This window comes from Malania oleifera, chromosome 11, assembly GCF_029873635.1.
Source record: "Malania oleifera isolate guangnan ecotype guangnan chromosome 11, ASM2987363v1, whole genome shotgun sequence".
In the NCBI taxonomy this organism is placed as follows: domain Eukaryota; kingdom Viridiplantae; phylum Streptophyta; class Magnoliopsida; order Santalales; family Ximeniaceae; genus Malania; species Malania oleifera.
The window spans coordinates 52,713,622-52,774,569 of NC_080427.1; the positions used below are offsets into that span (position 1 = coordinate 52,713,622).

Genomic DNA, 60,948 nt, shown 5'->3' on the forward strand with positions numbered 1-60,948 from the left:
TTGGAGGCCACAAATGCTGATCTCATAAGGTTCACTTGCAACGAAACCTCGGGGGGGCTGCCTGCGTTCCCTGGGACCGGACCGGGCGGGTTTGTGAACCAAATGGCACCTGGCAGGCAAAGGTATGTGCAGTTTGGGAGAGGGATGGATCATGAAGGGGAGTCCAATTTTGATCATCAGGGTTCTAGTTTGGGTTTTCCTGGTTATCCTTCTCACTGGACTGATAGCACTTCAGGAGATGGTCATGAGAGTGGAGGCTAGGAGAAAATAAGTAGCTTATGGTGTGTATATGCTAATGCCAAATGAGCATTGCTTAGTGTTTTTAGAAGAAGAGTAGAAGAAACATTAGTGGTGGTTATCACTCTTGAATTGGTGAGGTGAAGGATAATTAGCTACCTTGCTAGTCTGTGTGCTCTCTCCTGCATGGTGTGTGGTGTGGTTTGGTGTAGTTTGCTACTTTGTAGTTTGCTAATTGTTTGTCAATTAATGAAAGTTTCTATATAGCATATATTTGGTACCCTTTTGTAACATTAGTAGAGTTGAGGTAGTGTGTGTATGATTATGTTTGTTTGAGAGAGAGAGAGAGAGAGAGAGAGAGAGAGAGAGAGAGAGAGAGAGAGAGAGAGAGAGTTGAATCAACGGTAAGTATAGGTAGGTGTTAGATTTGATGGTACCCTATGAAACATGAGTATAGTTGATATAGTGCGTGTGTTGAGAGAGAGAGAGAGAGAGAGAGAGAGAGAGACTTGACTCAAAGGTGATTCAAATCTAATCTAATCCGATACAATTCAAATAATCGAAACCATCTCTTCAAATATAGAGATAATTTTTTTTTTTTTATATAACTCGGGGACTCCAGCCACCGTCACGCTACTTTAGACACTATGATGTGACACTAAATATGGAGGTGAAAGCCTCCCGCCCTTTGGCGTACCCTTGATAAATATATATATATATATATATATATATATATAATTTTCCATATAAAGCTTCATTTACAGTTTTAGGGTTATTTTAGTAGTGCAGAACACAGCAGTAGTACTATTTAATTGGCAGTGCTTGGGTTCAAAATTTTGATATATAATTAATTTAATTGTGTTCTTGTTCTAAAGCTGAACAAAAAAGTAATTAGCTATTATGTCCATAACTCAAGAACCTAATAGTTTTGACTTTGAAACCTCATTAGCTTACAGTTAATCCTAGCTTGCTAGCTAACTTGAAATTATAAGTAATAATGAAGCTATTAGTTTAATATATTTTATACATATATAATCACCGAAACTTATCAGTATTGGACATTAATCTAGCTAGCCACCTACCGCACGATTTATATTATTATAAAAATTAGAGGGAATATTATGGTTAAATCAATATTTAATTAACTGACAATTGATTAGATCCTACATATATATATATATATATATATATATATGTATTCAACAATTTTAATCTTATAATATTTAGATTAATCTTTAATTAATTAGATGACATCTCACTGACCGTATAGTTAGCTTTAGTTGTCTAACTGGTACATGGAACAAGTCACACTGCTGCCATTTTGGTGGACAGCCCTACTCCCCCTCTCCTATATGTAAATTCAAAATGATTTTTTTTTCTCAATTTCATTCACTCACAATTTGGCAATATTTAATTATAATTAACATTGATAAAACTTAAAATTACTAACTTCTGTCCTATACACACAAGCGCGCATAAACAAACTTACATACCTAAAGATTGATGAACCTCTGTGCAACGATTGACTCCGAGAAGAGGCAAAATAACAAATTTTCAAACTTATTCTAAATCTATCCTATCTAAACCCTAAATCTCCTGTCGAGCATACCTTTCTTGAACATTCAAACTCTCACTTAAAAGTGAAGAGACCGATAAAATATCGAACTCAAGACAGTATTCACATATACCCAAAATTTATAATTTTTATATTTCAAGAATTCGAGCTCTAATCTCTCGTACGAGATCCGAAGGTGAATCAAAGATCAAATGCTCATATTTAGAGAGAAATAAATATGCTTGTAGCAAACTATGTACTTCATTCCATTGCCATTAGGTTAATTTGGAGCTTCCTTTTGGAATAATAGTAATAATAATTGACAAAGGTTAGGTGTGAACGTATAAAAAACACTGCATATATATTGACTGTGAGAATATTGGTCCAGCTTTTTGCAGTGCATCATTTTCAACACTCCCTACATCTTGTTTTCAATATTCTTTCAAAAGTTGGCACTGTAAATTTGTTGACCTACCATTTTTAATTTTTGTTTTCCTTTGCAGCTTATAGTGCACTTTGGTGTTTGTGATAGATGCGAGATTGTTCCTCTCTCTCTCTCTCTCTCTCTCTCTCTCTCTCTCTCTCTCTCTCTCTCTCTCTCTCACATATGAATGTCATTGTTTGGAATAGTAAAGGGTACAGGTGCCTAGTGATATAGGACTCTTTAAGGGATTGTTTGCCCATGTGAGGGGGGTATGTGCACCTACAGAATTATTAAATGCATTCGGATCTTAATTGGATTTTTCAACGTTGTCTCCCTCCAGCTGCAATTGAACTTCCCCTCTTCAGTATTAATTCCAAGACACAGCTACTGTGTGACAGGCATTAATGAAGAACTTGGACCCCAGGGTTGTGGGTTCAATCCACTTGTAAGTTTACTCCCAGTAAACTATGAGGGGTGTGTCAATGGGTAAGTAATTTTCACCTTTTTAGATTTGGTGCCGCACCATCGAGTCACAAAGTGACGCGTTGATGGCTTTTGGAATTTTCAGGTCATCAAAAAAAGAAAAGTGAAGAACTTGGACCCCCCCTTTTTTTTTTTATCCATTTTGAGTTTTAGGCAACTAAGTAAACTCATGCTTTAAGTGATTTATTACTTGTTTTTCTTCGTTCATTTATCTTTTTAGCTAGGTTGGAGTAGTAGTTCTTTTTTTTTTTTTATTACGTTGGGTGTCCTGGCTTCCCCATCTCATCCAATTGACACTCCAGTTGACACTCCCGTTGACCAGACATACTCTGGTGGCAATACAGAGTACTCAGACTATTTCTACACCCACGCAACAAGACCCCTCTCACTGTGCAGGGGTTAATATAGGATTTGCTCGTTGGGGCAGGAATCGAACTTGGGAATTAAACCAGCAAGTGGCCCATCCCAAGCCCGCCCTTGCCACTTGCATGATTGCACGGGAGCAAAGTAGTTCTCTTCTTTGTCTTTGCCTTACGTGGTTTATATGAAAAAGTTTTTATTCATTACAAGAACATATTCATATCGATGAGTAATCTCATAATTTGTTTAAAAAATAATAATTGGGCTTAAAATGGTAAATAAATTAATCTCAAAACATTATGGTCTTGTTTGGAACTCAAAAGATATTAAGGAAAAGGAAAATATTAAGAAATTCATATTTTCATGTTTGACTACCCAAAAAAAGTAAGAAAGAAAATTAAGAAAAAAAAACCAAATCTATGAATAAAAATTTAATTTTCCACATCATTAATATTTAGTTTTTTTTTAATTTTTAATCATATTAAAATAATTTTTTATTTTTTAAGTATTTAACAGAAAATGAATTTATAAGGGAAAATGAGTTTTCTACTTATTTTCTTTTTGTTAATGTCATGTTTTTCAACATCATTAATGGAAGAGATTAGTGAGGGGAAGCCTGCCTTCTTTCACTAAACCCAAGAGAAGTTAATAAATATTTTACTTTAAAAAGTTATTTGGTTGAGAAACAAGCCGAATAATGAAAATTTTTTTTTTTTTTATCTAAAGGAGAGCGGCACTTCCATTTATTTAATGATATACCATCACTTTTGGCGGAAAAATATCGTGGTTACAAAACAAGCATTAGGAGATTACAGATAAAAAAATTAAAGGCCTCCCAAAAGTAACACCAACAACCAACCAAAACAAAACTACAAATCCAAACAAAGTTAAATAAGAAACAAATCTAAACACACACCTATCAAAAACCAAAAATAATAAAATAAACTAAAATCAAAAAATCTAAACCAACTAAACAAAAATTGAGAGGTTGATATAATGACGAAAGAAAGTGAGACCTAACTTATCCATCCAAAAAATACTTTTCAGAAAACGTGGTAAAATATATTGTTTTTCGTAAATGATATTGTTTCACATTTCTTCTTCTCTAGCGAGAAAATTAGTCGCCTTTCCTATATTGATGGATTACCATGAAGTTCACTCATTCTAACTCCGCCACGAGATCCTCCCAAAAATCTCAAAGATACCACAAAGTACATCTACCTTTCTGAAACCAACCAACAACAATTCGTGAGTCACTTTCAATAATCACATTAAAATAATGAAATCATTTGCGTAAACGAATTCCTTCTAGAAGTGCTTTTAATTCCGCGCTATTGTTCGTACCATTACCAAAATAACTTGAAAAAATCGCTTTCACCATGTCATGACAGTCATAAATAATTCCTTCACCTCCTCAAGTACCATGATTGCCCTTACAGGTCCCATCACAATTAAGTTTTATCCACCCTAATGGGCGTTTAACCTACAAAATAATTTTTCCAGACTTGGCGCAAACTCTCCGACGCTGAATTTGAAACTCTTTCAAAATCGTAATGTCCGATATCTTCAATTTTCGAAAAAAATTAGAGCTCTCAGCCGAAAGATGAAAAGTTCAATGATATTTATGGAGGAAAAAAACCTACTTAACCATTAACTATGTGAAGATATTATGAACCGTGAGACAATTATGATGAATAGTACAGAAAAACAATGAGTTAGATAGATAAAACAACAAAATATATGAATTTAACGTGGTTCGGTAGTATGCTTATATTCACACGAGTGAGCGGCATTTGAATTTCACTATTTCGAAAGTAGGATTATATCATTTGTATTTATACTAATTCTAACCGTACAAAGATATTAGAAAAATTCTTCAAATGCCCCTATAATCCATCATTATCTAAACTTAAAAAGGGGGAGAGGTGAAATTAAAATTATTGAACCCAAATGAAACGCATGTATCAAATTAGGATCCAATCTGTGTCTCCCTTTGGCATGCAAAGACGATCACGCGCATGGACGCATCAAAGCGTAGGACGGGCCCGAGTCTTAATGGGCCCAGACGTATTCAAGAACGGGTCAAGTCCATCGTTCTCCGCCCAATGGGCCCCCATAACCGCCCTAAGATCATGTCGGTCCAAAACTGCCCAACACAAACTTCCCATCCGATCTGACTGATTTGACGGCCCAAAAGCCCACCCACATGCTTTGAGAAATACCCGCTTGCTTTCTTAAATAATAATTGAATATTTCCTAGTACCACCCATGACTACATAAATATTTCATTAAATAATTATGGTTGAGAGGAAAAATGTGAATGCGTGTGTGGTGGGGTGAGCTCCATGGGTCATTTTCTTGTCAACAGAAAAAGGGGAAATTCGACCCATGTGGGTGTTACCATCTTGGCAACGACCACATAGTAACAAAATAAAAATATAAAAAGAGGAAGTTTGATGGTCTTTGCATTAATTCATTAAATATTTTTAGTGGTGTGAGTTTTAGTACTTAAGGATGAAGAGTATTCGATAAAAATAAAAATAATTGATCAATTTGACCGAATTTGGTTAAAGTATCTATCCTTCAACGACTAGTAGCATCACCCATGTTCCGCATCAATTAGCATCAACTTTTCATTTCCATTTCTTAGTCAATTAGTCATTTTCTATAGCTGATATCATGTTTGTATCTTGTGATTCGTCGTCTGAAAAATAAAATATTGCTAATTAAGAAGCAATTGAGAGAAATTCAATTTAGTTTGGTAACTGGAGCCTTAAATGAAATAGGTTCAGAGAAATTCAATTTGGTTTGGTTGAATTTTTTCAATTAGCTTATTGAATTAACCCTATTAATCAAATTCTTAGTCTTATTAGCATCCATTAAGTATAGGCTAATATTTAAATGTTGAAGAGAAAATGTTTGTTTATATGCCTATGAATGAAGAAAGGATAATGACGACATTGTGTTATCGATACTAGTGGGTATTCAACAATTCTAACTTTATGGCAATTTAACAACTAGTTATTAAAGAAAATTACATTGCAACTTCCCACACCTCCTAGGAAATTAAGAAGATGATGAGGCTGATTATTTAAGATCTGAATGAGAAAATGCAGTCAAAGATGGAGAATATGTTCATGTGCTACCTTTACTTCAAAAGTGATGATCACATGTTAGAATTTATGTATTCCCAAGAAGGGGATGAATTGGGTATTTAAAATTTTTTTCATAGGTCAATTCAAATTCTAACAATAGTATTACACAAGCCTAGGGTCTTTCTATACAATCATAAACTTAATCAATAATTAAACGCAAACATTCAAGTGTTGAAACTTAAATTACAAAAATCAAAAGTAGACACAAGAAATGTTATCGGGGTTAAGCCAATACTGCATACGTCCCCACCTCAAACTCACAAGTAAGAGGATTTCACTAAGACTCACTTAAGGGGTGGAGCGGCACCTAATACAACACTTTAAAGGGATGGTGCACCTAACTTTCCTAACTTACTCAAAGCTAATCCGAAACTTTTCACAAGGCAAGTCTCTCTCTTCTGACCACATGTCAATAATACAACAGTTATTCAAAATTGTGTACAAACAAATATACTTCTTACATTAAGCAGATATGTACCACTATGCTCAATCAATTAATGCACTCACATATGATAGGATATTAAGTTCAAGTGAGATTTTGTTAACCAATGTGTTAACTCTCAACAATATGTATGTCAATGTGTGTGTGTGTGAGAGTAAGACTTTTGATTTCAAGATAATGTTCTTGTAATGTGAATAATCAAAAGGTCTCTATAACCCTTAAACAAATATCTCAATAATATTTTTCAAATGTAAAGCACAATAATATGGTTTAAGCTTGCTAAAAATGTTTTTGTCAAAACACAAAGCAAGCTTATGAATCTTACAATGAGGATGCAAGATCTTAAGTCAAGTAAAAGTTTTTCCCAATACAATATTTATGAGTGAAATATTATGGGAAAAATCTTAAGCAACTCTCCAAATAATCAATACACAATCAAATAAAATGAGGGAGAGTTAAAGCTTGTAAGTTGAATATGAAACACTGATCTCTCATAAAATAAAAGGCTAGATGAGTATGTAGAAAAGATTTTGACAATGAGTATGAAAAATATGGAAGTAAGAAAGATTTTGCCCAATAATGTTTTCAGAGTATTTTGGCAAATCTAAAACCCTAATCATATCTTAATTATGACAAATGAGAAGGTATTTGTAGAGTTGGGAAGAAATATAGCCATTGGGGACACGTTGGGTATTTTGGAAAAAAATTGAGTTGAATTAAAAATAATCCAGTTTAACCTCGGTAAAAATTGACCAACTCGAGAGGTTCGATCGATCATTTTTAAGTTTTGGTCGACCAGATTACTTAGTTCGGTTGACCAGGGTGTTTTTGAATTAAGGAGTTGGTCTACCAGACTTGAGGTGATTTTGGACCTCCGAGGTTTGGTCGACCAAGCTAAGTTCGATTGACCGAATTTGGATGTTTGGTCGACGAAACCATTTTTCAACTTCAAGTTTGGTCAACCAGGTCGTTGGTATTTCCCCACGTTCCAGTTTAGTCGACCAAATGATTAAACTTTTAACCCTGGGTAGGTTCGGTCGACTGAAGTATCTCTTTGTGTTAGGGTTCGGTCGACCGAACACACTAACTTTGTGCATTCAATTCCTAACTCTCTTTTAAAGAAACCCTTGTTCAAATAAATGTTAATTCTAAGTTATAGGGGGCTTATTCATGCAATAATTTGGGACCTATGATCAGTCTAAGGTCTTTGAGCTTATGTGTCCTATTATGCATGCAATGCATTAATTATTACAGACCCAAAAACTAAATGCAATTACAATGAAAACAGAAAAGTCTTCAGTCTTCATGCTCGTCACTCAATGAAGTACGCCAGGTGAATTTGTATTATCCGTTTTGGCTTTTATGCTCCTTGTCCCTTATGTGTGATCTCAATCGTAAACCTGTGCATATGCTAAATATACACATAAGTTCACTGTGTTTTGTCAGCATCAAAACAGAGATCAGACTCACAAAGTAAACAATCTCCCCTTTTTTTATGATGACAAAGACGCATGAGAAAAATGGGTCCATCCTGAAGAGGCTTCCCCTAAGAATATGCACATCGTAAAAATAAGCATCATAGTATAGGCATATTCAGAAAAGAAGACATAAGACATAAGATAGTATCAATTGCATTTAGATCTAAGACATATTCATGCATTTTGCTCAAGAAAACCTCTTCCCCTTTTGGCATCATCAAAAAGGTTAAGCTAAGGAAAACATTTGAAGGCTTTAAAAAATATCTTAACTTGTGAAATATAGTCCCCATTAAAAAAAAAATCCCTTTTTAACACACTCCCCCTTTTAGTTTGAAGAAAAGTATGGCAGTGTAGCACCCAAGCAAGAAAGTATGATATGTGACAAATAAAAGTATAGGGGTTGTGCTTGTTGAAAAAGACACTTTAAGAATCATGCAAGCAAAAATTTCTGGTATATCATTTAGGCACACATAAAAACATGACTAGAAAATTATAACCATATTGATCTTAAGGATTTAATAGTCATATGCAAGATCATATGACAAACACAAAGGCTATGTGGCAATCATGAATATATTGACATCGGATATTCAATAACAGTTCTGTAAGGAAGCACATGCCATATTGAATTTCAAGACAAATCTGAGCTATGAAGAGCATAAATAACATATGAGGTTTTAGTTCAAGAGCTCCTCCCCCTTTCAAGTTGAATGATGGCTTAGATGCTTTTAAGGGCTTATACCAAAAAAAAAAAAAAAAATTCTTTCATTTAAATAACCAAGTAGTGCAGCAACTATCTTAGATTCCCTAAGCGTCAGATGATTATGTACGGATACAATTTGACATTTAATTAATTTCTGTTCATCATTTCAAAATTTTTTTACTTTTATTTTATCATCATCATCATTGTACTTGTTTTTATTTTGGGAAATTTTTTTCAAAATTTCAGTAGCATGCCGAACTGATGCTCCCCTCAAGTAATAGCTACCGATAAATGTAAATAACAGTAAATAACCCAACTATTAGCAAAAATCAAAATGGATAGTGGGTGGGAGTGTAGTGCAGTCAGAAAAACAAAAGATAGAGCAAAATAATGTATGATGTTTATAGTTACAGACCAGATAATAGTAGTAGTAGTAGTAGTAGTAGTAGTAGTAGTAGTAGTAATAATAATAATAATAATAATAATAATAATAATAATAATAATAATAATAATAATAATAATAATAATAATAATATCAGTTTCTGTAGGGGCTCTCTTTATGTCTATGCGCCATCCCCATCATCAAAATCATCTCCTCCATCTAGGTCAAAGTCCATCTGCTCCTGATCTCTATCATCGTGTAGCTCATGAATACGACCATTCAGCTCACTGGAATTAACAACTATGACCCTTTCTAACTCCCTATACCTGTGCTCTGAAGAGATCGAAAACTCTCTGAACTCATCACGAAGAGTAGTGTACTGTGCATTGGATGACGAGGCCATATCCCTCAACTCCCTGATATCTGTCTGTATAGTCTGGGTGATCTGAGACTGGGAATCTCTATACTGAGCAAATGAATCAGTAAACCGTGTAATGACTGCCATCAAGTCAGCATTCGATGGCTGTGCAGGTTGTGGTGGCATCTCCTATGGGACCTCTTCCTGATTTGGCTATCTCTTACCACCCGTGGGCAACCACATGTTGCCAACCAGCTCATACCCCATCAACCTCAGGGTAATCGAGGAGAACATATCTGCGTTCCTCCTTCTCTTTAGCACGACAAGGTTTGATCACTTCAATCGTCCTGAATAGTTTGTTCAAAATCCCCCTATAAGGCATGATGACCCTACGCCCAACAGTCTTAGCCAACATCCATCTCATCATCAAACTCGGCAGGTTAAGTGTCTTTCTACTGAACAAACACCACATGAAAAAGCAATCTAAAAATGATACATGCACTCTAGACCCTATCTTAGGCAAAATGTTATACGTAATCAGATGGTGGACTACCTTGGCTTCTAAGGTGAAGGACCTATAGTTTGGAGGGTGATTGGGGTTTGCAAGTGGGTTAGTCATAACTAAGTTTGAAAAAGCCCCAATAGAAAACTCCTAATCATTTATCCAAGAGGTGACAGAATCAAGGCACTCAAAATCTCCTCGCCCAATGTCGAGAACGTCAAACAAAAATTTAGCATCGAATCTGATGTCTGTCTCCAAAACTCGGGAGTAGCATCCATTCTCATCATTTCCCAGATTCGCCTAAAATAGTCTAACAAAGGTGGGATAGTGCTCGCCGGGCTGATATGTCATGAGTGACTTCCACCCCTGATATCTAAACATATCCATAACATTCCTAAAATGCTACTGCATAAAAGAGAGATCAAGGACCTTACCGAGTATGACCTCCTTGGGGCGGACTTCTCTCATGTATCTGATTCTAGCCTGATTTGAGATGAACCAGCTATCCTGGGCATAGGCCACCTCCTAAGCATCCATGTGTTCGTTTGCTTAGCCATAGAGAATGGTGGAAGGATTTTTGGGTTTGGAGTAAGGATTTAGGAGAAAGGCTGAAGAAATAGAGGAAAAGCTCTCAATTTTGAGGTGAAAATAAGCTTTTCACACGGCCAATATATATAGGCCCGCGAGGTTTGGTCGACCAGGGGAGAAGTTCGGTTGTTAGCTTTACCGTGATCCCAAAAGGGGGGGGGTGAATTGGTATTTTAAAATTTTAAGCTCTAGGTCAATCACCTAATACTTATATATTTACAACCCTATGGTCAATCTAGTGCAAGTAATGTAACTGTATACCAAAAAGTAGATAAAGAAACTTAATCAAACATACATGCACCAAAAAGCAGTAAAGTAAGGATGACACACAGAAATGTTATCAAGTTTCGGCCAATTGCTTACGTCCCCGTCTTGGCTAACAAGTACAAATATTACCACTATAACTTGCTCACTTAAATGGGTAGAGCGGCACCTATACAAAATAGATCAAATTAGCACAGGACTGACCTCAACCTTTACAACTAGGTCAATTATCACATGACTGACCTCAACCTACACAATCCTTATCGGGCTGGATTACTGCCCCCTCAGGCCACGCTTGGAACGCTCAAAATTACAATCAAATGGTACAATCAAAATGCTTTCATGTAAAGCGGAAATGTACCCAAATAAGCTCAATCAAATACACCACAATATGATTCAATATGTAGGCTTAGTGTGATCTTATGTTTCAACTCTCAAATACGTTTACTATCAGTGTAATGAGTGCATGAGAGTATCAACAAACAATCTTTGTATCTTAAGATATTCAAATAACCATGTTCACACAAAGATGTCAAGCAGCCTTAAAAATATCAATCAGCAGGATATTTCAATCGTGTGAATATATATATGCTTGGTTTGCAAAATATATATAATCCTTGTATTCAGCAAATAATATGTGAGTGAATGAATATTGCAACAAAGATCACTATCACAAACACAAATATCTTTTCACAAAATATGTAGATCTAAATCACACAAAATATTTGAGAATATTTTTTAAAACGTTTTACAACTCAAAAACAAATACGAATTTCTCAAGATGTTGCAACGAATATGCAATCTCAAAAGATCAAATAAAGTCTTCTTAGGATAAATTTATTAGCAAAGTTCCCTAAGAATCCTTTTTGGTTTGGCTCTTAAATAAAAATGAATCAATCACACAGAACAAGGAGAGCAAACCGTTTTAAACAACACATTCAATCTACTTACAGAGTGTTTAGACAATAGTTGCAGGTAAGTATGAGTGGATGGATATTCGAAGTTGCAAGATAAAAAGCTCTGGAGAAATTTTCTTAATCGTATATTTTCAATCCGTATGTAATTTCTCTAAATAATAGGCATATATAGGGATACCATAAATGATGCTCGTTGGGAACACGATCGGAATTATTAGAAAAGAATAATACCATTTTTAGTAATTAACATACTTAAATATGGAAACTTTTCAAAATAACCCGAGAGCATCGGTCGACCAAAAACATTTTTGGTCGACCAGAGTTCATAAGGTTCGGTCGACCAGGTCAAAAATGAACTTTAGAGTCGTTTTACCAGATCAGTATTTCCGAGGTGATTTTTCAAAATCAACGCAGTTTGGTCAACCAAGGCAAAATTGAACTAAGGGCTCGGTTGATCGAAAAGAGGCAAATTTTCAATTCTCCCAGGTTCGGTCAACTAGAACTAGAATGAAGTAGACTGGTCGGTCGACCAGACCGTTGGATCCCACACGTGGGGATTCGGTCGACCAGGTCGGTGTAGTATAAAAACCTCTCGATCGACCGGGAGGTCAAAATGTTTACTCCCAGGTGGTTCGGTCGACCGGGGTCAAATGAACTGCAGTGGCTCGGTTGATCAGACAGTGGTCAACTTGTTGACCCAGACCGGTTTCGGTCAACCAGGAGAAAATGACCTATGTAGGTCGGTCGACCGAAAGTACATAACTTGTACAATTCTACCATTTTTCAAGCATGTCATCACCCAAATCAAATGATCAATCATATGTATGCATGAATGAGTGTCCTGCACAAGGTCTAAAATACGTCTAAAATACTCATTAGTCACAATAAGTATATGTCACTATCAAAACCGGACGTGACCTATAAGGTCAACATCGGTTGACCGATGCTTCAAATTCTTCACAATCCATGTATGTTCGGTCAACCGTAGCATAGGGTGGTCGACCAAAATTGGATGTGATGTTTTGATTTTCGTGGATTATTTGACCAACTTATTTTGTTCTTGAAATGGACGGTCAACCGAAATGCATTCAATTTTGTGTTCGGTCGGCCAAGGGTAGACCGAAGTGTGTTCGGTTGACCGAAAATCATCAGTTCAAACACGATGGTCAACTGAAGGGTCAAAGTCAACTATACAGTTGACCGAATGAGTCATGTCATTTAAATATGGTCGACCGAACTCAGTCAACTCTTTAATTTCAACTGGATTTTGATTTAATTCTTGCTTTAAAAGAATAACTAATGGCTTTTCACACAAGATGGGATCTATAAGTAGGATTTCTAAGTTTAACCACTTCCTAAACCATTGGTCATCACTACCCCACTATGGCTGATTCTATGATCTAAGGAAGTGTGATTATTTAGATTCAATTTGAGCTCTTCCTCCCTCTTGCCCTGTGGAATCAACCACAATAATCACCCACATCATTTCCTTATCTAAACCTCTAGCACTCCTACATAAACACACAAAACCGATATGTCCTTTCATTTCATTGAATAACCAGGCTTTACGTGCATACGAGGGTGTTTGTTTATTTGTTCTATTTTTTTCAAAAGAGGCATTAGAGTTTTTATGATTGTCGGATTTTAGAGATAGGCCCTTTTTGTAAAATTTATTTCTTTTGACTCCTAAGGGTTTGTTAATTCAGGTGTAATCCCAAGAGGGGGGTGAATTGGGTTTATTTAAAAATTCTTTAAGATTATTTACTACGTAATCCCTATTTATATATTTAACAAATTAATTGCAGGGATTTGAAATTGATTCAAATTATTATCTTAATAAATTCTATTTTACCCAATTAATTATCCAGTGCACGTGGGGTTATTCAACATACACAAATGCGAGATAGGTATTGAAATGCGTTACGGAAATTAAAAAGAGTAAGGGAAGGAAGAAGGCAAACACAATTTTCATGAGGTTCAGCCAACCCGGCCTACGTCCTCACCTTGAGCAACCCATTCAAGGATTGCACTAAATCCCTTCTCCTTTAATCGGGACGAACTTCCCTTACATCCGCTGCTTACAAGAGGCACAACTTCCTCCTCATTCGGTTCACAACCCGAACCGTAATTACAATATAGAATTTCAAATCTGCAAAACAACTCAATATAGCTTCCAACAAAGCTAGTGAGTATAATGGAAAACCTAACACATATCCATATGATAAAACTAGAAGTTCAGTATATATATAACGATATAATCGTTATATGAATGATATGCTTCAAAAAATTTCCCTTTGATCAAATCTCTCAAAATAATTATATAAGTAAGTGCTTTGGAGAAGTTACGGTTTTAAATAATCTTTGTTTAAAAGTATATGATTATTCTGCTTCAAATATTGAATCCAACCAAATCAGCTCAATACAAATATGTAATTCAACTTTTCTCCAACAAACTAGATCAATAAGTTTTATTCAAAATATCCTAAACACAATATGATCTTTGTATACGAATATGTATATATATATGTGTGTGTGTGTGTGTGTGTGTGTGTGTGTGTTCCAAAGATCAAGAACCTAGTATAATATTTTTCAGAAAATATCCCTCAATAATATATATAGTTATAAGCTCTAAGGATATTTAATCAAGTGATTTTGTAATATCGAAAATATCAAGTCTTTAAATGAATACACACTTGAATCAAAAATATTCAACCATTAGCAAAATATTTTCTCAAGTAGTGATCTTTTCAAAACAATCTATATGTATATAAGTACACTCAAGATCAATCTCTCAAATAATATTCAATGAAAGATTTTGAGATGAAAAACTTGTTGAGAATAAGTAGTAACAAACAGATCAATTTACCAAACCTCAATACCAAGTTGAATGCACAACAATCGCTAGAATGCCTTTTAAAGATCAATGTAACCTTAGCTCAGATTTGATGTATAAGCTTTGAAATCCCAAGCAAAAATTCAGCAGTGTGTTCAATGTTCTCCCAAGTTGTGCTAATCGTTCAATACACTCAATCTTATGCCAAAAGTTGGGGCACTAGGTGTAACGTCCTCAAAATTCACACCATATATATATAACCATATTTACGCGGCGAATATACAAGTCATACAACCATATATACTTAACAATATCAGAATTTAGTACATTCAAACCATAGTCATATACAATAATTCCCTCCAGTATCATCTGTTGGAAGTCACAACCCGGAGTATATAGTCTAGAGGGGGGGGTGAATAGACTCTTTTTGTGAAATACGTATTTTTCTACAAAATAAAAACTCTTGGCAAGATAGAAGAAATTATATCGCAATATAAATATAAATCATGCACAAGATATAAAATAAAGAGTGTAAGGGAGAGAAAGAACAACACCGGTATTTTTACGTGGTTCGGCACCAAGCTTACGTCCACGCCTTAGCACCAAGTCAAGGATTCTACAATCCACTAAAGATACTCCTTCACCGGCGGAGAAGCCTTACAACTCGAGAACAAATCCCTACACTTGGGAACAAACCCCCACCGCGCTCACCAAGAGCCTTCACTTCGGTTCACAAAGAACCTTACAACAATGGTTCACAAAGAACCTTACAAGAGATTGGAAATACAATTTAATGCTCCTTAAATGAGCCAATATGAAACATAACCAAATCCTCACTCTATTCTCTCAAGGAATGAATCTTACAAGATAAGTGAGCAAGAGAGGATTGAGCACTTGTGAAGAATAACTAAAATGCAAAGGGCAAAGTGCTTAGGTTTTGGATAAAATGATATTTTTCACAAATATGATCAACAATGCTCAAAACCATATTAATACAAGTCTAAAAGCTTGTATTTATATCTCAAGAACCTTAGGAGCCGTTAACTAGCCGTTGGGGGGAAGAAAAAATATTTTATTTGGCCAACTAGTCGTTTTCCGCCTGTTGGGGCGCTTCTGCCTAGAATTCGTCGATGAAATCTGAATTTCGTCGACGAGGTCCCTGAATCAGAAAAAGTTACCAAAATGAAAGTTGTGTAATTTTATCTTAGCTTTCCAGGGAGACCAAGATCATCCCATTTGGACTTTTATAAAAAAAAAGTTATGCTCAAAATACCGTAAGGTGTTCAGGACTCAAGATTGCACTACGGTAGTGACGATTGCTTTGTTTTTCCTTGTCAAAAAACATTTTAATGACTTAAAACATTCTTGGACAAAATTATATGAAATATATTGAGTCTAATGAAGATTAAAACTTGTCCAAGTGAGTTTCCCCATAAATATAAAATATCTTGTTTTATGAAAACATATTTGAAAACTTGTTTCGATATCTTATATGCTTAGTATGTCCTTTATTGAATATACTTGACTTTATTTGAACCTTTAGGAAATTAAACTTGTTTTAACACAATTGGTACTAAGTATAAAAATGTTCTTAAAATTAGGATGTTAAAAACTTGTCCCTTTGAAAACATATTTGAGTTTTAGGATTCATTTGGCAAACTCTTGTTTTAACTTAGAAAGCCATGAAAGGTGAGTTTGTGTTTATGTCTTTAGTGCGATCCTATAAACTCATGTGTCCTAGTATGCATGTGCTTTGCTCAACTCTTGCTCATAAATCATGCAAGAAACACACTCACAAGAATTACAAAACGTACTACCTCACACAACCCTTATTACAAATAATTCTCCAATTAAGCTTCCTTTGGTTGTGCTTGGGTCATTCCGAGTACGTGTCCATTTGATCTTTCCTTCTTAATGTCTACTTGGTCCAATCTTTGCCTTCAATCCAATAATTCATTTACGAGTACCTATAGTAAACATATTATGCAAAGATAGGAAAACACTAGGAACAACATATAGGTTAATATCATCAAAACACATTAAACAATGATAGTGTAGCCACTAAGGCTAACATCATCTACCCCAAAAATCCAAAACTCTGTCACAAACTTACCCTACAACCAGGCTCATCAAGACAACTCTTTATCCGCGAGCCCGATCTACTCGTCTAGCTGACTCACCTAAAAAGTGGTAAAGTAATAGGGTGAGACAACGATTAGTAAGTGGAAATATGCTATTACTAGTGTGTCGTGACCAAGTCGTAAAATTATAATAATAATATTTAAAACTACATGATCTGAAAAATCTATAAAACACGTATATAATAGCTTAAAACATTTGTATCATCTGAACTTTCTATCATTCATACTGCTATATCATACTATATACAACAAAAGCTGTAAAATTGTATACATATATATATATATATATAACTGTGTTGTTTCCCTAGGACTCTGTATGTTATGATTTGACCCCTCATGACAGGGTTGTGCGGCCCGTAGGCGGGATTTAACCTGGTCGGCCCTCTAGGTAAGTCATCATACTCTACACTACCTCAGCCCGGCCAAACTGCATCCACTCCTACACTCGAGATTGGCTGCTACCTCGTCAAACTGGCCCCCTCAATCCAGTGATTTGGGGAGCTGCATCCTCTCTGAGCACAGTCTGACGGTACCCACACACTATCTGAGATATGTGGTTACACTCTATTCTGTATATAGCAACGATACCGTGTTCTATAAACTGTATCTGTTTGTAATCTTTCCACAGGAATATGATACTATATATATATACTCTTTTTACTGTTTTCATTATGTTTCCAAAATAACTATAACACTAATAATATGTACTATAAACACTATAATATCTGTAGCATCTTGCTACTCTAACTGTATAATCTGTCTATATTTTCTATCTGTATAATCTGTCTATATACTCTGAGTGTTATGACATTTAGGAAAACATAACATTCTGTAAATACTATATATACTGATATGAATAAACATCTGTGTAACATCCTCAAAATTCTTACCATTTATATATATGTATATCTACATCCATACCTAAGCAGCGGAAACACAAATCATATAACCATTTATATATATACTATACAATACCAGAATCCAGTATATACAAACCACAACCACACAAAATAAATCCCTCTAGCATCATCTACCTCAAAAATACAAAACCCTGTCATAACTCACCTTACGACCGGGGTAATTACGTAACCTTTCTATCCGCGAGCTTAATCTGCTCGCCTAGCTATCTCACCTGAAAAATGGTAAAGTAAAGGGGTGAGTCGATACTCAATAAGTGGAAATATGTTATTACTAGTGTGTGGCGGCCGAGTCATAAAATTATAATAATGGTATTTAAAAACTGCATAATCTAGCAATTTTGTGCAACACATGTATTATAACTTAAAACATTTGTGTCATATGAACTTTCTATCATTCATAGTGCTACATCATACTATATACAATAAAAGTTGTAAAACTGTATACATATTATTTCTCTAGGATTCTGTATGTCATGATTTGACCCCTCATGACTGGGTTGTGCGGCCCGTAGGCGGGCTTTAACCTGGTCGGCCCTCCAAGTAAGTCACTATATTCTACACTACTCCAGCCCAGCCAAACTGCATTCACTCTTAAGCTCGGGACTGGCTGCTACCTCGTCTGTGACGACTTGCTTAATTTTCACATTTTTTTTTATATATACATTCAATATCACAAATCCCAGATTAGCAGATCATAATCTACCTGGACCATTGGGTACCAAGGATACATCAAAACACAACATGGAAGCCTAAGCAGCAGGAAGCATATAATCACAATATTATAAATACAAAAGCATCCATCTCATTATTACAAATACCAGAGTCACTATATCCACTGTATTTCAGTATATACATAAAGAAGCAAAATCTAGGGACACATCTCACAAAAATCCAACTGTCCTTACTAAAACTTACTGTTCAAAAAAGGCAGACAATAGCTCTAGATTAGCGGGGCTTTTCCCGCTCTCCTATCAGGGGCTCTTGAAAAGTTTATAAATTTAGGGGCGAGACACCTCTCAATAAGGGAAATAAACTAAAGTGTGTGGCAACATGAGTATTCCATGTTCTACATATACCATACATAACATATGCTGTAACTGTTTTGTCAAATCTAGGAAAACATATATATATCAAATCATGGAAAAACATACTGCATTTTCATAAACATATCTCATCTCATATAATAATAATAACATAAAAACATTCCTAATAGGTTAGCTGACTGTTGTCATCTATTACCCCTACATGACTGGGTTATGTGGCCCGAAGGCGGGACCTGACAATGGTTGGCCGACCATTGCCAAGTCAAAAGTACAGTTTGTAAGTCTGATAGGTCTGCCAGACCTAGTCCGTACACCAGAGGCACTCACACACTTCTTAAAAGCCACATCAACCATCCAATCTCACATCACTCCGTACAGTTTTAACACAAATATCATGATCATGAAGACCATGGACACATAGCAACGGTATCGTGCAAGTGTTAGCCTAGACTAAGCCAACTAGGTTTTGATACCATATAACGTATATTGAAACTGTGATACATGGATATTTCATATCATTAATTTTTACATCAATCATATCATTTTGCATATATACGTATATTATGAAAATCATCGGCCCGTACACCGGTATTACACATTTTATCAAAGCTCAACTTGTACGCCAACAAATCATAGCACAACCCGCACGCTAGCAAATCACATCATAGCATGGCTCGTACGCTGGCAAACATATCATAGCACAGCCCGTATGCTGGAAAATCACATCATAGCATGGCCCGTACGCCAGCAAACATATCATAGCACAGCCCGTACGCTGGCAAATATATTAAAAAAAAATCTCGGCCCGTACCCTGATTTTTCCCATTATAAAAATCCGTATCATAATCCCATTCCAAAAAACAGTATTTCGTAACATTTTATACTCATGCCACACTAACATATTTTTCACATATTCACATATCATCATTTTCAACAGTATTTTCCCAAATATAAATCATATATATGTAAACATATTTACTTTCCTGAAATCAAATGCTATATATATATACATTTTCTCAAAAGAACTAACTTAATTTATCCCCTTACCTGACTACTGAGAAAGCCCCCAAAATAATCTAGTCTAACACTCGTAGGATTTCCTAACCAATACCCTGAAAATGAAAACTCCCAATATTAAATTTCAGTATTTTCATGCGTACATCATTTCCTATAACTATCGCAAGACCAAGTTTGGCTTAAAAAGCCTTACCTCAACTCAGGGATGATTTCCAACTTGCTTTCACCAACAATCTGCTCCGGCAGATTTGGAAAGAACTTCCCCAGGAGCGTCGCGGTGGCTTCGGATTGTCGATCCGGCGTAAATTTAACCCGAAATCGATGAAAAAGAGAGAGAGAGAGAGAGAGAGAGAGAGAGAGAGAGAGAGAGAGAGAGAGAGAGAGAGAGAGAGAGGAGAGAGTTAGTTTCTTTAGAAAGTTAAAAATCTGGATTTTGATATTTATAGAGCAGGGGATTCGTCGATGAGCCACGTCATTCGTCGACGAATCCTTTAATAAATTCGTCGACGAAATTCAGTCCTCGTCGACGAAATTGAGTCAGCTCAAACCTCTCTCGGTATTTCTTCATCGACGAATCCCCTGTATTTATCAACGAAGCCCTGATGATTCCCCTTGGTTATTCCTTCCAAAGTGCAATGTCGTCGACGAACGCTTTGTCGACTTCCTCCTTCTGTTATGGTCTCCATTTCCCTTCCTCTTTATTACTTAAATTCCATTTTATTTAGGTCGTTACATCGTCAAACCGGCCCCCTCAACCCAGCGAACTGGGGAGCTGCATACTCTCCGAGCACGACTGATGGTACCCACACATTATCTGAGATATGTGGTTGCACTCTATCTATATCTAGCAACGGTACCGTGCTCTGTAAACTGTATCTGTCTGTAATCTTTCCACAGGGATCTAATACTATATAAATATATACTATACTCTTTATATTGTTTTCATCAGGTTTCCAAAATAACCATAACACTATTAATCTGTACTGTAAATACTATAATATCTGTAGCATCTTGATGTTATAACTGTGTAATCTGTCTGTACTTTCTTTCTATATAATCTGAGTGTTATGGCATTTAGGAAAACATAACTTTCTATATACACTAAATATAATGTTCTGAATAAATATCTGTACACTGATATATATATATATATATATATATATATGTGTGTGTGTGTGTGTGTGTGTGTGTGTAATCATCTGAATAAAACTATATGTGTACATATTATGTCTGTATAAAATCTGCAATTATCTATCTATAGTTGTATAACTTGAAATACTGTAAAACTGCATATCAATAACATGTACTCAGGCCACACATACTTTGAAAATTCACATTCTGTATGATATCTGGTATTCATGCATATTTATATATATAATTTCTGATAACATAAATAAATCTCCTAGCATAACATATTTCCCTTACCTTATCTCTGAAAAGCCCCTATAAATTCTAGTTTTATACCCCCAGGGTTCCTAACTCAACATCCTAAAAATCAATTCCCCCAAAATAAAACATCAGTATTTTTTCGTGTATTGTATTTCTTATAACTGAGGAAAAGGCAAATACTGAATAAAATGTTTTACCCTGGGATTGGGACGAAATCAAAGTCAATTCCACCAATGATCAGCTCCAACAGAATTGCAGAGAACTTCGCCAGGAGCATCGTGGTGGCTTCAAATCATCGATCTGGAGTAAAACGGGGCCAAAATCGAAGAGAGAAGAGGTGGAAGACGTTTTTAGAGAGAGAGAGAGAGAGAGAGAGGAGTTTCTTGCGCCAATTCTCCTAAAAAATCTGGGTTTTGGCAATTTATAGCCCTGGGTTTATCGACGAGACACGTCATCTCGTCAACTAGTCTTTAAGGAATTTCGTCAATGAACTTCCTCCCCCGTCGACGAATTTCAAACTACCCCAAAACCTCTCTTGGTATTTTCTCGTCGACAAGGCGTGGCTTCGTTAATGAGGTCCCTTATACGCTCATCAACGAATTCCCTGTGTTCGTCGAAGAGGCCCTATGTAAGAGTTTCGGGTTCTTCTATCCAAAAATGCAATGTCTGTTGCCTCCTTCCGTTTCTGTTTCCATTTCCCTCTCTCTTTAATATTTAAATATCATTATTTTTCGGGTCGTTACAATTTGTGTATATATATATATATATATCTATCTATGAAACTATTTGAATAAAACTGTATATGTACATACATCTGTCTGTATAATATTTGTAAATATCTGGCTATATTTATATGTTCTGTATAACATCATATATTGGGAAATCCATAAAAAATTCTATATCAAATAATATCTACTCAAGTCACACATACTTTATAATCTCATATTCTGTAAAAACTATATAATAATTGGTATACATGCAACTATAAAATTTCTGTTAATATAATCAAATCTCCTGACATAGCATATTTCCCTTATTGAGTTCCTAAAAAGCCCTCACTGAACTTTGGCGCCACACTCGCAGGGTTCTCCACTCAACATCCTAAAAACGACATCCTCCAGAACAAAACATCAGTATCTTCTTGTGTACAAAATTTTTTATAACTGCAGGGAAAGCATATTTTGAATAAAACACCTTACCCTAAATTTGGGATGAATTCCTTCTGCGGGTAGTCAACGAGGACGCTGTCTCGTCGATGAGGCTGGCCAGGTCAACTTGGTTATAAATATCTTTTGGCTTTGCTTAAGAATTAAGAAACTAAAATTCTCTCTCTCTCTCTCTCTCTCTCTCTCTCTCTCTCTCTCTCTCTCTCTCTCTCTCTCTCTCTCTCTAAGATTTCGAGTTGTTCGTTACCCGAATCAATGATCTGATGTTGCTACGTGGATCAGGAAGAGAATCTCTACATTTATAGCTGATCAGAATTTCATTTCGAGTATTTTCAAGTCTTGACCCAAAATCGAGGTAAGGGTCCGATTTTGTTTTCGTTTCGGTATATATGTAGTAGTGATAATTATAGTGAAGTATAGTTCTTTGATGTTTAGGTTTTGGGAACTCGGTTCGTAGTTTTGGAGTCATAGAGTTCGGGTTTTGGTATTTGGGGAAAGGTAAGAGGATTCTATTTATATCAGTTATATTTTGAAATTTGAATCGGTAAAACTATAGTTTACGATTCTATGTAAGCTTTGGATACTTATTTGGGAAAATATATCAGGTGAAAATACAGGATTTTTGGGTTACAGTTCTGGGAAAAATTAGGGGTTCAGGGTATCATCTCTGTTTCTGTTTGAAAACCTATGTTTATATATATTGTGGTATCGAGATGAACATACCTGCATTTGTATTAAACTATATTCTCGAATTGAAAATGATATGATTTGTTGTATACCCAAATAAGTGTGGAATGAACTATTGTATGTAAAATGTTCCAGGTTTTGTGAAACATCCGTGACGGCTAATTACCATAAACTGAGAGGTATAGGAACATGAGTTCCAAAATATTCTAGGTTTTGTGAAATTGCCATGTCTCAGCTAAATACCGTGGGAAAATGTCACGTCTAGGCTAAATACAGTGGGCAAGAGTGTCTGTCTCTATATCTGAGGGTGTGAAATACCACCTGTATACCGGTTGGTCACCGATGGGTGTTTTGACACCGTATTAGCAACGATATCGCTGTGGGGCTACAGCTAATGCTAGGTTATTGGGTGTTCCATGTAATGCGGCCCGGCTTAGGCCGAAGAGTGTGATGACACTGACCGTATGTTTGGTGAAATGTATACTGAAACTGCGTTGTGAAAATAATGGAACTGTATTGTGCTATGTTTTATGTCGAAATAACACTTATGTGCCACACACTGATATAACTTGTTTCTTCCTTACTAAGAGGTGTCTCACTCCTATCATACAAATATTTTTTAGGTCCTTCGGGTAGCTGACACTAGCGTCCTAGCGTATCAGGAACATGGTGGTTGGTTAGCTGTGTAGGAGTACTTGTGTAAGTACTGTTTTTGGTTGGGTTGTCATTTTGGGTTATGTAGACACTCGTGGTATGTATCGCATTTTAGGGATTTAGATCATATTTTGTATAGACATTAGTATGATTTTATAAATGTAATAGGTTGAATTATTCTGTTGCGTATATGGTATATGGTATATGTGATTGTGGATAGGGTATACGTGAATCCTACGGGGTCGGACCCTTGCATTGTATGGTATCATGGACGATTGTATGATATAGGGACAAGTTAGGTTACTAATTCACACCATAGGACCCATTTTCGGGTTCGGGGCGTGACATCTCACCCCATGAATATTCTAACATTTTTCAGATGCCTTGTGGAGTATGACAATAATCAGAGTAGCGCACTGGAAGTGTGGGTGAGACTAGATAGAGAGGTTTTAATTAAAAAATTATTTTGTTATCCTGATTTATCTTGAAATTCCTAAGGTTGTATTAAATTGATACAAGAGATATTATTGATATTTTATTTATGTTTTTGATAAGTTCATAACTTCATTGTGATACTGGGATGGATTTATTGTTATATTGGGATATTTTAGTTACTCTGGTAATATGCTTGGAGATTTTCCTTTGTTTAATTATTTGGTATTAGAGAAATTTAAGCAAAATCTCTCGGGTTGTTTCACAATAAATATACTAATGTCAATAAAAATAAACATGATAGAGTAACAAGTAATGTTAAGACTAAAGGATGAGAGTTTAAAGAATTTCTAATCATAATAGAGGTACATCAATGTTTCACTTTGAGTTTATATCTTTTTGATTTAGTAATCAATGAATTTATTAGGAATATCCAAAATAGTATACCATAGTGTATGATGTTTATAGATGATGTTGTTCTCATTGATAAAAGTAGAAGTAAGAACATGAGTTAGAATTATGGAGAAGAACTTTAGAGTCCAAAATATATGAAATATAACTTCAGGCACATGAGAGAGAAATTGGAGATAAAATTAAAATTGATAATCAATAAATTATTAGAACTGATCAATTTTGATACCTTAAATTGATCATGCAAGCGGATCGAGGGAGCGATCGAAGAAGATGTAATACATAAAGTTAAAGAATGTTGAGTGAAATGGAAAAGTACTTCAAACATGCTAGGTGATCGTTGAGTATCTTTAAAATTAAAAGAAAGATTTTATAGAATGACTCTAAGATCAGTCATACTACATGGATCAAAATGTTTGACAACTAAGAAACATCATATTCAAAAAGTAAATGTTGTCGAGATATGTTAAGGTGGATGAGTGATATAACTTAAAGGAGAAATTAAGGAACGAACATCTTCTTAATAAAATAGGCATAGCACTAATAAAAGATAAGATAAGAGAAAGGCAACTTAAATAGTTTGCCAGAGAGGAGGAGCAAGTAAGTTATAGTTAATGACAATAAGAGTATAAGTAAATCAAAAATAACTTGGAATGAGATAGTGAAAAAAAGATCTAATCTCTTAAGTGAGCAAGAAAAGTGCATTTGATCATATGATTTGAAAGAAAAAGATTCATATAACCGTTCCACCAAATGGAATCCAAGGCTTCTTATTGTTATTATTGTAATATTTAACTAAGTACTTGCGCGCATAACTGTATTTATTTTACCATTAAATAAGTACTTATTTCAAGAGATACTCTTTTCAACTATTTTTTTCATAAAATAAATATTTTTGTATTTTTGAAAAAAAATATTTATACTAAATAATCTTATATTATTTCTAAATAAATATTTTTTTGGAGAAATATTTTTTTTAAAAAAAACATTTTGTATAAATTCTTAATTGAGCGTCAAGCTCAAAATCTTGTCGTGCGGGCTTTGGTCCATGAGCCCTAAATGGGCCCAGAAATTGGGTAAAGATTGGCCCACGAACCACAAGCCATGGGCCCGGTCAGTGTCTGTAGAAGATTCCAAGGCACTTGAAAATTGAAAAAGAAAGAAGTCCATCTCAAGTGACCACTCTCACTCCACCCTCTAGCCTATAGCCTCTAGGTGCCTATTTACTCTCAATCCAAAAAAGCGCGCCCCCCCCCCCCCCCCCCTCCCCCGGTCCCAACCAAGAAACCACACCACATGCCCTTTTTTTTTTTTTTTATCTTTTTTTTCTTCCTACTTTGTTAATCATATATATAAAAATGTGGGTTAGAATTTAGGAGCTCGACATGAATGTCTTGTATTTAAATCTTGAGAAAGATAGAAAAGAGTTATTTGAGAAAAAGAAATATTATTTTTTACTTTACAACTCATATCCAATGCAGTCCTGATAGACCTATATAAACACAAGCGGTTGGTATCGTACTATCTATATGTACCACTTGTATTGGTATTGTATAATATTTACTTTAAAAGTAGAAAATTCATTTAATTATAATTTTTAAAAATTATATAATTTTTTTTATTTTATTTTTACAACATTTGTATGAAATAAATGAACAATAATAAAAGTTTTGGCACTATTTACTGGTGAAAATAGTTTAATTTTTCAGTTGTAATTTTTCAAATAATTACATTATTTTTAACTTTTTAAATTTATACAAACAGTTAGAAAATATATATTTTATTATTTTCCAGAGTGCTAGTTTTTATTTTACATATGGGAGAATGAAATATTTTAGGTTTTGGATTTTAATTTTTATGGATTATCTATTGAGTTTTCTTCCAAAGCCGCACAAATTCAAATTCAAGTCCAAAAAAAATGTTACCTTGCATAACTTTTTAAAACAAATTATCTTTTTCGTAATTATTTTAGAATCTAGAAATCAAAAATGAATGAACAATTAAACAAACTATTTATTTTATATATTTTTAATAAAAATTTTGAAAAGCTTACAAATAAGTAAAAAAATTCATAATTCTTTGAAAAAATAAAAAATAAAAAATCTCTTCTACGACTAAACTAGTCCAATTATTATTATTATTATTACTATTATTATTATTATTATTATTATTTATTTATGAGTTGTTTTAAGCAACTATAATGTTGTTGAGTTAAAACGTATTTATTTTTAAAATTATTCATGTTAATTCAAAGTATTTAATTTTGAGCGGTACCCCAAAATTAAGAATTGATAAGGTAACAAAAGTTATGAAGATTTTTAAAAAATTTAAAACTAAAATTATTTTATCAAATTACTTATGTACACACGATTTGTAAAATGTTATAATAAAATTAAGGGCATTTAAGAAAAATGACGTAAAAAAAATGCAGATTAAAATTGAACTCTTCTTTCCTTAATTAATTTTTTATATTAATTATGCAAACCCATTATGCATGTACGTACTTTGTAACCATAAAGTTCGGGTTTTAGGAAGATAATGGTAAGATTATAGATTTAAAGAAAAGTCGTGAGTAGTTTTTTTAAGGAATATAAATTTACTAATTATTGATAGTTTTAAATTTAAATTTTGTCTAAAAATAACACTTTGTAAATAATCAAAGAAATAATGTATATTTAAAATCGATCCTTGTTTTTTTTTTTTTTTTCATTACATAGGAACTTCAGTCACCAACAAGTTCTTCGGATCCCCTGGTACGGTACCAAACTTACGAATCAGCGTCCTCCCCCTAGGTCTCGCTGATAAGGTAAAGTCTGGAATGCAAACACGGCTTCTGTGTATCAAGTGAACGTTCGGCCAACCCGACTCCCGGGACACATCTCCATTACCATCCATGGTTCTCGCTAACTCACAGAGAACTCTCACCATCCACGGTCACCACTAACTCACAGAACGAACTCTCACCATTCACGATTCCCGCTGGCTCACAGAATAAATTCTCACCATCCACAGGTACCGCTGACTCCGTGAGTGTATTTACCTGAAATTGAACATCCGATGCTCCTTCTTACATGTTGATGTCTTTCCACCGCGCCATGTCTATGGAGACCGACCCTTGTTTTCTTTAATTAGTAACTAGTTGTCAAGTTCTAGGCACATACTATGTGTATATCTTGTACCCTAATATAATATTTAAGGAAACCGTGAGATAAATTGTTTTAAAAGTATTTATTTATTTATTATTGAAATTTTATTTTAGTTTTTTAAAGTTGTCAAAAAGGATATCTCAAAGTATAGTGGGAGCAAATGAACACTTGAAATGTGAGGACGAGAAAGGAAGAAAATGACAGTTAAATAAAGACTGAGCCAATGGAGCTGAACCCTTTTGAGGGAATTTTGCACTTTCGGTCAATCTCTTTTTTGGGATTGATGAGCCATTAGCCAAAAAGACAAAGTTGGTCTATGCTAACTAAACAATACTACTTGCAAATGTTAATGCTATCCTATTATATTGTTGCCCAAAAGCTTCTTTTAGAGCCCAACTATATGCTCACGCGAGTGACCCTTATCCCAAATTCCCATGAGATAAATTTTTTTTTTTAAGGAAAAAAACTATTGATTGAAGTTGCCAACTCTTCAAATTTTTAAATATTTAAGACATTAATATTGCTATACAACATGATAAATACCATAGGTTTCATTATTATTTATTTCTGTGATTGTAATTGTGGTACTTTTGATTAATAAGAGCGATCATGTATACTTTAAGAAGGTGTTTGATTCGTGACATGCTAGATGTCTTCTCTTTTGTTATTTGAAAACTTTATATTCCGAGAGTGAGTGTTTGTTGTATGAAAATATTTCTATTTGAATTTAATCATAAAACACTCAAAAATCTAAAGAGGACGTCGATGCCTTTGTGTGGTTCAACTAGGGAATTCTTTTATATATTTCATTGAGCTTGCTAGAATACTTCTTTTCAACGATTGTCGCGGTGTCCTAAAGGGCTCAACTCTCGAGATATGGGTGTCGAATCTCTATATCGCCTTGACCGAATGGCCTATTCGAGATTATATGGTGAGAAATGGGTCGAACATAGGTCAAGGGGAGTTGCCACTAACCTATTTAACTCTAGGTGGGATTGGAATGCCTATTTAATATGCTATGAGTTCATTGGTCTCTAAACTATACCTAGGTCCAAGGGAACTGATAGTCCATAGTTTGCGTTATCAAGTTGGATTCAGGAGTATGGTTATGTAAAGGGAAGGTATGAGCATCCCTTTACACCGGTCCAAAAGATGATACCTGATTAGCTTAGGATTACCTTCAAAATTAACAAGACTCACATCCTTCCCTTTTTATTTTAATTACCAATCCAATAAATATATTAGACAACTCTGCGAAAATAAATGCTACCCTTTCCTCGAGATCCCCAAAGGCGTGTGAAGACACAACCTCCAACTATCCAAATTAATTACTTATTGAGTTTATTCCAAAATAAGGGTTTTTTTTTTTACCTGATCTTTAAAGATCGGCAGACCTTGCCCTCTAATTTCTCGAATCCATACGAAAACATAACCCCCAAATTCAAATAAATATTTATTATGAAAATTTTATTTCAACAACACATGCAATCAATAGAGCAGGTATTTAGACCCCCAGGGTGTGGTTCAGGTGGTAGTGTGGGCTGCAGGAGTGCCTCTCATGAGGTCAGGTGTTCAAACCCTCTTGAGCTCATTTCAGCCCCTGAATTCCTGAATTTACCCTCCCTTTGGAGTTGTGGGGTCAACTTCAAGGAGCGCAGGATTAGTAACGTGGACCGTAAAACAGACACGTGGATACCCGGTGCGTAATCCAAAAAAAAAAAAATAGAACAGGTATTTATTCAAAGCACATAAATCACAAGGTATGCAAAACAATGTACACAGATCAAGGGGTCTAATAGAATCACTATCGTGCAAATCCAAAGTGATTCTGTTAGACTCCTCGCTCCTCAAGTGACAACCGGGGATTACATAACCCCAATCTATCATGTTGCTCCTCATGTCAATCATGCAAGCACATGCATGCAATAAAGAAGAGGCAAAACATACACTCATGCGGCAAATAGGGCACACTAAACAAATCACACAAGAAAAACCAACGAAAAATGATCCAAAAAAAAGGTTCCAAATTTTCTAGAATTTTTTTTTTTCTATTTTTTAGAATTTTTCTGTAACTTTTAAAGATTTGTCTCCATTTTTATTTACTTCTAGGGTTTTCAAATTGTTTTATTTTTTTTCCTTATGAGTCAAAATGACTCACAAAATTTTATTTTCTTTTTTTCTTTTTTTCTAGTTATCCTTGATTTTTTCTTTTTTCTTTTTTCGTTATTTTCCCAATTTTTTGAATTAAAAAGTAATTAAAAATGAATTTATTAATAATAAAAACAACTGACGATTTAGGGAGTCAAATCGGTTCAACCAGTTTGAATCGGATCAACAAGTTAGCGCGCGTTGACTCGGGTCAAACCGAGTTGACCCAATTCAGGTGGAAGGAAGGCGAGCAATGGGCTAGGGTTGCTACACATAAGCTATCCCTGGCAACACGTGGCAACACATGGGTGGTTCTGATTTTTCTTTTTTACCTTTCTTTTTTTACAATCCAAAGTCTACCATATGGAAAATGGTGAGAGGCGCAAGGGATTAAACTTGGATCTCTGGCGTGGCGCAATCCAAACTGTTCAAAGAAAACACAATTTCAATAGCTAGGATTTGGCTACGTCACGCGGGTGACGTCACAAAACTTCTACGGACGCAGTGGTGCCATGTGTCACCATACGGGCGATGACACATGTCCCACTATATATATGTCTTTTTCCTTTTCCTTTTTTTCTCTCCTCTTTCCCCAAACTCTCTTGAAATTTCACTCTCTTCTCTCTGCTACCTCCCTCTCTCTCTCTCTTCTCCCTTAACTCTCTCTCTCTCTCTCTCTCTCTCTCTCTCTCTCTCTCACTTATTGCTGCCAACCACCATGGCTAGCCAGCTACTACCAGCAACAGTCATCCCTTCAGCATCCTCTCTCTATTGCAATGGCCATTACCAACAACGGCCTCTATCGGAGGATCCACCCCCTAAAGGTAAACTTTGTCCTCTCTCTCTCTCTCTCTCTCTATTCCTTTTGTCTCACTCTCTGTTTTCTACCTAATCTCTCTAATCTCTGACCCTCTTCCCTTTTCTCCTCTACTCCCTCTCTAACCCTTATTCTTTCTCTCTATTTATGCAAGTCCAAGCGAATGCAAGCTAGGCAGAGAGCTTCGAGCTTTTTGCCCCTCCCCATGGGTAGATCCACAACAAGATCTGAGTCCCCTGGTTATCCCTTCACCCTCTCTACTCTCTTTATTTCATTTTCTTAGTGTCTTTGTGTTATCTTGGATTTTCTTGGGTGCCAAACAAGGAATTGGTTTATTAGGATTAGGTTCAGGTCAAGCCGAGTTAACTCAAGTTAAGTTAGGGTTTCGATCTGGTTAGGTTGGGGTTGGGGATTGGTTAGATTAGAGATAGATTTTGTTAGGCCTCAAGTTTAAGTGGGGTTGGTTCAGTGAGGTCATGCCCTATTGGGCCTCATGGTTTTGGGCTAGGTTGAACCTTAATTGGGTCAATATATTTTGGGCTTAGTATAGGTTGTTGGGCTAGGATTTGATTGGTCATATGGGTTTTAGGTTTAAGTTTAAGTTGGCTAGGGTCCAAGTTTGGGTTTGTTGGGCTTAAGTCAATTGGGCCTGGGGTTTAGGTGTATTGAACCAAGGACATGTGTGGAAACTAGGCTGAGTTAGGCCCCATTGGGCCCTAGGATCTTGGGCTGAAGTTAGGCAAGGTCCTAGATTAGGGTGGTCTGGATTAATGGATCAATTGACCCAAGCCAAGTTTGACCTCGATCTCGAGTAGGTGGGCTTGGGTTCGGTTTTTATTTGGGTTGGTTAGGGTTAGGTCTAGGTGGGCTTGGGTTCGTAAACCTAGGTTAAAGTTCACTTGGGTCTGGGTAGTCATGTCAGACCTGGGTTCGAGCAGTTTGGTCAAACTTGGGTCCTTGGACTTGAGTAGGGCTTACTTGGATCAGGGTTAATTTGACATGGGTCCTTAAGTAGGGTCTGAGCTTGTGGATCTAGGTTTCAGGGTTAGGGTATTCAAGTCTGGTTTTTTAGACCCATGTCAATTTTGTAACACCCCGACCTACCACGTGGGGCCCGGGGTGCTACTTTAGTGACATCTGTGTTCCTGATGCCATATTCATTATATAAATGCAACAAAAATAAATAATACATTCTCCAAAATACATTACCAGAGTTCTAAACTACCTTTATAAACAAAGGTCTCCAAATATCCATATTACAGACCATAATACAATACCAAAAAAAAAACACACAACTCAGGCCATACAACCATAATACACATCCGGGGACATCAAACATAACTGAAACATATTAAAGTTCCTGTAGACACTCACAAAAACTAGTTATCACCCCGCCCTAGAGCTCACTAAGCTCGATATCGAGATGGTCCTAAAAAGATGATTTGTATATTGGGGTGAGACACTTCTCAGTAAGGCAGATTAAATTAATATCAGTGTGTGGGCAGCATGAGTTTTAGTAATATAGAGAAAACATCTCGTTCTCCATTTAACCGAAGATAGCATTTATACATTATACTCACCCTACACTGTTGAAAATACCCTTTTCATTTCCATAGTATAAACCAATTCAGTAAACAAATAACATCATTTACATAAATCAACATATATGCGTAAAAGACACTCTCGATGACTAAATGACATGCTTAACCACCATGACGGGTTGTGCAGTCCGAAGGCTGGACTTTGTCCTGGGGGATCAACCCAAACAAAGTCAAAGTAACCATTTGCAAGTGCGTTTTCAGTTATCCACAACCCCGTTGTAGGTCCAATTGCCTTACCGCTTCCTAGTCCGGATCCTAGGGAAAGTACTGCACCCTTAAGCAGGTCAATTGGTTGAAACCACCCTACACTTCCACTACAGTGTGGGCGCACATAGCCAAATAGTAATTCCCTAACAACGGTACTGTGCTCACAATACAACTGATCCGCAGGGTTCTTAAACCATATCATGCAATTTAAGTAATAAAAACTATGATATAAACTCATTTCATATAAAACTTGCCATTTAATAAAATCTGGCCCTTGACCGTCAAATAAAACCTAACCCTCAGCCATCAAATAAAACCCAGTATTTTACATCAATAGTTCCAGTATGTTTAACAACTAGTGTAAATCACCATTCTACGATATATTTTCACAACCATACTTAAATTCGGTTATACAATAAACCATATAGATTATTCTCATGCCACACGAGTTTAGTATTAAAACATAATCAATTAAACAACCAAGAAAATACAGTATATTTAGTTCGTGTGACAAAACCAAGCTTTCCACCGTTCATTTTATTCAATCACCATATAATAAACCCAATATTTGTAAAGTCCATTTGAACAGTTGGTTTTTGAAATAACCTTTGAAATCATAAGTATACATACATATAATGCAGTTTAATCGATAAATTTCGATAAAAAACCTAACTTAACTTAATCCTCTTACTTGTTCCTGAAAAATAGATCGCTAACGTTTCGAAAATCCAAAACCCTAGTTTTCTGATCCGCCACCGAAAACAAATCGTCAAGCCGAGAAAGGAGACGAAAATGATCGCAGAGTGATCACGAGATCCAGGTGAGCCTACAGTAGAGAGAGAAAAAGAGAGAGAGAGAGAGAGAGAGAGAGAGAGAGAGAGAGAGAGAATATTTGAGTTAATGAAAAATATGCCTTGCTTATCCCTTAAGTAAGCAGGCTCGTAGGAAAACCGTCGACGGTTTTCCCTGCCTTAACAAAACCATCGACGGTTTGGCAGTTGACCACCTCAGTTGACTAAAATCGTCGATGGTTTTTTTTCACAACTCAGTGAAACCGTTGATGGTTTGGGCCCTACCAAACCAATTTCCTTCTTTTTCCTTTCTTTTCCTTTATTTATCTCTTCCTTATTTATTTTCCAAGTTTGGGTTCCTACAAGTTTGGGAGATTTTGAGGTTTTCTATTATTTTTTATATTTATTTATTTTAAAATCTAAGGCATGTTTATGGATTTTGATTGATTAAGAATTTGGGGTTCTGGTTGAGGTACCCATTACAAGATTTTAGGTTTCTGATTGAGGGAATTCGAGGTTAAACTAGATAATTTTAACAAATCAAAAACTTAAAACCCCTTTTAAAATGTTGTTGAACAGACTCATAAATCCAACAAAAAATGAAACAGAGTTAGGGAGAGGGAACTAACCTCTGGTCTCTCTCTCTTTCTCCTTCAATGTAGCTTCTTTCTCTTTCTCTTTATTTTGTTATCCCAGTGATTCCCCCTTTTCTCTCTCAAATCGTCTCTATTCCACTTTATGGTGTCTTCCACTATGTATGGGAATTCAATTTCTAACCCTTTCCACCTTCATGGAGATTGCTATTTATAGGCAGAAAAGGGAAGGAAGAGCCTCAATTGGCCAATAAGGAAGGTATGTAGTAACCAAGAAAAATAAAATTTTTCAAAAAATAATAATAATAAAATAATAAAATAAAATAAAATTAATTAATTAAATTAACAAGTAAAATGAATAGTATGATAAGGAATATATATATATATATATATATGTAAGTTATTATGATATGCATTTAATATATAGGTTTAAGGTAAATATATATATATAGAGAAAGTGTGAAAGCTTCTTCAAGAAGTTTTATTTTAATTAATGATTACTATATATAAAATATAACTCAAGCTTCTTCAAGAAGCTTGTTTAGATTTTTTGGAAGCCCTCTCTATCTCTCTCTCTCTCTCTCTCTCTCTCTCTCTCTCTTCTCTCTCTCTCTTACGACTCTCTCTCTCTCTCTCTTCGATTTCAGGCTAGTTTTACGCCAGATCGACAAACTGAAGCCACCACGACGCTCCTGGCGAAGTTCTCTACAAGTCTGCCGGAGCGGATCGTCAGGGAAACGAAGTTAGATTTCATCCCAAAACCAAGGTAAGGCTTTATATTCAATATTTGGATTTTTGACAATTGAAGAAAGTGATATACGGATAAAAATACTAAACTTTAATACTGAAAATTTTCAATTCCAGGGGTGTTGATTGGAAACGTTGGGAATCATCCTTAAGTTGAGGTAAGACTTTTTAAGTCGAATTTGACTTAGTGGTAGTTATAGAAAATGTTGTACGTACGAAAATACTAAATTTTAATTCTGCGAGTTTTCATTTTTAGGGTATTGAGTTGAGAACCTTGTGGGTACGGGAAAGAATTTCTTAGGGGCTTTTCAGGAATCAGGTAAGGGGATAAACTAAGTTAGTTTTGTTTTGAGAAAATGCATGTATATATATGTAGCATCTGGTTTTAGGAAAAATAAATATATTTATATATATGATTTATATTTGAAAAACATTGTTTAAATGATGATATGTTGAATACGTGGAAAATTTGTTTAGTGTGGCATGAGTATAAAAATGTTGTGAAATACTATTTTTTGGGAATGGGGACGATATGGATTTCTATGATGGAAAACCAGCGTACGGGCCGAGATATATATATATATATATATATATATGATTTGTCGGCGTACGAGTCGTGCTATGTGGATGAGATTTGCCGGCGTACGGGCTGTGCTACGTGATTTGCCGGCATACGGGCCAAGCTATGTGATTTGCCAGCGTACAGGCTGTGCTATGTGATTTGCCAGCGTACGGGCCGATGATTTTCATGAAATATGTATATGTGAAAAATGATATGATTGATTTGATAATTATTAATATGAGATATCCATATATCACGATTTTAGTATATGTATATGATATCAGAACTTGGTTGGCTTGGTCTAGGCTAGCACTTGCATGGTACCGTTGCTATGTGTCCATGGTCTTCGTGATCATGATATCTGTGTTAATGCCGCTGTACAAAGTGGTGTGAGATTGGATGGTCGATATGGTTATTTTCAAGAAGTGTACTGTTATCGCCCCTAGTGTACGGACCAGTCTGGGTAGACCCATCAGACCTACAGACTACTGTTTGACTTGGTAGTGGTCGGCCAACTATTGTCAGGTCCCCCCATTCGGGCCACACAACCCAGTCATGTGGGGGTAATACATGACAACAGCCAGCTAACCTACCAGGATTGTTTTTATGTTATTATTATTATGATATGAGATGAGAAATGTTTATGAAAATGTAGTATGTTCTGCCATGTTTTGATATGCATATGTTTTCCCAGATTTGATAAACAGTATTGAATATGTTATGTATGGTATATGTAGAACACAGAATACTCTTGTTGCCACACACTGGTATTAGTTTATTTCCCTTACTGAGAGGTATCTCACCCCTAAATCTTATAAATTTTTCAGGAGCCCCTGATAGGATAGCGGGAAAAGCCCCGCTAATCTAGATCAGTTGTTTGCCCTCTTTGGAAAAGTAAGTTTTTGGTAGGAACAGTTAGGTTTTGTGGGGATTGTCTCTAGATTTCATTTTTAAGATGTATATACTGTGAGATAGTAATTGTAGTGACTCTGGTATGTGTTATGCACGTTATGATGAGATGTATATGATTTTATACTTTCTGCTGCATAGGCTTCTGTTGTATGTTTTATTATATCCCTGGTGCCCATGGGCTCAGGTGGATTGTGACCTGCAGAGCTGGAATGTATGATGTGATGATAATTTATTTATATATATATATATATATATATATATGTGTGTGTGTGTGTGTGTGTGTGTGTGTGTGTGTGTGTGTGTGTGTGTGAAAAAGGAGCAGGTCGTTACAAGGTAGGAGTGGGTGCGAAATTTTAAGGCTTGCCTTAAAATAGAGAGAAATAAGGGGTAGGCTATGGTGGGCTACCCAAATAGAGATTTTCTAATTTGATTTTATTTTTGATTTTTTTAACATTAATATTATTTATTAGATCCCTCTAAGCTAGATCATAACCCAAGCTAGGCCTATCATGGGTTTGCAATTTCAAACAAACCCAACAATAGGCCCACAGTGGGCTTCAATTTACAAAAAAGGTCCAAAATTTGGGCTTCTTAATAGGTTGTTGCTAACTAGACTTGTTTCTTTTGTGTGTGCAAGTGCAAGAAATTGAGAAACTGGCCCAAGGATGCAATTTTTTTTAAATCATTTTTTATTATTGATTATATTAATAAAAAAACAAACTATTATAATGTCTAATGCATGCACTTGAATTGAAAGGTAAGGATTAGTGATACGAGAGACCGCGCCTAGGCAAAGACGTTAGACAAAAGGTGCACTTTTTCAAAGCAAAAACCACCTAAATATGCCTAAAATTTACATTTAAAAAAAAAAAAAAAGGAAAATGCTCAAATTTTGCTATATAATAACTGGCAAAATAGGGTGTCTACAGTTGTCTCTCTTTATAATTTTGTTACTTAGGACGATAAAAAAAGATATTTTCTTCCAACATCCTATAGTAACAAATCTATAAAGATAAGAGACGTGAATTTTAGATCGTGTGTTATATAGCAAAATTTGACAGGAAAGAACTATGTAGCTTGCAAAAATGAATGTGTGCTACTATTTCTCAAAATAAGAGAAAGAATGTGATAATAGGCTTTGGACAAATGAACGCTGGTAGACTCAACACATACCAAAGATTTGGATATGAAAGTGGTGGGATTAACACGACAGTTTAGAAGGACCAACCCTAGCAGACTCAACACACTTAAGTTACCTATAACCCCCTAAGCATAATGACACATTCATAAATGCCAAGTTGAAGGAGGGTTTGCCTCCAACACTATAAAAAGGGATCTTAGGAGGAGGTAAGCATCTTATATTCACTTATTTCTACTATTGCAATTCAGAGCCTCTCATTAGTCCCTTACTTAAGCATCAGAGTGATTCCCCGGAGTACACCCCGGGTCCTCCAAGCTATTCTTACTTGATTCTTTTTAGCTGGTTGCGATCAAGGAACGATTTATGAAAGTTATTTGATTTTCGGCAACAACAAACATGATGATCCAATCCATAAAAACCATGATTGGAAATTGTTCAAACATCTTTCTTTGAACATCCATATTACCATCTTAGAATTAAAACATTTATTTTGATTCAATTTCTCTTGTCTTAACTTGTCTATTAGAATCATATGTTTTGGATAACTAATCACATAATATCCTCTTTTTCTAATCTCCACCCAAACTAGTTAAACTATTTCTAAAACCATAAAAATCAAAATTTGGTTTCTAAACTTATCTTTCATAATTTATTCATCCGAAATAAAAGTTCCTTCATGTCCTAACACCAAGATTCTAAGATTCAAAAAGTCCATTTGGCTTATTTAGCCCTTTATTTCCCATGCCACTCCACATTTCAACAATCATATCCTACACAACGTCATCTTCAACCTCCCATTTTACCTCCTACAAAACCCTTCCAGTGTCATTCATTATGGGCAATATTTGTAAAAAGAAAAACTCCACCCATGGAAATAAGGATAAATTCGTCTCCTCTTCATCATCTACCACCATCAACTCCCCCCTTTGATCCACTAATTGTTGGACGCATCCAACCATAATATTGATTCATCAATTCACTAGGTGTTGGCCTTTTTTGTTTCACTCAAGCTAGTCCCAGATCAAGCACCATGGTGCGAATTTTCATTATGGCTTTGTAACAGAGATGACATGGATAGTGAAGGTTTTTCCCTTTTTTCTTTAATTAATGGTCATGCTTCTCAAATTTAGATCCCCCTCCCTTGGCCTTCTTGCCATGTTAGTAAAAAAGAGATCATATGCATGAATTGAAATTGACTTAGATCCCTGATTCTACAAATAACTAAATGGATGACTAGGTTATATGACATGATAAGAAATTTAAGAAAAAAATTATTATTGTATGTTTGAATTTTCTTTTATATTAGTTGTTATTATTAAGTTTTTGAATCTAAATCCTATTTCTAGGTTGCAAGTATACTTTCTAAGTTTTCTTTGGATATTGAGACTTTTGGTAATGTGAATGGGTAAGACTTTTTTATTTATTTATCCTTTTTGTATTTTTCGCTTTACTATATTTTTTAATTAATTTTTTTTTTTTTATGTTTTTTGTGTTCTTAGTGAGTATTGTTGTTATTGTCGTATATTGTGCATATGACTTCAAAACTCCTAAAATATGATATAAATAACTCAAGGAGTTTAAGGGCATATGTACTATATGTTGCATACAGTGGCATTATTTAAAAGTCAGTGATGTGTCTTTGAAGGGAAAAAATGAACACATTTGTTAGAATTTATTCAAGACATTTCTTTTCAATGTATTCCTCCTATGCTACACAAATGTTTCTAAGTGACTCTACTCTGTGTTGGACTTGTTATGTTACATTGACTTATTAAAAGGGGTTTTCTTAGTTAATAGTTTTATTGTGGCTTTTATCACAGCCATTGGATCATCTCTAAATCCAACGGTTGTGTGGTGTCATATATATGTTTGTAATCCATGAGAAAATATAGGGATTGCTTGTCATTTTGTACAACGAGAGTTAGAGGGGGGGTTCTCTCTAGGAAGAACTTTTCTTCAACTGGTTGAAGGTAAATGGGTGTACAGAGGATCTGGGATCGAGGAGAGACTGATCAGATCTTGTACTGACATCATTTCATAGTGAATTTTTCTCCAAGTGCACGCTCCATGGACGTAGGCAACCTTGCCGAACCACGTAAAATCTCTCATCTCAATTTTTATGTGAATGTTTTTTGTGTGATTTATTTTGTTGATCAGAAGATTAAAATCGATGCGCGCCAACAAGTGGTATCAGAGCACGGTTTCGATTGGGTGTAGATCTAATCAAAAGAAATTTTTAAGATATGAAGTTTTTCCATAGGAGTGCTCAAGATTAGAGCGGTTCGTTCAGATCAGATTGAGGTACGCGAAGATTCAAATCAGGTGTCGGAAAATTATTTTGGAATTTTTCAATTGAAGGAGGATCATTTTTCAATTGAAGGTGTGAAAAAAAATTCAAAAGGAAAAGAAAATTCGATGATGAAGAACATAATGAACAGTGCCAGACTTGGGTGACAGACCCGGATTAAGAATCGGGTCGGGTCGGAGCACGGGTCGAGGCGCGGATCTTCCCCATGGAGCGCTAACATCATGCTAACGCAGAAGCTAACGCAAATGTCGTTGCTAACGTCATCCTGACAAGTGTTGACTTCACTTCTGCTGTCAGAGGAGAGAAAAAAATAATAATAATAATAATTTTTTTAATAGCGAGTACTTCGACGGCCAAGTTCAAGGTAGAGCCCTTTAATGTGAAAAATATTTCATTCTGTGGCAGAGCACTGTGAATCTTGATCATATACGCATATACACATCAGTCATACTCATACCTTTTGTAGCCAATCTTGATCATATAGGAATTCAACCATTTATACCATTGCCTTGGAGACTGTTTCAGCCGATAAAGAGATTTCTTCAACCTACAAACTATATTTTCTTTTTCCGGTTCAATGAATCCCTCTAGCTATACCATGCATATTTGTTCCTCCAAGTCACCGTGAAGAAAAGCCATCTTCACATCCATTTGTTCCAAATGAAAATCATGATGAGCTTCCAACCCCAACACAATTTTGATAGAAGTATGTCGGACCACTGGAGAAAATATCTCATCATAATCTATCCCCTTCTTCTGTGAGTATCCTTTTGCCACCAACCGTGCCTTGAATTTCTCTCCTTCCTTTTCTAAATAGCCTCCTTCTTCCTATATACCCATTTGCAACCTATCAGTCTCTTCCCATCTGGAAGTTCCACCAAATCCCAAGTTTGGTTCTTATGCAGTGATTTCATCTACTCAATCATCGCACTTATCCACCTATCTTTCTTCTGGTTGTGCACTGCCTCTTGAAATGTAGTTGGATCGTTGCAACTAGTAAGGAAAGCATAAGATTCTAACTCTTCAAATCCATACCTTGGTGGAAGCCTGATAGTGCGTCTAGATCTCCATATAGGAATATCGTCGACTTGCTGGTTTCTCGAACTAGAACTCCCTGCAACCATAGGACCAGGATCATTTCCGTTGCCGTGAGCTTCCAACTCCACCTACACAACATGTTCATCATTGCTCCAGCTTTTTGGCTTTTATTTCTATTCAGCACACTCTTGAGTACACTTCACCATAGTCCTATCATAAAAGACTACATCCCTATTGACCACCACCTTGTTTGCCACTGAGTCCTATAGCTTGTACCTCTTCACACCCTCTGAATATCCTAAAAAGATGCAATGACGAGACTTTGGGTCAATCTTAGACCTCTCCTCACTAGATACGTGAACATAGGTTGGACACCCGAATACCTTCAATCCGGCGTAGTCTACTACATTTCCTGTCCAAACCTCTTCTACGACTCTACCCTCTTGTGACACCCTTAGTGATCGGTTTATCAAAAAACAAGTCATACTCACTACCTCGATTCAAAAGTTCTTTGGTAGCCCTATATTTAATCTGAGACACCAAGCCCTTTCAAAAAGAGTCTGGTTCATCTGTTCTGCCACATCATTTTGCTGAGGTGTTCGACGAACTATAAAGTGTCTCTTGATGCCCAACTCTGCACAAAACTCTATAAACTGAGAATCAGGATACTCGGTCCCATTATCCGACCTTAAGTATTTGATTCTCCTCCCTGTCAGGTTTTCCACTTCAGCCTTCCAAATCTTAAACTTGGTAAACGTATTTAATTTGTAACGCATGAAGTAAACTCAAACCTTCTATGAGTAATCATCAATGAAACTCACATAATACACATGTACACCCTTTGATGCGACTCTAATTGGGTCCCAAACATCTGAATCCACATAATCAAGAATACCATTTGTCTTGTGTATAACTGATCTGAACTCTGCCCTATTCTTTTTTCTAAGAACACAAATCCTGCAAAATTCTAGCTGACATGATTTCAAGCCCTTCAACAGTTTTCTCTTGTGTAGTTCCTTCATGTCGTGTTCCCCCATATGCCCAAGGCACATATGCCACAAGACGGTCTCATCTGATTCAATATCTACGGCAGCAACTCTACCAACAATGGTAGTTCCCTGCAATGTGTAGATATTTCCATCCAGTTTCTGCCCTTTCATTACAGTCAGATTACCTTTCCATACCGTCAGAACTCCACCTTTGGACGTAATTAAAGTCATTACAATTCAAAGTACCGAGTGATATCAAACTCTTCCTCAAATCTCGTATATGTCTTATATTACATAACGTTCTTACCGCACTATCAAACATTTTTATCTTTATATTTCCTATGATCTTGCAAGAAGCATCATTACCCATAAGAACTGATCCAGAATTCACTAACCTGTAAGTGTCGAACTACTCCTTATTCGAAGTCATGTGATAAGAACATGTCGAGTCAAGTATCCAAGAGTCCATTAGATTTTTCGACCCCGCTAAAACTGATAGAACATCACCATCACTACACGTTGAATCTCCTTCTTGAACAACATTCGCAGATTTTGAAGTGCCCTCATGTTTTTCAGAATTTCCCTTCTTCCAATTTGGACACTCCGATTTCACATGCCCCTTTTTACCGCATTTATAACACCGAATTTCTTTCTTCTTCTTGGATTGATTTTGGGATTTCTAACTTGATCCATGTTTGGATTTTCCTTTGCCTCACTCGTTATTACCCTTTACCATAAGTCATTCTCCTTCATCACATATCTTCAATCTTTGATAAAAATTTAGCAGAGCATTTGTTACCTCTTTAAGATCAAGAGTTTCTTTTCCCCACGTAAGAGTGGTCACAAGATTTTCATAGGTATGAGTCGAGGGCAAAGAGTTTAACAACATCAAAGTTTTGTCATCCTCATGAAGCTTATCATCAACTCTCATCAAAATACTAATAATTTGATTGAAGGCATTAATATGTTGATCTAAGTTTGATCCTTCAACAATTTTAAGCCAATACAAACGTTGCTTAAGAAAAAGTTTATTATTGAGAGATTTAGATATGTATCGACTCTCTAACTTTCTCCATATAACTACTGGAGAATCCTTCTCCATCACCCGATAGAGTACTTTGTCGGCCAAACACAAGCGTATTGTAGAAGCAGCCCTTGCTTGCAATTCTCCCATGTTGCTTCATCCATCCCATTTGGTTGAACACCAAGTAATGCCTTTCCCATTCCTTAAACCAAAATTTCCAATTCCATCAAATTTGACAATGTCAAATCTTGCAGAAGATGATTCTGACGCCATAACAGCAATCGCTCTAATACAAATTTGTTGTGATATGGTTGGGATAAATACTAAGCACGGTGGAATAAATACAACAAGTAAATGAAAACTCAACCAGAAAATGATAAACAATCAAGAACAATAACAAGATTTATGTGATTTGGAAAATCCTACATCCACAAAAGAAATGTCACAAGAATTTCACTAAGGAAATCTCAAAGTACACAATACACTTCTCAAAATGATCACACTCTCTCAATACATGCCCAGAATGATATATATAACAGTGTTTCGGAGGTTTCCCTCCAATTACCCAACCACCCCAACTTTCAAATTCAAAATTCAAAAAGTTGTTCGTAGCCCAGGCGCACTCATCGACAAGAACAGGGGATTCGTCGACAATCCAAAGAAGAGAACTCATTGACGAGAATAGGGAATTCGTCAACGAGCCCATTTTTGTGCTCTCGGTATCTCCAAAATTCTAAGATTTTTCTGCTCTCAGGATCTACTCGTCGACAAGCACAGGGCACTCATCAACGAGTCCCTGCCGTGCTGTCCCTTTATGTTTTTTTTCTTCCTTCTTTGTTTATGAAATCCAAAATATAAGAGTCACACCATAAACAATATTTTATTTTTACTTTTTATTTTTTTTTTAGGTAAGCCATTACTATTTTGCTAACTAGCCTCAAATTTTGTTATAGAATGTTATGCCTTGAAAGAAAAATTCAAACAACTTTTAAGATCAATTTCTCATTACCTTCCATAGAGTCTTATAAAAAGCTAAAAACTATAACTGTCAAAATTTCTCCCCTTTTTTTCTAACTAAGCCAATTATGAAAAATAATATATTTTCACAACAACACTAGCACTACAACCTTCTTTATACCAAAATCAAAGTTTGATATTTATAATAGAGTTAACTTCGAAATTATGGGAGCTCGCGAGCTTGGCATTTCCATGTATATAGACTTATAATGTAGTGGAATTACAACTACAACAAAAATTGTGAATGATGAAGTTTTAGTGAGTTTTGACCTAAAAACACTTTATATCCCATCATTTTTTACTGCAACAACCAAGATACTGATAGTGTTATTGCATCCATTATGAGGATTGAGAGTTTCTTATTTCTTTCAAAGTAGCACCCATCAAGCATCTAGCAAGGTAGCTTATGGTTTATATTGTGCTAATAGCTCTCCCAAATGCCTTTCTTTGTTTCCTTACTCTTAGACTTATGGAGATTCATTTCTCTTGAAATATTGTGCATTCCGTTATTGATAATCCAATTGATGAGTGGTCCAACATCCACAAAGTAGCCAAAGAAGGCTATAAAGTGAAGATTGAAGGTTAACTATCAAATGATTTTGTGTTCATTATATTTATAGGTGTTATTTAGTTGATTGAAATATTAAAATAGATTTGTCAAAATACTTTAATAGCACATGTTTATCATTAAATAATTTAGAACTTGAAACATATCACTGAGGCATACAATAATATTATTCAATTCAAGAATTAACTTTTTTCCCTTTAATTAAGCTCATGTTTGGGATTTGGGAACTTAAGTCTAATATTTGGATTAATTTGTATGGAACTCATGATAATCTCATTTCTTTTGATGGAGAGGGTCTTCTATTATATTTCTATATCTAGGATCCGACTTGTATTTTATTCAATGTTACTTTTTTTTTGGGGATTATTACAACTAGGATTGCATGATTAATTATGAAAATTGGGCAAAACAAAAAAAACAAAACCTGACCAACCTTTGGTCTTCTACTCTTCCAATCTTCATATCCAAAGTTGATTCCTACTTGCCTCTGGCTTTGAATCTCTGCCCTGAGACTCCTCCATGAATTCTGTCCATAGATTACTCTAAATTCTTGATCTGCTCTGGATTGGCTCAGTCTAGTCCGATCCTCTCTTAATCAAAATTTTTTTACTTTCTTCACCACTACTTCAGAATGCCTCTTAATGCGTATCTCTTAAGAGACATTGGATGTGTGTGTCTCTTGGGAGACTCTCTAAATATCTCTCTGTGTGTATATGTCTATCACTCAGATAGGCTCTCAATCGTCTTATGCGTTTATTACTTTTGCAAAAGCTTCTATTTATAGGGTTAGGGCCTCGACTAACATTAAAGACCAAATCAAACCATTTAGGAACTAGATCAATCCTTTCCCTACTGTCGATTTCCTAATTACTGGTCTGTGTTAGGACCAAAGGAACCTATGGGTGGGCTCGATACACATGGGTGAACACCAACTTGACCCAAAAGCTTAAGCCTATTGGGTCTTGGGTCCAACCATGTATATAAGCACCCATTATCCATACAATTTTTCCAATTTGGGACGAACTTACTAGTGGAATTGTCAACAATATTTCCCTCACTTGTGAGCTCCAATTGTTCCTCCTTGAACAGAATTTGTCTCCATAATGCGAGTAAACTCAATTCCCCAACAATTGCTCAAGTGGGCCTTACCAGTGGTGCCTTACGTGCTTCAGATTGCATTCCACGTGCCTCTGAACCAATCCTACCTCCCACGTCTTGACCCTATTCGGATCCATCCCAGGCCTAGATGATCTTTATTGGCCTTGGTCACACACTTGGTCCTCCAACTGTTAGCACGTCTGGAGAATTAGCTTTACGTCTCGACTTTTACGATGTCGCTCACCCAAAGTTACGAACCGTCTGCTCTGATACCACTTGTTAGGACTGAAGGAGCCCATGAGTGGGCTTGGTACACATGGGTGAACACCAACTTGACCCAAAAGCTTAAGTTTATTTGGTCTTGGGCTCAACCATGTATATAAGCACCAATCATCCATACAATTTTTTCAATGTGGGATAAACTTACAAGTGGAATTCTCAGCAGATTGCCTTTTCATACTTATGCTTTCCTATTGACAAAAAAATTTTATTATAGGCTTAAGATCATTGAAACCAAATTTCTCTTGTCAATTTCCTTCCATGTGGGTCTCAAGTAGATCAGACGATTTAGGGAGCAAACCATCCCACTTTATTATAAATCATTCAATTTTTTAGAAACAAACCTTTCAATTTTATTGCAGATCAATTAATTTTAAGAAAGAAATCATCCTATCTTTTATTGCCGATCTTCCCCTAACTTTTCTCTTTGTGCGTGTGTGTAGATGCCAGCAAGAACATCCGAATATTCCTGCATATTCTTTGTGTATTATTTTTATTTTTATTTTTTTTGGTATCACTGTAATCATAATTTTCTTGTTCTTTTTTTATTTTCCGTTGTATTCCGATTTTTTTTTGTATTTTTTTAAATTTTCTGTTATATTCAAAAATGAAATAAAAATGTGTAATTTTTGTTATATTTGGCCCCAATCAAAATGGAGTGTCTACAGGTGTTATTTAGTTTATTGAAATATTAAAATAGATTTGTAAAAATACTTTAATAGCACATGTCTATCATTAAACAATTTAGAACTTGAAACATATCATTGAGGTATACAATAATATTATTCATTTCAAGAATTTAACTTTTTCCCCTTTAATTAAGCTCATGTTTGGGATTTGGGAACTCAAGTCTAATATTTGGATCAATTTGTATGGAACTCGTGATAATCTCATTTCTTTCAATGGAGAGGGTCTTCTATTATATTTCTACATCTAGGATCCGACTTGTGTCATTGATACTAACAAATAGGAACTAACTATTAGGAACCAAACTATTATGGCAAAGAAAAGTTTGATTCGAAGAGAAAAAAAAAAAGACAAAAATAAGAACAGAAATATCATTTGATTCATCGATCCTCAAAAAAATATATATATCTTTGAATTTATTTAATTATTGTGTTTTGAATGCATCAATTTTTTTTTATACCTTTGTAGTTTCATATGTTGATAACAACAACAACAAAACCAAACCTTAAGTTCCACTAGGCGGGGTTGATTATTTTAATCATTTTCCACCAATTTATACAATCATGGGTCATTTCTTTTTGACAGATTCAGGAATATTAAATCTTTACTCACTATCTCCTCCCAAATTATTTTAAGTCTACTCCTACCGCTTCTACTGCCCCTCATAGTAACTAACTCACTCTTCCTTACTAACACACTAAGTGACCTACATTACAAGTGTCCATACCATCTGAGTCGTCCCTTCCTTATCTTATCTTCTATAAAAGCTACACCTAACTTACCGCGAATATGATATGAAAATAAATTTTATAAATGTTGTAATTGTTGCGTTGTAAATGAATATTTGAACATTAGAATTTTGAGACAACCTTTAATGTTGTTGATATCAACATGAATTTGAAACTTGTAGGTTTATTAAAATGTGGAATGCTCCAAAAATACATAAAATGTTGCCGAAATTCACATTATTGTATACATGATGTGAAAGATGAAACATCACCTCTCCATATATCCTCTCATTACAAGTTATGTTTCATCTAATAAAATCAAGCCATGAACATTTCATTTGCATAGAATCGTACTTTATTGTTGAAGTATGATATAATTGACAACAACGCATTGGACACCATCTCTTCTATGTTCTTCCAAACTTCCACTAAAAAAGCTCCAGTCTCTGCAGTTTATGTGTTCAAGTTTTTTATTTCGTAATATTGTAATAGATGAATATTTTCTATATGTTATGTTATAAGGGACTATAAATTTGCACAAAAACCTATGAATCAAGTGAAATATAATAAAATAAATGTTTTAATGTATTTTTTCATAAGAATTAGAACAATATGATGTAACATGTGGATCGTGTCGCTAGTTTAATATAATAAAAAAAATGTTTTAATGTATTTTTTCATAAGATTTAGAACAATATGATGTAACATGTGGATCGCGTCACTAGTTTAATATAATAAATAAATAAAATCATAAATTTTAATGGATCAATTTGACAAACCTGAGTTAGAAATAATTCGGACCCTTTTGTAACCTTGTGGGCCTCGTCGACAGAAAGTCAGCCCAAAACACCCCCACGGCCCAAACCCACTAAGGGGCCCTCCATGTACGTACGCGTGTAAGGCCCAACAAGCCCAAACAAATCTTCACAAAATCCAGGACAGAAGCAGCTGGCAGAGAGATATATCCCCCGAAAGCCCCCTGCCGCCACCTGTTCCTCATGCAAGCCTGCACTCTCCGTCTCCCTCCACGTGTCCTATCTTCCCTGAACCCCCCGTCGCTTTTAAAATCTTCTCCATGCAGCCTCCTCTTTCATTCCTCTCTCTCTCTCTCATCAGCACAAAAACCAGAGCATCGTCCATGGCCGAGCGCCAGGTTCAAATCCACTCGCAGCGGCCCAAAATAGGCCCATCGGCTGCCCAAGTGCTGGCCGTCGTCGCCCTCGTCCCCCTCGGCGCCGCCCTTCTCTTCCTGGCGGGCCTCACCCTCGTCGGAAGCCTTGTCGCTCTCGCCGCCGCCACCCCTCTGTTCCTGATCTTCAGCCCGGTACTGCTGCCAGCGGCCGTCGTTATTGGGCTCGCTGTGTTTTCATTTCTGGTCTCCGGAGCACTTGGGCTCACCGGGCTCTCATCCCTGTCATCCTTCTTCGATTTCGTCCGGGAGGCCCGCGCCACCTTGCCGGGCCAGCTGGACCGGGCCAAGATTCGCATGCAGGAGATGGCGGGTCAGGTGGGCCAGAAGACCCGGGAAATGAGCCAGACAGTCCAGAGTATGGCCCACGAAGCCGGTCGGACCTGAGAAGGAAGAAATGAAGCTTAACACAGAGAAGGGGAATGGGCTGAACAGGAGGGCGTATCTATGGATAGTATGCAGTTGTTTTGATGGACCGAGTCAATTTGGGTTGTGGCCCAAACTTTTTAGAAATAAAGAAAAGGGGGCTGTTGTGATTTGGTGTGTCCCTATATATTTACGGGATTTGGTAGAGTAATTAATGCAAGGGAAAGTAGATGATGAAGAAGCTAGGGCAGGCATGTCATCAATATATAAGAATAGGGTGGTATGGTTTGTAATTCCTATGAGGAGTAATAATGGAATAGAATTGTTTTGCAATGTAATTTAATAAGAGTTTTAGTTTTCTTTAATATTTAATATTCTTCAGCGACTTCTATAATGGAGTAAAACATAAAATATTTTTTTATAAAAATTTCTGTGCATGATAACTTAAACTTTGTATTATTATTTTTATTTTGTGACAATAATTTTTGCTAGTAGTAATATTATTTTTTATTTTTATATATTACTATCCTTAAAATAATAATAACAATTTTTTTCCTTTTTTTTTTTGTTGATAATTATTTCATAGTAATAAATATTATTACCATTGTAATTTTTAAGATTGCAAAGTGATCAAGAATGCAGAGAGATGAGTGAATGCTGCTCATTTTTCTTATATTTTTCTTATTCTACTTGTTGTACCCAAGAGGGAATATATATAGACACAACAGAATAACACACGCTGAATAACAAATAATCACAACTGGATTTTAACAATAACAGAGTAGCAAATTCTTGATGCAGAAGTGCAGTATGGGCTGATGGTTGACATGAACCAGAAGATAACAGAATTTTAACTGTATTTTTACATGCTTACCCATCTTGAACAAAATATTGCTGAAAGCCAATTGACAATCTGTTTTGACATATAGACAATTCACCTTTGTTGTCACAAAATAGCAAGGCAACCTGTGAATTTACTGAATAATTGCAGCATCCAAACTAAACTAATTATGATGTGGCAATACCCATAGCCATGTATTCTGATTCTTTAGTGGAGCCAGAAATACACAAATTCATGTTACTGAGCGTCTAGCTGAAAAACTTTCAGATGTATTAAAGAAGAACTATAGTAGAACAACCCTTGTGAGGTGCAAGACACTTACAGCAGCATCAAGATGTAGTTTTCTAGGTTCAGTCAAGAATTGGCTGAGAACTCTTACCGAGTAAGAGATATAAAACCTTGTAACTGTGAAATAAAGTAATCGACCAATTAATCTCCTATAATGTGTAACATCGGCCAATAAATCACCTTCATATCAAGAGAGTTTTAAATGATGATCCTCAAGGAAAGTTTGTGCTAACGTTCCTTGGAAAGTTTGTTGGCTTAGCTGCTAACATTCCAGCATCTTCTAACAAATCAAGTGCATATTTTCGTTGGCACACCAAAATACCTTGCTTTGCTCGAGAGATCTCCAACCCAAGGAAATATTTTAAAGGTCCTAAGTCCTTTGATTTGAACTGAGTATTTAAGAATGTTGCAAATTTTGGAATTGGTGATGCATCATTGGAAACAAGCACAATGTCATCCACATAAACCAATAGAGCAATAAAAATTGTACCAGCCTTCTTGATGAACAGAGATTTATCTGCTTTCAGACTGAATATTAAATCCATTAGAAATCAAAGTATTGGAGAGCTTAAAGAACCATTGCCTCAAAGCATGTTTTAATCCATAAAGAGATTTATTTAAATGCAAAACTTGTGATTGTGATGAAGTATGATAACCTGGAGGAATAGTCATATATACTTCTTCTTCAAGGTCTCCATGCAAAAATGCGTTATTTACATCCAGTTGATGTAAGTATCAGTTATGAATAGCTACCAAGGCTAATATTGATCTCACTGTGTTCATCTTCACAACAGGTGAAAAAGTCTCTTGATAGTCAATCCCCTCACATTGCGTATAACGCTTTGTGACCAGACAAGCCTTATATCGCTCAATGCTTCCATCAGCCTTGTGCTTCACTTTATAAACCCACTTGCATCCTATGGGAGTCTTTCCTGCCAGTAGGTTAGTGAGAGTCTAGGTCTTATTTTCCTCAAGTGCCCTAATTTCGACATCCATGGCATCACACCAATGTGCGACTTTAGAAGCTTCATAAAAACTAAGAGGCACATGATGCATGGATAATGCTAGTGTAAAGCATTTGTGAGATGGAGACAAACGATGATAAGATAGAATTGATGATAAAGGATACAATGTACCTGATGAGCAAGATTCATCCTTAAAGTGGTCTGCAGCATAACAATGAAAGTCCTTTAAATAACTAGCATGTTTCCTATTTCTGGTAGACCTTCATGGAATGAAAGGTATGTCGACAAGTGGTAGTGAGTGGTCTGCAGGATTGGAAGGGGTGTGTCTACTGAGGGTGACTCATTGTGATATGTGTCTGGCTCTGTAGAAACTGAAATAGGAATTGCATCTGTGGTAGGAAAAATCGAAGATGAAGTAATAGAATCTGCAAGAAGACGACTTGATTGTGCTTGTGGATGATTCTGTGAGGTTTGACATTAAATATGTCATCATGACATTCATACTTAGGTACATGATTAGGGGTTATTGGAGTAAGAGTTGTGTCGGTGTGAGGATGTTTATTTGATGCAAAGGAAAAGATGGTTTCATGAAAAATCACATTACGAGATACAAAAATTATCTTCGAATGCAAGTCATACAATTTATAACCCTTAATGCCATGAGGATAGCCAATAAAAATGCATGACTTTGCTCAAGAATCAAATTTTGATATGTTTTGACTAAGTGTTGATGCATAACAAAGATAGCCAAGAATACGTAATTGATCATAAAAGGGTGGCTTTCCAAATAACATTTCATACGGTGACTTGCCTTTTAAAACTGAAGATGGTGTTCTATTAATCAAATATGTGGTTGTAAGGATACAATCCCCCCAAAATTTTAAGGGTAAAGAAGCTTGAAACATTAAGGCTCAAGCTACATTTAATAGGTTTTGGTGTTTTTGCTCAACGACAACATTTTGCTGAGGTGTTTCCACACAACTCAAATGATGGATAATTCCTTTTGATTAGAAAAAATCCTTCATATTAAATTCAAGACCATTATCTGACCTTAATACTTTGATTTTGGTCTCAAACTGAGTGGAAACTAATTGAACAAAATACTATAGAATGGACCAAGTCTGAGATTTTTGTGCCATAAGGAATGTCCATGTATTTTGAGTAATCATCTACAATAGTCAAAAAAATATCGAGAACCATCCATTGCACATGTAGAAAAAGGACCCCAAATATCACAGTGTATCATTTCAAAAGGTTTTGTTGTGTGGATCGAACTTGGTTTGAATAATAACTTGTGTTGTTTTGCTAATGGGCATATGTGAGAAGTATGAAGACTGCCTTTATTTATGCTTGGAATGTCATTATGTAACAAAGATAGTTTTGAACTAGAAAGGTGTCCCAAACGACAATGCCAAAGATCTTTTTCAGACAAAGCAAATTTCATACAATGAACTGAATATGGTAAAAAAGAAGTAGCTATAGCATATTCTGATTCTGGAAGGTCCTGAAATCCAGGTGACATCAAGTAATAAAGTCCTTTAGTTACTTTGCCCACTCCAATTATCTTCTTGCTCACAAGTTCCTATATATAGCAATGTGAATAAGTAAAATACAGCCATAAGTGTGAGTTGGAAGTCAATTTGCTGACTAAAAGAAGATTGAAGTTAAATGCAGGGACACACAACACATCAGTTAAGCATAAATCATTAGAAAGCTTGATAGTACCAATATGAGTAAACTCAACCTTCTATCCATTCGGCAGTTGAACACTAGACGTAATACAAGAGTAGGCATGAAACATAGATTTTTTTTAGATTTATTCAATATTAAAAAATGTTTTAATATATTTTTTCATAAGATTTATTCAATATTAGAACAATATGATGTAACATGTGGATCACGCTGCTAGTTTAATATAATAACTAAATAAAATCATAAATTTTAATGGATCGATTTGACAAACCTGAGTTAGAAATAATTCGGATCCTTTTGTAACCTTGTGGGCCTCGTCCACAGAAATTCAGCCCAAAACACCCCCACGGCCCAAACCCACTAACGGGCCCTCCATGTACGTACGCGTGTAAGGCCCAATAAACCCAAACAAATCTTCATAAAATCCAGGACAGAAACAGCTGGTAGAGAGATATCTCCCCGAACAACCCTTGCAGCCATGTACGTACGAGAGTAGGCATGAAACATAGATGTCAAATGTATAATGTGATCAGTAGCCCTTGTATCAATTATCCAAGGGCTAATTTTATCGGATTGAAAAACACAAAAGACACTAGGCAATGACCTAATACCTGACATGGCATATGTGGTGATGTTATCTACAGCAAAGGGAGATGACAAAGATGAAGACTTAGGAGCCTTGAGGAGACTCAAAAGTTGCTCAGCTTTAGAGTAAAAGTGTAACGACCTCAAAATTCTATCATTTTTTTTCTTTTTATATATATACAGTAAACATTCCTACGCAGTGGAAACATATATCATGAAACCATTCATACATAAACTGTACAATACCAGATTTTAGAATATACAGACCATACAAAAATGCCACTCCAGTATCATCTATTCCAAAAACATACACAATTTTGCCAAAAACTCACCCTATAACCAGGGTGACCAAACACTCTCTCTATCCGCGAGCCTGATCTGCTCGCCTATCTGGCTCACCTGAAAAATGTTAGAATAAAGGGGTGAGTTGACGCTCAGTAAGTGGAAATATGCTATCACTAGTGTGTGGCAACTAAGTATGCTTTTAAAATAATAACTGTTTTGTAATGCAATAAACAATCTGTAAATCATATCTTTCAAACATATCTTTCCTTCTCAATTTAAAGTACACTGTATCATCTATATTTTTCTACTTTTCATACTGATAATATCATACTATACTGTAAAACTGTAAATATATAAATATCTGTACTTTATCCCTGGGACTCTGTACGTCATAATTTGACCCCTCATGACAGGGTTGTGCGACCCGTAGGCGGAACTCTATCTGGTCGGTCCTCTAGATAGGTCATCATACTCTACACTACCTCAACCCGACCAAACTGCATCCCCTCCTAAGATCGGGACTGACTACTACCTCGTCAAATCGGCTCCCTCAACCCAGTGTACTGGGGAGCTGCATACTCTCCGAGCACGACTGACGGTATCCACATACTATCCTGAGCTATGTGGTTGCACTCTATGTGTATCTAACAACAGTACCGTGCTCTGTAATCTGTATCGGTCTGTGTAACTTTCCTCAGGGATCTGATACTATATACATATATACACATATATACTCTTTTACTGTTTTCATCGTGTTCCCCAAATTATCATAACTCTGTCTTTCTGTATTGTAAACACTATATCTGTAGCATCTTGATGGTACCTCTGTATATCTATCTGTGCATTCTGTATATATATACTCTATCTGTGTTCTGTATGTTATGGTAATAGGAAAAACATTGCAGGTTATAACACTGTATATATGTATATACCATTCTGTAATAAAATGTAATATAAAATATTGATCTGAGCATCTGTATACATGTATTTGAATATATGTATATAACAGTTTCATGAACTATTCATATAAAACTGTATATGCATGTACATTTCTCTGCAAATATAAATCTATCTCTGTATCATATCATATGCTAGAAAACCATATCAAATGTATATACTATCTATATCTTTGTATTTAGTATAGTATGATGTTTCATAACAATTGTATAAGTTCATTCTTCACATGAAAAGTCTACTTAGGCCACACAAATATTTATGCTCATTTTTTTTAAAAACAGTATAATAAACTGACATAAAAATATATTTATGAAATCTCTATTAACTCTATTAAAACTCCTAGCATAGCATATTTCCCTTACCTCAACTTTGAAAAGTCCCTATAAAAATCTGGCTCTATACCCGCAGGATTCCTAGATCAACCTCCTGAAAACACAATATCCCAGAACAAAATATTATTATTTTTCCGCCTATGTCATTTCTTATAACTACCATAAAGCCAAAAACTCAATAAAAGACCTTACCCAGAATTTGGGATGAAATCCAACTTCGTTTTCTCGACGATCCGCTCCGGCAAACTTGTAGGGAATTTCACCAGGAGCGTCGTGGTAGCCTCGGATCGTCGATCCGGCAACTAGTAGGGCCGGAAATGAAGAGAGAAGTGAGAGAAAGTTGTAGGGAGAGAGAGAGAGACTTTTTTAAAATGAAATGAATCCCGGATTCCGTTTATATATATAATAGACCCTATATTCGTCGACGAGTCCTACACAAATTTCATCGACGAGACCCTGTATTCGTCGACGAAATTCAAGCTACCTCAGGACCACTCTCGGTATTTTCTCGTCGACGAAGCCCTGTGTTCGTCGACGAAATTCTTAAAGCCTTCGTCGACGAAACCCTGTGTTCGTTGACGAAGCTTGGAAGCTTCCTTCTATTTTTGCTTTCATCTATCTCTCTCTCTCTTAATATTTAAATATTATTATTTTTTGGGTTGTTACAAAAAGGATAAGAATTTGCTGCACTAATTGAATCCTTATCAGCAATGACTTGATGAGCAGAAGCAGTTGTGTGATTCTCATAACCACAATGAGAACATGGTCCCTTCAACTTGTTATTTTTCTGATATCTTTGCTGATGTGCATTTGAAGAGTAAGTCTTAATTACTCAACATAGCTGAAATTCAATGGAAGGCACATGCCCTGCAACAACTTGTTGATGCTCTTCTTAAACAATTAGTGCATACACCTTGCTGATTGAAGGCAGAGGATCACTTAACAATATTTGTCCACAAATTTGTGAACATGTATCATTTAACCCCATGAGAAATTACAGCACATAATCCTCATGAGATGATTTGCCACATGCACATGCTCGACCACAAACACATTTCTTTGTTGCTATATAACTGGACAATTCATCCCAAAAAACTTTGAGCCTAGTGAAATAGCATGCCACAGTTAGATTGTTCTGCATCAAGTTGGAGATATCCTTCTTTAGTTGATAGAGACGTGGTCCATTTGACTATTGAAATCAAACAGTAAGATCATCCCAAAAATCTTTTGCTAATTCATGGTAAAGAACACTTGACACAATTTTTCTGGAAACAACATTCATGAGCCATGAAAGAATCATTGTATTACATTTTGACCAAGCTGCAGACAAAGGATCTTCATCCTTAGGCTTAGTTATCGTACCATTTAGAAAACCATTTTTTTTTTTTTTTTGGCTGATAAAGCCAATATTATGCCACGCCTCCAACTAGGATAATCATTAGGACCAATCAATTGCTGAGAAACTAGAAGTGAACCAAGATTTTCACCATGATCCATAAAATAAGGATTAGATTAATCAATTTCAGAGGATGAAGTAGAGAAAGACACGATGAAAGGGTAACACAAGAAAGAAAGAAAATTGATAAGCTAAATGTGTTTTTTTCAAGAAAGAAAACACAAGATTTCACGATTTGCAGTCTGCTTGCCCTGATACCATTTTACGATTGCAGAAAGATTGCCGAGTGATATCAAGCTATTGAATGCAGATAGATGAGTGAAGGTTGCTCATTTTTCTTATTTTTCTTGTTGTACCGAAAAGGGATATATATATATATATATATATACATACAACAGAATAACAGACTACTTATAACGAAATAACAAATAACTGAGTAACTGAATGAAAATAACAAAAAAATCACAACTAAATTTTACCAATAACAGAGTAGCAAATTGTTGGTACAAAAGTGCAGTGGCAGATAGTATGGGCTCATGGTTGACATATTGCTAAGGAGAGACCAAAAGATAACATAATTCTAACTATATTTTTACAGTAATTATTATTATTTAAATTATTTTTGTAATAATCATTGTCTTTGAAATAATAATAATAATTTTTTTAATTATTATTATTTTTATAATAATAAATATTATTATCATTGTAATTATTATTAGTTATTATTATTTTTAAAATAATTATTGTCCTTGTTATTGTTGTTTTTATTATTTTTTGAATATTTTTATAGTAGTAATTATTATTTTTGGATTTTTATTATTAATATTGTCCTTTTTTATTATTTTTGTAACGATAAATATTATTGTTATTCAAATTATTATTAGTTGTTATTATTTTTTATTATAATACTAATAATAATTATTATTATTTTTAGTATTTGTTAAGTGATGAAGAACAGGGATCAAGGAAGATACTGGAAAATGCAAGTCAATAGGGACATAAAGCTCACACACTCCTGACGAATTCCATGGAAAATGAAGAGGAAAAGAAGAAAACATTTTGATTTTAGTTGTATTTCATTTAATTTTTATATTTTTGGTATGTAATAATGCATGCATCTGCATGATATGTTTGGAACCTTAGAACGACCTTAGGCTGACCATAGAGGGCCCAACCATAGCACCAAAAATCTTTTCTAAAAGGTTAAAATTAAACAAGGATTTTTGGAATATCTTTAGGGTCAAAGAGAGGCATAACCTTGATTCTTCAAGGGTGGCATTATAAATGCCTCGATCGACCGAATAGGGCTGAAGTCAAAATGTTGACTATGCCTTGGGCGACCGAATGTCTTTGAATGTATCTTTCCCGGTCGACCGAAAATGCAAGCCAGCAGGGACATAAAGCTCACACACTCCTAGCGAATTCCATGGAAAATGAAGAGTAAAAGAAGAAAACATTTTGATTTTAGTTGTATTTCATTTAATTTTTTATATTTTTGGTCTGTAATAATGCATGCATCTGTATGATACGTTTGAAAGCTTAGAACGACCTTAGGTTGACCATAAGGGACCCAACCATAGCACCAAAAATCTTTTCTAACAGGTTCAAATTAAACAAGGATTTTTGGAATATATTTAGCATCAAAGAGAGGCATAACCTTGATTCTTCAAGGGGCTCGGTCGACTGACCCCTTGGAATTATAAATGTCTCGATCGATTGAACAGGGCTGAAGTCAAAATGTTGACTATGCCTCGGGCGACTGAATGTCTTTGAACGTATCTTCCTCGATCGACCGAACATTAATTTCAGGTTTTTCCACCTAACTCAGTCGACCGAATTGATAGTTCAAAATAGGCCGGTCGAAGGTTCGACAGACCAAACCACTCATCGGGCGACCGAAATCACGTAGCTTTGGAAAATCGTCTGGCTCAGCTGACTAAGTATGTTCATGCTCAACAGAACCTGAAAAGTAGCTTCAAATTTGTGTGAGTGCTCGGGCGACCGAACCTATCCACCGGTTGACCGAACATCTTGGGTTGGCGCATTTTTATCCTGGTAATTAGGGGGTATTTCACAATTAAACATGGTTTAACCTTTTCCAAAATTCCTTCTATGTCCCCAACAGTCATAATTTGTTGAAAAACTATATATACCCCTTCATTTTCTTTGATTAGCCATTATTTTCTCTTAAATTTATTTTGGATTTTCCTAATCAAAGTTCCCCAAACCTATTTTTATTGCAAAAATATTTTCTTTGGGACAAATATTTTCGTACTCTCTAAGCACTCTTTGATTCTTTCTTTGAAAACATTTTTAAGAGAGTATTTTATCTGGACATACATTTGCATATCAAAGTGCATTTACTCTCACTTGAACTCACATTTTTAGAAAATCATTTTGAGAGTAATCTTTGAGTTTCTCCTGTTTATTTGGTTGATAAATGTTTTTGGAGAAATATTTCATTAGGGTTTAAATCTTTGAAATGCTTTATCATATACATCATTATACAAAGATTGAAAATATCTATTTTGAAAAACACCCTTACTCCACTAAGTATCATTTTATATCATTGGAGTGTGAATTTTAGAGCTTTAATATTGTACATCCCAACTTATTGTTTGAAGCATGTAATATGTACAAAAATGTTTTTAATGTATCGGTTGGGTTGAGCCTGTTAATTGAGTTGGAGAGTCTCAGCCCTGTAAGTGAGACCGATTGGGTTCTGCTCGAAATTGAACTGGGGTATCTCCGCCCCGTAAGGGAGACCAGTTGGGCTTAACCTAGTAATTGAGATGGGGTTTACTTCGCTCCGTAAGGAGAGGTTGAAATGACTTCTGCTCCGCCCATTTAAGTGAGCAGGGATAGTGGAATCCTCGGAGGTATGCCCAAGGCAGGGACGTAGACTGGTTTGGCTAAACCTCAATAACAAATCTGTGTCACTCTCTTTCTCTATCTCATTTAAATTTCCGCACTTAAATTTCCATATGTGTATGCTTGTTTATTCACTGTTACAATTATTTGCATGCACACATTTAAATTAAATAAGATATACTGCACACGTGTATGTCTGCACTCAGTTTAATTATTTTACATACACTTGTGTATTATGAAAATGGGATATGATATGTGGTGAATCGGTGTAAAAGTTTAATCTAACCAAAAAAATTTTAAAACCCAATTCACCACCCCCCCCCCCTCTTGGGATCACACCATTTTGAACATCTTCACATTTAAACATGAAAATGTAAATTTTATATATATATTTAAATATTTTCTTAGTTCCAAATAGATCTTAAGTGTATGAGATATACAATTGGAAGGGTTTTAGATTTGCAATAGGAAGGGTTTTATCAATTGAGATTGCAATTATAGTTAACAATTGAGATTGGAATTATAGTCCAAGCTAGGTCAATAACGTAGATCCACCCTTTATTTTGGCCTTTTCCTGAAGGACCCATCAATATTGACTTTCATCATACCATGTGTGCTTTATGCTCCATATTTTCAAAGGTTTCTAAAGAGATAATGTTAGAAATTAGGGTTTGTAAAGGAGTTTTTTGTTTTTATTTTTGTAGGCTTGGATGAAGAGAGATGGAGGTGGTGTAAAATAGATGAAAAAAACGATAAATTTCAAAACAAGGGGAAACAAAGTTGGATTGAAAACTCTACTACTTCATTGATAAGGAAATAGTCATTATATAGGCTAAAAACAAACAGTTACAAGCACAAAAATAGGCACCACTAACATCATGCTACCACTAACTCCTACAAATTAGGAAGAAAATAAAACACATTTGCTACTATTAATTTATTCAACAAACCCTCCCTTAAACTGATGTTCCATACATGACATCTATTTAATAAGACTTAAACTTTAAAGCGTCATCCCTCAGATAAAGTCTTTTGAACTGCAAACACCAAGTAACTTCCTGAGCTTCTGAAATTCTAGAAATTTGAGAGGCTTTGTTAGAATATATGCAATCTGGTATTCCCTTCTGCAATAAACCAAATTAATAACTTCATTATTTGTGAGATCTCTCAAGAAATGATACTTCACATCTATATGCTTGCTTCGACCATGTAGAACAGGATTCTTTGAGAGCTTTTATTGCTAAACTGTTGTCACAGTAAATGACAGTAAGCCCATCTTCTTTGAACTGCAACTCTTTAAGAATCTTCTTCACCCAAATAGCTTGACAAGCACAAGCTGTTGCTGCAACAAATTTAGCTTCAATGGTTGACAATGTGACGATTGGTTGCTTCTTTGATGACCATGAAACAGCTCATGTTCTCAACAAGAAAACATACCCAAATGTGCTTTTACGATCATTGGAATCTCTAGCATAATCACTATATGTAAAACCAAACAAATCTGACTTTTCTCCATTTTTGAAGAACAACCCAAACTCCTTAGTACCTTGCAAGTACCTAAGAATTCTTTTTTGCAGCCAAAAGATGAATCTTTGTTGGACACTCCATGTATCTACTAATGACACTTACAGCATGCATTATATCAGGCCTTGTTGCAGTCAAATACATTAAGCTCCCCAAAATGTGCTTGTAAAGAGTACTATTAATCTTCTTTCCTCCATCATCTTTGTTTAGCTTCAAACCAAACTCAGATGGTGTGTTCACATAATTACAATCTTTCATCTGAAACCTGTCCAAGATTTCTCCCACATATTTCTTTTGAGAAATAAGAATGTCGATAGAAGACTGCAACATTTCTATGCCAAGAAAGTAATGCATCATGCCAAGATCAGACATTTCAAATTCAGCCATCATGGATTTCTTAAAGCTTCCAAACATCGTTGTATTACTTCCAATATAGATTAGACCATCTACATATAAGCCAACAATGAGCATTTTCCCTCCATCCTCAACTTTTATGAAAAGTGTATGTTCATAAGGACATTTTTGAAATCCTTCCTTTAAAAAATAAGTTTCTATACGATTATACCAAGCTCATGGGGCTTGTTTTAATCCATATAGAGCCTTCTTTAGTCTATACACTTTATGCTCATTTCTAGATTTTACATAACCAGGAGGTTGATCAATAAATACTAGTTCCTTCGAATCTCCATGGAGGAACGCCGACTTCACATCCAGC

At 35.5% G+C, this 60,948-nt stretch overlaps 3 protein-coding genes across 4 annotated transcripts in view; 2 read left to right on the forward strand and 1 right to left on the reverse strand.

Moving 5' to 3' along the window:
• Nucleotides 1–518, forward strand: part of LOC131168069 (LOB domain-containing protein 25) — a 3,207-nt gene extending 2,689 nt beyond the window's left edge. For both annotated transcript variants that reach the window (XM_058127260.1, XM_058127261.1), the window contains one exon: nt 1–518. This exon is cut by the window's left edge and continues 321 nt beyond it. In XM_058127260.1, the coding sequence (XP_057983243.1) occupies nt 1–261 (261 nt within the window). In that variant the 3' untranslated portion in view covers nt 262–518.
• Nucleotides 519–48,017: 47,499 nt separating this feature from the next.
• Nucleotides 48,018–48,864, forward strand: LOC131143515 (oleosin H2-like). Its single transcript, XM_058091874.1, has one exon. It carries the CDS (start codon nt 48,018–48,020, stop codon nt 48,516–48,518), a length of 501 nt encoding a protein of 166 aa, XP_057947857.1. The 3' UTR covers nt 48,519–48,864.
• Nucleotides 48,865–59,860: 10,996 nt separating this feature from the next.
• LOC131167532 (uncharacterized mitochondrial protein AtMg00810-like) lies at nt 59,861–60,647 on the reverse strand. Its single transcript, XM_058126333.1, has 2 exons — nt 60,339–60,647; nt 59,861–60,100 (listed from the first exon to the last, which is right to left on the reverse strand). Exons 1-2 carry the CDS (start codon nt 60,645–60,647, stop codon nt 59,861–59,863), a joined length of 549 nt encoding a protein of 182 aa, XP_057982316.1.
• Between the last annotated feature and the right edge of the window lie 301 nt (nt 60,648–60,948).

Bases quoted from the DNA above. Each gene is read 5' to 3' on its own strand.
- LOC131167532 (XM_058126333.1), bottom strand. From the start codon at position 60,647: ATGTTTGGAAGCTTTAAGAAATCCATGATGGCTGAATTTGAAATGTCT. The intron at 60,101-60,338 runs GTAAGTGTCATT...TGGTCATCAAAG, and splicing joins GGCCTGATATAATGCATGCT to AAGCAACCAATCGTCACATT.
- LOC131143515 (XM_058091874.1), top strand. From the start codon at position 48,018: ATGCAGCCTCCTCTTTCATTCCTCTCTCTCTCTCTCATCAGCACAAAA.